The sequence below is a fragment of the Aegilops tauschii genome, chromosome 7 (assembly GCF_002575655.3).
Source record: "Aegilops tauschii subsp. strangulata cultivar AL8/78 chromosome 7, Aet v6.0, whole genome shotgun sequence".
NCBI classification, from domain to species: Eukaryota; Viridiplantae; Streptophyta; class Magnoliopsida; order Poales; family Poaceae; genus Aegilops; species Aegilops tauschii.
Window position 1 is genome coordinate 339,667,785 of NC_053041.3, and position 72,089 is coordinate 339,739,873.

At 43.2% G+C, this 72,089-nt stretch overlaps 1 protein-coding gene across 1 annotated transcript; it reads right to left on the bottom strand.

Moving 5' to 3' along the window:
- Window positions 1–15,587: 15,587 nt before the first annotated feature.
- On the bottom strand, window positions 15,588–27,514 carry LOC109787472 (structural maintenance of chromosomes protein 1). The gene is made up of 18 exons (XM_020346021.4): window positions 26,860–27,514; window positions 26,554–26,790; window positions 26,219–26,452; window positions 25,582–25,820; window positions 24,829–25,095; window positions 24,424–24,694; window positions 23,573–23,697; window positions 22,978–23,087; window positions 22,789–22,896; window positions 22,558–22,697; window positions 22,372–22,461; window positions 22,078–22,286; window positions 21,800–21,969; window positions 18,206–18,315; window positions 17,648–18,027; window positions 16,518–16,769; window positions 15,884–16,111; window positions 15,588–15,803 (listed from the first exon to the last, which is right to left on the bottom strand). The coding sequence occupies exons 1-18, from the start codon at window positions 27,325–27,327 to the stop codon at window positions 15,755–15,757; spliced, it is 3,687 nt and encodes a 1,228-aa protein (XP_020201610.1). The 5' UTR covers window positions 27,328–27,514; the 3' UTR covers window positions 15,588–15,754.
- Between the last annotated feature and the right edge of the window lie 44,575 nt (window positions 27,515–72,089).

Consider the following 72,089-nt stretch of genomic DNA (forward strand, 5'->3'; position numbering starts at 1 on the left):
AAGACCCCGAGGCGCAACGTCAAGAACAACAACTACGTGAAGCTCAAGCACTTGAGGCGCAACGTGCCCTTCAAGATTCAAGTCGTGCCGTAGCCAATCGAGGCCGACAAGCTCGACTACATCAAGAAGCACTTCGCGACGAAGCTCAAGAAAGGATTTACAAAGCACGTGTGCATCGACAAGCTCCTCGTCAAGATCAACAAGTTCCTCGTCAAGATCGACAAGCTCCTCTTCAAGCGAGACAAGAACGTCAAGTCCATCGAGAGCAAGAAGACAATGGACCCCCTCCTCGCCAAGAGCAACATGAGATTGTCAATCCTCAACGACATGGGCGTCATCATCCTCGACCCCAACACAATGAAGAGCAACAATATGGCAAGCTAAAGTTCACCATGCCCAAGTTTACCGGAAGCAATGACCCCGAAGAGTACATATCATGGGCATTGAAGGTTGACAAAATCTTCCGCTTGCACAACTACGAAGAAGAGAAGAAGATCGCAATGGCATCCCTCGAATTCCAAGACTACGTCCTCATTTGGTGGGAACAAGTCATTGAGCGCCGAGCGGCAAGAGGTGAACCACCCATCACCACTTGGGCACAAATGAAGGATGTCATTAGAGCATGATTCGTGCCAAACTACTACAACCGTGACCTCTTCAAGAAACTCCAACAACTCAAGCAAGGAACCAAGAGCGTTGAAGAGTACTACAAGGAAATGGAGATTGCCATGATACGAGCCAATGTCAAAGAAGATGATGAGCAAACTATGGCGCGTTTCTTGAATGGACTCAATCACCCTATCAAGAAGATTGCCGACTTCCAACCATACTCGAACCTCATCAAGCTAGTGCATCAAGCTACCAAAACGGAACGGCAAGTACAAGACGACTTCATGTATGCCAAGTTCTCATCCAAGTCCTACGGCTTCTCCAACAATCAAGATTCGACGACTCCACCACCTTCTACCTCAACCAAGCCATCTACAAGCAACAGCGACAAGTCAAGTTACAAGAAAGCTTCGACAAGCTCAAGTTGTCCTCCTACTACAAGCAACTTCAAGAAAGCTTCATCATCATCTACCCCAACCGATGAGACCATCAAGACGAGTTCCTTCAAATGCTTCACATGCGGAGGCCGAGGCCACAAGTCTTTCGAGTGCACAAACAAGCGCACCATGATCCTCAATGACGACGAAACATATGACTCAATAAGTGAAGGAGAAATGGAAGCTCTTGAGCAAGTGGCCATGCACCGACAAGTGAACAATGAAGAAGAAGATGATCACATCTTTTGTGACGAAGACTCAAGTCCCGCTCTTGTTGTCTCCAAGGTCTTGACTCTTCAACATCAATAAGACGAAGATCAAAGATGCCATATCTTCCACACAAAGGCCGACATCAATGGACGGTCCGTCAAGGTCATCATCGATGGAGGGAGTTGCCATAACTTGGCAAGTGAAGAACTATGCTCCAAACTCCAATTGGTCAAGATGAAGCACCCGCACCCCTACAAGGTTCAATGGTTAAGCGACACCGGCACCATACAAGTCGAGCATAGAGTACAAGTCTCTTTCAAGATCGGCACCTATGAAGACACTTTGGAGTGTGATGTCCTTCCGATGACCGTTTGCCACCTCCTTCTTGGACGGCCATGGCAATTTGACCGAGGTGTCATTCACAATGGGCGTACAAATCACTATAGCTTCAAGATGAAAGGGAAAGAGTTTGTGCTACATCCTATGTCTCCAAGACAAGTGCTCGCCGACAAGCAAAACACCCATCATGGAGAGAATAGTGAGAGAGCGAACCACCAAAAAGAGAGTGAGCGCCACAAGCCCAAATTGAGTGCCTCCACGATGAGCGACAAGAAAAACTTAGTTCTCTTTGCCACCAAACATGAGATGAGAGAAGTGTGTGAGAACCCATCCAGTGTCCTACACTATGTCCTATTGTGCAAGGACGAGGCACCAAAAGCTAACACCTCTCACAATCTTCCTCTAGTGTTATCTTCTTTATTGCAGGAATTCCAAGATGTTTTCCCCGATGAGCTACCTCCGGTTCTACCTCCAATACGAGGCATGGAGCACCGAATCGATCTCATCCCCGGAGCGCCGCTTCCAAACAAAGCTCCCTACCGCGTCAACCCCGAAGAAACCAAAGAAATACAAAGGCAAGTAAAGCATCTCATAGATCATGGACATGTGCGTGAAAGTTTGAGTCCTTGTGCCGTACCAGTCATTCTTGTGCCAAAACGAGATGGTAGCTTTCTCATGTGCTCCGATTGTAGACCTATCAATGCTATCACCGTTCGATATAGGTACCCCATTCCACGCCTTGATGATATGCTTGATGAGCTTAGCGGTGCCACTATTTTTTCCAAAATTGATCTTAAAAGTGGTTACTATCAAATCCGCATACAAGAGGGTGATGAATGGAAAACCGCTTTCAAAACAAAGTTTGGTCTATATGAGTGGTTGGTCATGCCTATGGGTTTATCGGAAGCACCCGGTACCTTCATGCGTCTTATGCATTATGTGTTTCGCCCTTACATTGGTGAATTTGTTGTTGTCTACTTCGATGATATCCTCGTTTTTAGCAAATCTCTCAAAGAGCATGTCACCCACCTTCGCACCGTGCTACAAACTCTTCGAAAAGAGCAACTTTATGCTAATATGGAAAAATGCCTTTTTAGTGTTGATACGCTTGTTTTCTTGGATTTTGTAGTATCTTCTAAGGGTGTTCATGTTGATGAATCTAAGATCAATGCTATTAAAACTTGGCCCCAACCAACCAATTTGCAACAAGTGTGTAGTTTTCTTGGTTTAGCCGGTTTCTATCGTAGACTTGTGAAGGATTTTAGCACCATTGCTTCACCTTTGCATGCTTTGAGTAAGAAAAATGCACCGTTTGTTTGGGGAACATCCCAAGATATCGCTTTCAGTGAGCTTAAGAATTTGCTTACTCATGCTCCTGTGCTTGCATTACCCAATTTTGACAAACCTTTTGAAATTCATTGCGATGCTAGTGGTAATGGCATAGGAGGTGTGTTAACGCAAGAGAAGCGCCCCATTGAATACTTTAGTGAGAAACTCTCCGGAGCGCAACTCAATTACCCCATCTATGACAAAGAGCTATATGCTTTAGTGCGAGTCTTGCGTGAATGGGAACATTACCTTTGCCCTCACGAGTTGATTATCCACACCGATCATGCAACGCTTAAATACCTTAAGGGTCAAACTAAGTTGAACAAGCGTCATGCTAAGTGGAGTGAGTTTATTGAGTCTTTTCCTTATGTCATCAAGTATATTAAAGGTAAGGAAAATGTTGTGGCGGATGCGCTTTCCCGTATTTGCATGCTTGTTACTCAACTTGAATTGAATGTCATTGGCTTTGAGCACATAAAAGACTTGTATGAGCATGATCCTACTTTTGCTATTCCTTATGCAAAGTGTTTGACGCATCCATTTTGGGAACGCTACTACATCAAAGATGGATATCTTATGAGAGCTAACAAACTTTGCATCCCCGAGTCCTCTCTTCGCTTGTTGCTTTTGCAGGAATCTCATGGAGGCGGACTCATGGGACAATTTGGACGCGACAAGACATTTGCTACGCTCTCCAAGAACTACTTTTGGCCCAAGATGTTTCGCGACGTCAATCGCTTCACCAACCGATGCTCCACATGTCGCAAAGCTAAGTCTAAAGCCCAATCTCATGGCCTTTACATGCCACTTCCAACTCCATATCAACCATGGGAAGATATTAGCATGGATTTTGTGCTTGGTTTGCCTAGAACTAGAAATGGCAAGGATTCCGTTTTTGTTTTTGTGGACCGATTCTCCAAAATGGCTAATTTCATTCCTTGCAACAAGATAGACGATGCTTCACATGTTGCAAATTTGATTGTAGAGAAATCTTGCGACTTCATGGAGTGCCAAAGACGACTGTCTCGGACCGCGACGTCAAGTTCTTGAGTTACTTTTGGAAGACCTTGTGCGCCAAGCTCGGAATCAAGCTTTTGTTCTCTTCGGCATACCATCCACAAACCGACGGCCAAACGGAGGTGACGAACCGCACGCTCTCCACTCTACTACACGTGTTGATAAAGAAGAACATCAAGGAGTGGGAGGAGTGCCTACCTATCGCCGAGTACGCCTACAACCGTGCAAGACATTCGACTACCGGCAAGTCCCCCTTCGAGGTCGTCTATGGCTTCAACCCATTGTCACCATTGGACATTCTACCTCTACCGCTACAAGAGCGCACAAACATGGATGCGAGTGCCTGAGTCAACTTCCTCAAGAAGATGCATGAAGATACAAGGCACGCCATCGAGCGCCAAGTACAACGACTCGCGACCAAGCTCAACATCAACAAGCAACCGATGATTTTCCAAGTTGGAGATCTTGTGTGGCTACACCTTCGCAAGGACCGTTTCCCCAACGAGCGCAAGTCCAAACTTCTACCACGAGCCGATGGACCCTTCAAGGTGCTTGCACGCTACAACAACAACGCATACAAGATCAACATCCCACGCGACAAGTACTCCGTGAGCGACATCTTCAACATCAAAGATCTCTCCCCGTACCATGGTGATGAGGATTTCGATCCGAGGTAGGATCTTTCCCAAGGGAGGGGAGATGATGCGGAGGATCCTACGATCATCCCCATGGACCTACCATCGTCTCATCAAGAGCCAAGAGGACCTATGACATGAGCACGAGCTAGAGCTCTCGAGAACGAGGTGACTTCCTTCCTTAGTGATATCACATATGATCCACTCGAGACATGGCTACTACCTAAGTCCGATATGATATGCATGATTAGGTGTCAAGAGGAACCTCCCGAGGATGCACGTGAAGACGGACAAGCCGCCAAGTTCACGGATGAAGAGAACCGCCGGAAGGAGAAGAAGACAGCTCCAGGACCCGGACATCCGGCCCCAGCCCCGGACATCCGGCCGCTGGAGACATCTACTACAGCCACATCCCAGCCGCCCAACATCTACAGGCCCCGGACATCCGGCCCGAGCCCGGGCATCCGGCCAGAAGCCCGGAAATCCGGCGCCACGCACCAGAACCTACAGAAGCTTTCGCCGTCCGCCCGGACATCCGCCCCCCTAGCCCGGACATCTGGCCCCTCCCGAAGCCCCGGACATCCGGCCCGACGCCCGGACATCCGGCTCCGCCTGTCTGCGCATAGTGAAGGGCCGAAGCCCATGTACCTCTTCGCCCCCCTAGACTATATATACTCCATCCCCTTCCTCTTTCTAGGGTTAGCATTGGTTTAGCTCATAGTTGAGATAGAGCTTTGCTCATCCATTACGGATCTCCTCCTCGAGAGAGACTGCGGCCCCTCTTCGGAGAAGATCACCTTGGATTCAAGACCCCCTCTTGGGTGGCCCCCATCAAGACCTCCTCACGGAGAAGAATCGGTTACCTTTTGTATCGTCCTTTGTTGATTTTGGATCTTGTATCTCACCTTTGTGTTCATCGATCTAGCGCGCGTGTGATCTATTCTTGTTGGTTGAGTGATTTCTCTCGTGTTCCCCTCGTGTTCCCCTCGTGTTTCCCCTCGTGTTCATCGCGTTCTTCGTAGCGCTCCTTTCGTGAAAGATCGGCCATCTAGGGTTCCACCCTACATCAAAAAGTCTGGAGACCCCCGGGTAGTTTTTAGGCCAAAATTTTGGCGACCGAAAATATTTTTTCCCTATCCTATTTTTAGGCTTTTCTGAGTCTTTTGAGACATTCGCCATCATAGTGATTTTTTGTCGCACTTTTTCATCGTCGCTGCCCTGATTTTCAAAAAAAAATAGTCAAAAAAAACTTCCGTGCCCATCCTGTCAGTTTGACCTGGGAAGAGTTTTGAGACACTCGCCATTATAGTGATTTTTCGCAAAAAAAAGAGGCGCAAAAAAAAGAGCGCCAAAAAAACAGAGAAAAAAATTCCAGAGTGCTTTTCCCTTGTTTACGTGCAGCACCGTGATTTTGTTAGTGTTCTAGGCTCGCGTCTCTAGCACGGTCTAGCCTAGGACCAGCACAGTACCGTCGTTGAGCGTTTATTCAACTTTGCATATCTGAATTGATTATTGCTGACCCTTTTTGCTACCATATTATAAGTCTTCCTAGCTCCACATACATGTACGTCGTGCGTTTGACTCTCCCTGGTAATCGCTCTATCCAAGCTTTGAGAGTTTTGACTACAACGGTTGCCGATCACCGCCTGCTGCTGGGTAAGAACTGGTAAGACTTTGCTTGACGGATTTGTGACACCCACCACCACCATTTTCTAGTAGTCGGTAGGATCATATTCTTGTGTGTTTCTATTGCTGCTAACCATGGCAGGATCACAAGTCGATGAGACTGACTGGGAGAACATGACGAATAAGGAGTTGCATTATAAATTTCAGCAAATGATGACTGAACAGGTGCAAGATGTGCTGAACAATTTTGAAGAGGCCATGGATAAGATAACTGGCTTTGAGAAGACGTTCGAAACAAAGCTCGATAACAAATTTAATGAAGTGCTTGCGCGTCTTCCACAACCACCACCGGCTGCACCTACCGCACCTCTGCCACAACAACAACAACAACGACGACGACTACCTCCACGTCGCGAAACAGCCCTCCGCCGAGCGAGTCGTGTCCCTCTTGAGCCTGGCCAAACTGTTGGTGCTGCTGTTGATACTTCTGTGGCTCCTACTGCTGATGAGGAGGAGGATGATTATGCGGGAGATTACGAGGATGAGGTTGATCAAAATCAGAACTACGTGCAACCACCAGCACCCGGTCGTCCACATGCAAATAATCGCAATGGTAGGGCTGCATTACCAGCTCAGGTATGAGATCATGACCATCTTCCTAAACTGAAATTGAATATTCCACCATTTGAGGGTAGATATGTTCCTGATATATATCTTACTTGGGAGTTAGAAACCGAACAATGTTTTACATGTTTAGAATATCCCGAGGAGAGACGTGTTGCTGCTGCACTTTGTGCTTTCACTAGTTTTGCTTCTGTGTGGTGGTCTGAACATCGTAGATTATATCCGAATAATATTCCAACTACTTGGGCTGCTTTGAAAACTGCTATGCGTACTCGTTGGGTTCCACCATATTATCAACGTGAATTACTTCAAAAATTGCAGCGTTTAAGATAAGGAAAAAATTCTGTAGAGGAATATTATCAGGAATTACAAACTGGCATGATTATATGTGGTATTGTTGAGGATAATGAAGCTATGCTTGCATGTTTTATGGGTGGATTAAATAGAGAGATTCAGACCATTCTAGAGTATAAGGAGTATAATAATATCACTCGTTTATTACATCTTGCTTGTAAAGCTGAACGTGAAGTGCAGGATCGACAGGCATTGGCGCGAACTAACTTTGCAGGTCGACCTTCATCATGGACACCACGTGCATCCTCTACTTCCACTGCACCATCACCTACATCAGGTGCCACCTCCAACCGTGATACAAGAAAGCAGGCACAACCACCACTATCTGCCAAGAGCACACCTGCCGGGCCTGCACAGAGCTCTTCTTCTTCCATGGCATCAACAGGGCACACAAGTGATATTATTTGTCGTCGTTGTAAGGGAAGAGGTCATTATGAGAGAGAATGCAAATCTCAGCGTGTGATGATTGCTACTGAGGATGGTGGGTATGAGTCCGCTAGTGACTATGATGAGGAGACTTTGGCTCTTATTACACGTGAAGAACACGATGGAGATGATTCTGATCATGAGACGCGATACATGGCTCCTGAAGTTGCTGACAGGTATGAATGTTTAGTTGCTCAACGTGTTTTAAGTGTGCAGGTTACACAAGCTGAGCAAAATCAGAGGCATAATTTGTTCCATACAAAGGGAGTTGTGAAGGAACGTTCTATTCGCATCATCATAGATGGAGGGAGTTGCAACAACTTGGCTAGCATGGAGATAGTGGAGAAGCTATCTCTCACCACAAGACCACATCCACATCCTTACTACATCCAATGGTTCAACAACAGCGGCAAGGTTAAGGTAACACGTACTGTTCGTGTGCATTTTAGTATCTCTACATATGCTGATTATGTTGATTGTGATGTGGTACCTATGCAAGCATGTTCCTTATTACTTGGTAGACCATGGCAATTTGATAAAAATTCTGTACACCATGGTAGAAACAATCAGTATACTCTTGTTCATAAGGATAAAAATATTACTTTGCTTCCTATGACTCCTGATTCCATTTTGAAAGATGATATTAATAGAGCTAATAAAGCAAAACAGGAGAAAAATAAGAGTGAAAATCAGATTGTGGCAAAAGAATTTGAGCAAAGATGAAGCCTAATAATAAACCATCTAGTGTTGCTTCTGAAATTAAATTGAAAAGTGCATGTTTACTTGCCACCAAATCTGATATTGATGAGCTAGATTTTAGCAAATATGTTTGCTATGCTTTTGTGTGCAAAGAGGCATTATTTTCATTTGAGGACGTGCCTTCCTCTTTGCCCCCTGCTGTCACTAACATTTTGCAGGAGTTCGCTGACGTCTTCCCACAAGACGTGCCACCGGGATTACCACCTATTCGGGGGATTGAGCATCAAATTGAATTAATTCCCGGTGCATCGCTACCCAACCGTGCACCATACCGTACCAATCTAGAGGAGACGAAGGAGATTATGCGTCAAGTACAGGAGCTGCTCGACAAAGGTTATATACGCGAATCTCTTAGTCCTTGTGCTGTTCCTATTATACTAGTGCCTAAAAAGGATGGTACGTCGCGTATGTGTGTTGATTGTAGAGGCATTAATAATATTACTATTCGTTATCGTCATCCTATTCCTAGGCTAGATGATATGCTTGATTAATTGAGTGGCTCTACAATATTCTCCAAAGTTGATTTGCGTAGTGGATACCATCAAATTCGTATGAAATTGGGAGATGAATGGAAAACAGCATTTAAGACTAAGTTTGGTTTATATGAGTGGTTAGTCATGCCTTTTGGGTTAACTAATGCACCTAGTACTTTCATGAGACTAATGAACGAAGTTTTATGTGCTTTCATAGGACGATTGTGGTAGTCTATTTTGATGATATACTGATTTATAGCAAATCTTTGGAGGAACATTTGGAACATTTACGTGCTATTTTTATTGCTCTACGTGATGCACGTTTGTTTGGTAACCTTGGGTAGTGCACCTTTTGCACCGACCGAGTATCTTTTCTTGGCTATGTTGTTACTCCACAGGGAATTGAAGTTGATAAAGCCAAGATTGAAGCTATTGAGAGTTGGCCGCAGCCCAAAACGGTCACACAAGAGGAGTTTTCTTGGACTCGCTGGTTTCTATAGGCGTTTTGTGAGAGATTTTAGCACCATTGTTGCACCTCTCAAGGAGCTTACAAAGAAGGATGTGCCTTTTGTTTGGGGTACCGCACAGGAAGAAGCCTTCACGGTATTGAAAGATAAGTTGACACACGCTCCTTTACTCCAACTTCCTGATTTTAATAAGACTTTTGAGCTTGAATGGGATGCTAGTGGAATTGGATTAGGAGGTGTGTTATTACAAGATGGCAAACCTGTTGCATACTTTTCTGAAAAATTGAGCGGGCCTAGTCTGAATTATTCTACTTATGATAAAGAATTATATGCTCTTGTTCGGACTTTAGAGACATGGCAACATTATTTATGGCCCAAAGAATTTGTTATACATTCTGATCATGAATCTTCGAAACATATTAAAAGTCAAGCTAAACTGAATCGTAGACATGCTAAATGGTTGAATTCATTGAGACTTTCCCTTATGTCATTAAACACAAGAAGGGTAAAGACAATGTTATTGCTGATGCATTGTCTCGTCGCTATACAATGCTTTCACAACTTGACTTCAAAATATTCGGTTTGGAGACCATCAAATATCAATATGTGCATGATGCTGATTTTAAAGATGTAATGGAGAATTGTAAAGAATGAAGAACATGGAACAAGTTCGTTATTAATGATGGCTTTGTGTTCCGTGCTAACAAGCTATGCATTCCAGCTAGCTCTGTTCATCTTTTGTTGTTGCGGGAGGCACATGGAGGAGGATTAATGGGACACTTTGGCGTGAAGAAGACGGAGGACGTACTTGCTACACATTTCTTTTGGCCAAAGATGAGACGGGATGTTGAGCGTTTTGTTGCTCGCTGCACTACATGTCAAAAAGCTAAGTCACGACTCAATCCTCATGGTTTATATATGCCTTTGCCTGTACTTAGTGTTCCTTGGGAGGATATATCTATGGACTTTGTTTTAAGTTTACCTCGAACAAAGAAGGGGAGGGATAGCATATTTGTTGTCGTGGATAGATCCTCGAAAATGGCACACTTTATACCATGTCATAAAAGCGATGACGCTGTTAATGTTGCTGATTTGTTCTTTCATGAAATTATTCGCTTGCATGATGTGCCAAATACTATTGTTTCAGATCGTGGTACTAAATTTCTTAGCCGGAGATGTTTATGGGCTAAGTTGGGGACTAAACTGCTTTTTAGTACTACTTGTCACCCCCAAACTGATGGTCAAACTGAAGTAGTCAATAGAACACCGTCTACTATGCTTAGGGTTGTTTTGAAGAATAATAAGAAAATGTGGGAAGAATGCTTGCCTCATATTGAATTTGCTTATAATCGTTCGTTGCATTCTACTACTAGATGTGCCCTTTTGAAATTGTGTATGGTTTCCTACCTCGTGCACCCATTGATTTGTTGCTTTTTCCATCTTCGGAGAAGGTTAATTTTGATGTTAAACAACATGCTGAATTGATCTTAAAAATGCATGAGTTAACTAAGGAAAACATTGAGCGTATGAATGCTAAATATAAACTTGCTGGAGATAAGGGTAGAAAATGTGTTGTCTTTGCACCTGGAGATCTTGTTTGGTTACATTTGCGTAAGGATAGATTTCCTGATTTGCACAAATCAAAGCTAATGCCACGTGTTGATGGTCCATTTAAGGTGTTAAAGAAAATAAATGATAATGCATATAAACTTGAGCTTCCTGCAGATTTTGGGGTTAGTCCCACTTTTAACATTGCAGATTTGAAGCCCTATTTGGGTGAGGAAGATGAGCTTCCGTCGAGGATGACTTCATTTCAAGAAGGGGAGGATGATGAGGACATCAATACCATTGTTACACCCACAGCCCCTACTACTACATATACTGGACCAATTACTAGAGCTCGCGCACGCCAATTAAATTTTCAGGTACTTTCGTTTCTTGGTAATGATTCTAATGTTCATGAGAATATGATGCTGCCTAAATTGGATACATTTGTTTTGCTTACAAATGAAGGGCCTGGCATAGATAAGAGGGATGAACACTGGAGCAAGACCAAGTATGGAGAGGATGGCATGCGCAAGGGAAACAAGAACGGAGTTACAAGTGATGATTTCAGGACTTTGAAGCCACCATAATGAGTGCATGAAGCCTTGGACGAAATATACAACATGTCATTTCATAAATTTCGTCCAGAGGCTATTCTAGGTGCTGCGTCACCTTATTATTGGGCCAGGCCCATGTAATTTCGAAATACATAAGTATAGGCTGTTTTTAGAGTCTGTATGTGTGGGGAAACAAGAGATTGAGATGGTTTCGGACCCCTTCCCCAAGGGCCACGAAATCCCCCCCCCCCTCTTCCTCCATATATATAGCCCTTAGGGCACCGTTTAGACTTTGGGTTTTGTTTAGATTAAAGTTCGCCATAGCTGCAACTTCGCGTACTTCGTTTGTGTTCAACATCCAGACAAAGGCGTCACAGAACCCCACCTTGATCAATAAAGCTTTCCTCTTATATTCGCAATATCCAGATTGCAATCTTAATTTCTTGCTTGTTCTTTGTTTGCCTGCAGGAAACAGACCTTCGTGGTCAGGTTGATCGTGCTCCGGCGTGGTCAATAACCTCTCGGAGTTGGTTTAGCGATTGCTAAGGCGCGACGTCCTCGCACGTTCGTAGTCGGATTGTCAAAGTCGACTTCCACCAAAACGATAGCCACCATCTCATCGAAAGACGGGACACCTTTGCCTCTATCAGGTAAGCATTCACACAGGGGGGAGTTAGATCGAACAGTTGACAAAGTTGAAGTGGCAAGCAATTGACAAAGCTGAATGCACCAAGATGCGTGCGAGTTGATGACCGCATTTGCACCAACATCAGAATATCTGACATTAGATCTATATCACTTTCCATAAGCCGTCCGCTGTTCAGGCAGCTTGGGGTTCGGTCCCTTCAACGGGCAACCCCTACGTCGTTCTGCACCATAAACTTGGGGCCACGTCTAAAGCCCTGCAAAGGTGGAGTGACAAGTGGATTGGAAATGTGAATCTTCAAGTTGGGGTGGCAATGGAGCTGATTTACCGACTGGACTTGGCATCCGATTCTAGGACCCTCTCTGTGGAGGAGGTCATTCTTCGCCGTACTCTAAAACGCAAGCTCCTTGGCCTATGTTCGCTGCAAAGGATGATAGCCCAACAAAGATCTAGAATGATCTTCCTAAAGGATGGGGATGCAAATACGGAGTTTTTTCATCGGCATGCGAGGCACCGAAGAAGGAAGAACTATATGACTCGGCTGACTAGGGATTGTGAGACTTTCATGGGGCATGAGAACATTGCTGAGGTGGTGGATGACTACTATGGCAATCTTTTGGGCACTCCCACCCAGCGGGTGCACACTCTCAACCTTGACGCTCTTGATCTCCCAACTCTGGATCTCTCGCATCTTGAGCTTCCTTTTATGGCAGAGGAGGTGGAGTGGACTGTCAAGTGTATGCTGCTGGACAAGGCCCCTGGGCCGGATGGATTCACTGGGAGATTCTATGCCACATGTTGGGGTATCATCAAGGAGGATATCATGCGCGCGTTCCACACGTTCTATCTTGGTGATATGCGAGGCCTTCAGGTGATCAATAAAGCTCTCATATCCTTGCTCCCAAAGGTGGATGGGGCTGTGGACATCAAGGATTTTCGCCCGGTTAGCCTTGTTCATGGAGCTATTAAGCTATTTGACAAGGTCTTGGTGATCAGGCTGGCGAATGATCTTCCTAGACTGGTGGGCGTGCATCAGAGCGCGTTCGTGAAAGGGCGATCTTTGCATGACAATTTCATGCTAGTTCAATGCACGGCGCGGAGGCTATATGCGTTGGGAGATCCTGCGGTGATGCTCAAGCTGGACATCACTAAGGCCTTCGATACTGTCCAATGGCCTTTCTTGATAGAGGTCCTTACCCGGTTGGGGTTTGGTCAGAGATGGATCTCTTGGATTGTTGGTCTCCTAGGCACGGCGGCGACACGGGTTTTGATAAATGGAGTGCCCGGAAATGATATTCTCAACTGCTGTGGGTTACGCCAAGGCGATCCGGTGTCACCCTTGCTCTTCATTTTGACCATGGAGCCTTTGCATAAGCTATTCGAGCTGGCTGCTTCATGTCGTTTACTTGCTCCGCTGGCAAGAGTTGGGATGAAACAGCGGATATCCATTTTTGCGGACGATGTGATGCTTTTCGTCAAGCCGGGTCGTTTGGAGTTGACTGTCACGGCTGACATCTTGGAGGCTTTTGGGGTGGCTTCTGGCCTTCGGGTAAACCAGAACAAGAGTGCGGCCTTTGCTATCCGTTGCTCAGATGATCAGAAATTGTTGGTGGGGCAAACTCTAGGCTTCTCGTTCAGCCACTTCCCATGCAAATATTTAGGTCTACCCCTCACCATTCGGAAGCAGACTCATGCACAGCTGTAGTACCTGGTAAACCAGCTGGCGCGGCGCCTCCCCACATGGCGCGGTTCGCCATGCCCAAGAGTGGAAGACTTTTGCTTGTGCAAGCTGTTCTTTGTGCCATTCCCATTCACGCAATGATGGCTCTGGACCTGCCGGTTAAGACAATTACAGCGATGAACAAAATTATCAGAGGTTTCCTCTGGTGTGGAAAAGCGGAGGCTAACGGAGGACAGTGCTCGGTCGCGTGGGATATTGTGTGCACGCCCAAATGGGCAGGTGGTTTGGGAGTTCCAAACTTGAGATGGCTGAATATAGCCATGCAGGCTAGGTGGCCTTGGCTGCGCCGAGCTGATGCCTTGAGGCCCTGGAGCGAGTTCAACACCCCTGTTCCGACTGAATCTCTACAACTCTTTCGCTCGGGTCCACACTCAACTCTAGGGGACGGCTCTAGTACCTTCTTCTGGGAGGACCGCTGGCTGGACGGGTCTAGGATACAGGATCTCGCCCCGAAGGTGTATGCTAAGGTGCCGCCTCGGAAGCGTACCAGTCTGTCTGTGCGTACGGCTATCCAGGAGGGCTCATGGCCTTTGGATATTAACCCAAATCTCGACTTGGATGAGCTGTGTGAGTACGTGAACCTCTGGCATCGGGTGGCCATCATTCAACTGCAGCCAGACTCACCAGACATCCTCTCTTGGGCTTGGGAGAGCAATGGAGCTTTCTCTGTTAGATCGGCTTATGCGGCCAAGTTCGTAGGAAGGATGGTCAGTCCAACAGCGGATTTTACTTGAAGGTCGAGGGCACCACAGCGATGTCGCTTTTTCTCCTGGTTGGCTTTGCGGAACAGATGCTGGACCTCAGACAGGCTGGCTCGGAGAGGCCTACCGCACCAGGATTCATGTCCGTTTTGCCATCAGAGTGAAGAGACTATCAATCATATCTTGTTGGGGTGTGTTTTTGCTAGGTCGGTGTGGCACGAGGTTTGCACGGCCCTCGTAGGCCGGAATGGGTGCCCGCCACGGTCGACACCTTGGTGACTTGGTGTCAGAACAAGTACACCACGGATGGGCGGTTACGAGACCACCGCACGATCTTAGTGCTCGTCCTTTGGGAGCTATGGAAGCATAGGAATGGTATTGTGTTTGATGGCGAGTCGCCCTCAATTACACGCATCGGAGCCAGGATCTTGGAGGAGGACATGACGTGGGCTACAGTCGGTCTTCTTAAAGGAGATATGGGTGATTTCTTCGGTAGTTTGTCCCGGTGGATAGATCATGAGTAATCCACTTTTGTAATCTAGGTGGAATAGGCGAGGTTGCCCACAACACTGTATAGGGGCTCTTTACCCCCTTTCTATCTTTAATATATTATGCACATGCTTGTGCAAATTTGAGAAAAAATATCTATATCACTTGGGAAACAAAAAAAAACTACCGGCTACTATCTATTTGAATGGAAGGGGATCCTTGGCGCAGTAGTAAAAGCCGTTGCCTTGTGACCATGAGAGTACTGAAAACAGCTTCTGACAAAAATGTAGAAAAGGCAGCGTACAATAGAAAGTGGTCACACCCTTTCCCGAACCCTGCGCAAGCAGGAGCTACATGCACCGGGCTACCCTACTATCTATTGCAATATGCTTCATTTGGCCTCTCATTGCGATATGGCAAGATTTCTTGTCGAATTAAGCAATCTCTTGTTTGCCTGGGAAGACATTTGGCCATCGCTTAGCATCCAAACATGCCTAAGATGAAGAACACGGCGTTCCCGCATGCTGGTGCGGTGATATATGCCCATCAACTAATTCTTGCAAAACCCCGCAAAAAAACTAATTCTTGCAAAGACGGAACATATAAGCACACAAAAACACATATAACTTCTAATGGTACTGTAGTTTTGTGCCGTTTCTACATTAACTACATGCCACTAATCATATACACAAGTTGAAATACAGAATCAGTTGACGATAATTGTCACCATCACAGATTAACACGTAGGAAGACTCCAACAGGAGTGGATTTCATGCTTCTTTATACTTCGTAAGGTCGAAGGTGAGGGTTCTGGAGCAGCTGCATGTCAGATTTGAGTTGAAGGATCAGCGTGCATGAAATATGAAAAAAGGTAATACTAACAAAAGTGCACTTTTCACCTTCTTTCTGAATCCCGATAAACACCAACCAGTGCTTCAGCTTTGTCGTAGAAGCTATCCTTCAGCGATATGACAATACTCTGAAACCCACAACCTCCCTCACCATCTTGCTCTTCGCCAGCACGTTCGCATGACTTTGATCGAATAAACCCAGCAACCTTGGCAACATTTAAATTATCTAGAGCTGCATCGACTTCATCCAGTATGAAGAATGGTGATGGCCTGAAACTGCACAATTGCCGCACATGTTTACGTTTTGGACAAAAGGTCTGCATGTGGCTCACACGCACCACAACAAATGGGGATGTTCAAAAAGAGCAATTTACCCTACCAAACTGTAGTTACAAAGGCCAAGAAAATATAGATTACGTAATCTATCCTACATTGAAAATGGTACGGTACCTACTACATAATCATGGGGTACAGAAGAAACACCAAGATGTATTACAAGCAAAATTGGCGCCTGAAGAGAACATGTGACCACTTAAGCACAATATGTAATTTCTGTATAAATAACTAAGTCATTCACTGCAAACAATGTTACAACTAACTAATGAACAAGACAGTTTTTTTAATCAATAACAGGGAACATGATAAAGGAAATATATTGCCATGTTTACCAGAAATATTTTACCTGTGAATGGCAAAAAGCAATGCCAGTGCAGCAACAGTCTTCTCCCCACCGGATAACTGTTCCATATCCCTAAAGCGCTTCGTAGGTGGCATAGCTGTGTACTTGATTCCATGAAGAAATGGCTCATCTTCATTTTCTAGATTTAAATATGCTGTTCCTCCGAGTGGATGTGTGTGACTTTTTGTTAACTGCTTATAGATTTTGTCTATGCCTTTAGATATATGATCAAAGGCTTCCATGAACAGCTCATACCTAAGCAAAACAATATTCAGACCCAAAAATATATCCTGAGCAGGCAATATATTAACTTGAAACCGAAAAAGATACATGAAATCCGACAATGCTTGATTAAGAATAATCAATAATCTGAGGCTATAGTAAGCTGAAATCAAACACTGTCTGATTTCTTCCAAAAGAATGCAGCATATTATCATATTTTCAATGCCTTTCTGCCCCAAACAAGTTAAGGTAGGCTAGAGTTGAAACCCATAAGATCTCGAAAACATAGTCATAGTTCTGGCACGTGGATAGCTAACTTCGACGCACCCCTGTTCATGGCTAGAAGTTTGATCTACCCAACTTCTCTTGATATTATCAGCACGTTATATATGCACTTCCAATATGCACTGGCACTTCTGGAGGCCTGCGGTGTATGTGTATATGCCCAAACCATCGCACACAATGTTGGACAAGCTTCTCTTCACTTGGTGCTACCACAACTCCATCACACATATCATCATTATACGTGATAAGAGTTGGGGTAGCACCAATTGATGCTCACGTATTATCATGTTTTCAACAGTGAATATATTAGTAAGATCTTGTGTAAATATATTAGAGCTCTGACATAAATTGAGCACTTAGATGAGTGGTTTCCAAAATAGAACACTTCCTGAACATACAAATACTAACATAAGTGACATATTAAGTTTAAGCTGCGGTTTCCGGTCAGATAATGCAGGCTCGTAAGTTTAAGCTGTACTAGAAAGTGGAATTCCATAGAATTTTGCTATTCCTATGTGCCAATCATTCAAGCGAAACTCCACAGTTCGATCAGCATACATTTGTATTGAAAATAAAGAAGCAAGTAAACAGTACCATAACTAGAGACGAAAATAATTGGGCAATACCTTCTTTGCTTGACAGAGTTATACTTGTCAGCCACCTCTCGCTCTTCTTTCCTAGCTGCTTCAAACTTCTCGCTCACCTCTTTTTCCTTCGTTTGAAGTGCTTCATATTGATCCAGTGCTTTTAAGTTTGGAGCAGTGCGTTCAATCTCAGCCATTAGTGTACCTATTTTTTGTTTGAACTCTGCCTCAAGTTTGTCACGGTCAGACAGCCGCACTTCTTTCAGGTAGATTTCACTAAGCTGGTTGTAATCAAGGACAAGTTCCTGTGAGGATGATCCAGTGTCCATTGGATCATTAACTGTAGGAAGCTTTAACTGCTCCAGTTCGCACTTCTCATGAATCTCACGTTGGCGTGATCTAAGTTGAACTATCTGTCCCTCCTACAAGAACAACGATGGCTTCATTACTGCATCAGCCTTTAAGATTGCCAATATGAATTGTCTAAACACAAACCCAAACAAAAACAACGAAGAAATCAATTGTTTAACAGGCTTATCCCTATTAAAACTGTCTAAATGAATATTCGATGAAAGCAGTTGTACTGTTAGAGAAACCTACCTTTAACTTCACTTGGCGATCCAGCTTTGCCAATGCAGCAGCAACACTATCATTCTGTTTCTTTAGTTCCTCAATTGCTGTCTCACATTCATCTGACTTCAACTTCCAGTCTGTTTTAGTGAAGAGTTTCATGAATAAGTACAAAGGTGAATGGAGAAGGAACAAGATGTACTAAAATTTTGGACAAGCTGATATTCGTTATGAAGAGCTCGGTTGACACTCACAAGACGCTTCGTATGGCATGCTCAGTTTAAAATTCACAGCAAGAGCTCGGTTGACACTCACAAGAAAGCTCGATGTTCAAAAAAGCGAAAGCGTAAGCAAAGCGGAAGGCCACACAGTTTAGAGCAATGAGTTATGCGCTTAAGCGTTTTTTGTAAATTGGCCTGAATTTGGCTGTTTTTTAATACACAGGAAAATATGAAACATAGCACATAGGTAACTGAAATAGCATATAAAATGCAGTTCCTCTCACTAGCAGTAGCATCATCTCCTGCCTCCGTAGTTATGCAATTCCTCTGAGTTCCTCTTCAGTGCCAGTGCTCTCTCTTGTGCTAATGCAGCATCACTAGCAGTAGCATCATCTCCTGCCTCCATACTTATGCAATTCCTAGACAAATTTGGCAATGACTAAATGAGATGAGTACAGGAGAGAGGCAGAGCTGCAGAGGAGGAATAGGAGCACTGCTGCACTGGATCTGGAACAGATGAGGAAGAAGAAGAACTAAAGAACAGAAGTACAGAACAGCGGAGTAAGATCTGCATAAAGAACAATGAGAGGAGGAATCAGTCTCAATCTTCACCTGACTGAATAGAGTGGACGTCGAGGAGGACCAGGGAGCCGTGCCTCCAGGAGCCGCCGCAACAGCCTCTCCTTACCCCTCCGCTTCCAACCCTAGCCACCAGGCCAATTTGGGCCGTGGCCTTTATACCCCCTTTCCCCTCCCGTCTACACTTTTCTGTTCCCGCCCGACCGTTTCCATCGCTATTTCATCGATAGGCGCGCGCACACTCAGCCAGCACCTAGCGCTAAATCGACCACTTAATTGCGCTAAAAACACTCAACGCTAAAATCTGCACCCAGGGCAGAAGCGAAGCTAGCCAACACTCAGCACTTAAGAACGATTAAGTGCCGCTGAAAAATGCTTTATTGAACATTGAGAACGCTAGCAGATGTATATTACATTTCAAAACACCATTTAGAAACAATCAACAGAACTCCATAAGAAAATCTTTGCACAAAATACAAGGATGAACTAGTATACCTCTATGGAAAGGAAACAGCAAGTTCATCAGCCCAAACAGTACATATTCAGGTATGGATACTACTAAGCAAATGCACAATGCCATTACTTCTGGTAGAGCTGGAAAACTAAGCTTAAGGAACAATAAGGTGCAATAACTGTGATATGGGTTCTTTGGTACTTAAATTAAGCAGCAATGAACCAATTAAATGGCAAGGGACATGGATCAGCCAACTAGCATCCCTAAAAGAGCCAACTACTTGGCAATCAAGAACTACGGGTGCAAGTGTGGCAAGCCTGCCTGCTAATCCAGTGTCCCACCTCGCAAAGCAAGCCCACATACTTTCTCGTGGGTTGACTGCATATGGCCGCATTGTTCCCGCGGATTGAACCAGGCTGGCTGCAGCGGACAGCCAACATATCCACAAGATGCCTAAAAGATATCCCCACATCTCCTGACAGTAGACTCAACGGCGGCGCCTCCATCTCCACTGGCAACCTTTCTCCTAAGCTGCAGTCATTAGCAGCTCCAAAGGCCTCCCCCCTTACTGGATTGTGGCTAGAGCCCGGCCATTCCTCCACCGCCGCTCTATCTCCGCAGATTGGTGCAGCAGCCGCAGCGACACAGATGGCTGAAAGTGAATATAGTCCCCATGTGTGGTTTTGGTAATAAACAAAGCCCTATGGACTAATGTTTGCACTGAAATATATAGCAGTGATGCATGAAGGAGATTTGATGCATTTGGAATGAATGACATCAACATCAAGATTTGCATCAAGATCATTGAGTTCTAGTGATGAATCTATTATGATCAAGTAGACTTCGTATTGATTATTTTTTATTCAATCATAGAACTCAAAGATTGTCATGCTTGGGCTTATGGGTTGAGGCATGATGGATCAAGACCTCGAGACAATGATTAAAGAGAAGAATTCCATATATGGCTCAAAGATGAGATTATGATGAGCTCATATGGTGAGTCATTGTTGATAAAGTCTTGAAGCAAGTAATTCAAGTAAAGAATTCATTGTGCCTCTCAAGATATTGTGATGAAGCATTTAGAAGAGCAAGTAATGACCAATCTAATAAACATGAGAAACTCGACATGGTGATGAGAGAATTGAGATATTGGTTATCATGTCTCGAAGCAATAAAGTGAAGGGAAGAGTTCAATGTGGCTTCAAGACATCAAGATAGACTGATAGAGTATGGAATAAAGATAAAGGTTGACCAAGATAAAGCTCAAAGATTGAATTCTAGACGGTCGACACACAAGCGCAAATAGTGTACCACATGGGATCTAGTGATATGGTAAGCACTTGCGAATTGTATTTTGTGAACTAACCCATACTATGTGTTCTATGTCTATATGGGTTAGGTGATTCTCATGGGCTTGCAACAAAAGAAAGATTTCAAGTAGCCCATGTGAGGATGAAATCAAGTGAAGATGGGCATCAAGGTAGATAAGGGCGAGTTCAAGATAGGTATCTCGAGGAACTACAAGCTTGAAGCTTGCGGATGATCACGTGATGGACATGTGAAGATGGTCTACACGAAGAGGCTTCCCATAAGGTTATGAGTGATATATTCGAAGAATTTAAACAAACTTCGTAGAGACTTTGATGAATGGACATATGCTTGAAGCTTGAAGGTCCATTGAAGTATGATGGGTACATGCGAAGATGATATACAAGACAATGCTTCCCATATGGTTTATGGGGGAGCTATTTGTAGTCTTCACCAAGTGACCGTGATCAAGAACTTCATGTTACTGATCACACTCAACGACAGGAATGCGCCTTGATGATGTGCTGTGCTCAGCAGCCATTTTCTTACAACATCAAAGATGGAGATGGAAACAGCCTCTTGCAGAAATGTAGGGAAAGCTGCGTACTATAGACCCAAAGTGGTCAGACCCTTCCCCAGACCCTGCGCAAGCGGGGGCCACGTGCACCGGGCTGCCCTAGGTTGGGGATGGAACGAGTTGGAGAAGATACAGGTGCTATGAGATTTGTGTTGCCATGTGCCATCTTCTAGGCTGGATCTAACTTGATGGAGAAAACAACCAGGTCTTAGAGGAATTTTTTTTCATATTTCTAGTTGTTTTATTCTTCAGTTTTTAGTATTTGAAAATGCACAACTGAAACCATCAGGCATTCATTGGGACTAAAAATTGTGGCGTATGCAGGCTGCCACATTAACCGGCGAAGCTTGCGGGCAATGCGGGCTGCCGCATCAACCTAGCTCAACCACAAGCAGAGAAGGCAGGTGCGGGCTGGACGCATCCCACCCCACTTGCATCCTTGTCAAGGACTATAGAAAAATAGACAAGATACTTCAGAAGTGTACCTTCAGCCTCAGCCTTCAGCTCTTCCATCTGATTTGAAATATGTTCAGCATCAGCCTTAGCACGAGTTTCTCTCTCCTGCAAGCCCTTCAGCTCCTTCTCTAGGGTCTCATGTGTGTTGTTTAACTTTGCAATCGGAGCATGCATATCTCTCTTTTGTTCATATTCCAGCCTGCAGAACAAAATCATGCCCCGAACGCCATATGAGGTATGCACATGAAAGTAAATGTAGACTTGGCCAGTTGATTTCCATGAAAACAATAAATGAAGGATTACTTACTGGTATTTCAGTTTCGATAATTGATTGCTCAGACTTAGCTTCCTCTCCTGCAGTGCTTGAGCATCTTTCAGTTGCTTTTCTTCATATTCACGAATGTTCTTCACACCAACTGACATGCTAAAATCCTTGTAGATCCTGTCGACTATCTCATTTATTTTTTTCTCCCGCTTTCTTACTTCCCGTTCGTTTTTAGCAAGACGGCTTTCCAACTAAGAAAATTATGTATTAGTGACTGGTGCACAAGTGACACTTGGAACCTGACTTAAACAACAGTTGAACACATGTATATATCACCTCCTCCTTTCCTGGCTCCAGATGATCAATTTCTTTCTCAATATTACGTTTCTCAGATGCCAATTTGTGTAGCTTCTCTTTGAGATTATTCTGCACACAAGAAATAGTATTAGAAACAGCCAGGAAATAGCACTGTTCTAGGAGAGTTTAAAGTATTGTCAAGGGTAGTCAAAACTATCTACCAACCTGTTCGACATTCGAGTAATGTAACTTTTTCTCGAGTCCAGTTATTTTCTCAGATACAGCAAGCTCCTTTCTCTGCAACTCCCTGGGGGAACCAAGTTCGGACATTTCAGCCTCTAGCTTACTTTTCTTCTTCTTCAGAGCTACATCACATATAGCATGAAGACCCAGTAAGGCAAATTACAAGATATTGCACATATCTATTGGTAATAATAGAAAAAAAAGGATATGTACATTCTATTCTGCTGTCGTCCCATTTATTTGATCTTGCTTCCATTCCACCGCTTACTCCACCAGTCATTGTGCCAGATTTAGTCAAAAGTATCCCATCGACAGTAACGACTAAATACATACGTGTGAGAGCCAAGTAAGCATAATTTTTTTTAGAAAATTTCATTTCAGAACATGAGCGCATGCACTTACCCTTGTACCTTTCACCACTCCAACTAAGAGTTTTAGCTTCATCAAGTTTGTCACAGACAAGTGTATTCCCAACAGCATACAGAACTGCTTTCTCCAAAGCTCGATCAAATGTATAATGTTAAGGCACAAATGACAAACAAAACCAAACAATTTGGCACAAATGTTTGCGTTTGACCATAAAAAGTCATTGAAATATAGCTCATCGACAACTGACACAAGAAGCAAAAGACTGCACCAAATAACAAAACCACAAGCAAGCAAGTGTGCAAACAAAATTGAATAATGATACTAGTCTAAAAATAAGTGAAAGGGCCTTTGAAGTTTTCTGGGGGAAACAGAAATGAATTTTTTATAGAAAATGGATATCCACATGGGGGCAATCAAGGTTGATAAATGTCAACAGCTCTTCTCACTCCATGGAATGATGCATTACAAATTTTTACAACAAGTATAAACTGCAAAAGCAATATTATTCAGTAAGGCAGATAAAATCATCTGATAGATGAACATTTGATTTGATCACTGAAAACTCGAAAGGATACCCAAAAAAAGGAGCATGCAGCAAAATTCACCAAGATACAGAAAAAAAGGATATTGTATCACATCAAAGATCAATTGTGCAGATCCTCCAAGGGTACGCAACCTCTCGGTTATTGGCTTCACACGGATCGATTGTAAGGGAATAAATGTCTGTGGAGGAAGACGTTGTTCCTTCAAATACTGCAGCACAGGAGACATAAAGTTACTGCACATTCTGGATGATGCCAAAAGTAAAGAACCAACTAAAATCAGAAAATTCTATAACGTGACAAACACAAATGCAAAACGTGGTTGATGGACTGTTCCTATTTGGTTGATATCTTTTGTTTTGCCAGAAAAACAGCTACAAAGTGTGGTTTGCCACATCTTTTTGGTGTACGAATTGTTTGCCACAGCTATGTCAAAATAATGAGTGTAAGACAAGTGGGCAAGGTAGCTAAGAAAGTGTGGCATTCTACGACAGTGGATATGGAACTACAGTAGCCTCATTCAGGTGAAGTTCGCCCAAGGCAAGTCTTGCAATAAGAGTAGCATGTGCTTTCGTCCTTAGGGTGCTATCCATCATGCACCAACCATCCGTCCATGTGACTTTGACATCCATTTGATAAGTTGAAACCCATCCAAGTTTCTTTTAACGCTTCACATGAATTATAGGAAGATTCCATAGATTGGAACTACATCGATTTTTAGCATACACACATCTCTTCGAAAACCATGCAAGCAAATATAAATGGCGCACTGGTTGTTCGATTTCATTTAACAAGTGCTATGTATTCTGGAGAAATACGTTTTGAATTAAACAAAAAGTAAGTAATAGCATTCACTAAAACGGACAGTATAATTTGTTCTCCAAATATATAAAAAAAATGTTGGAAGACAAGCTAACTAAAATCATGAAAGCAGCACCTTAATGCATTCCTTTCCTGTGCTTTCATCTTCAACCACTACTGCATCCATGAATTTTCCCATGGCAACAGTGACAGCAAGGTTGTATTTCTTTTGTGAGGGCCGACAAAGTTCAGTCATGCGACCATGGACTCCAGGGAATAGCCTCTTAAGACTCTTAACAGTTTCTGAAAATCGAGCATCCCGCTCACTTTCATGCTTCACAGCTTTGAGTTCACGTAACTGCGTATCTATCTCATCCACCTTCTGCTTCAATGTCAGATACTTAGCTCTGCATAAAGTTTAAAAAATAATGTATTGGACATCAAAATTCAAAACTGACATTTATGGTAGAGCAAAAGTTAATACACTGAATGATTCGAACAAGCAACCCATCGAGATCAAAGGACTTTGCTATGGACTAACCCTGAAGATTGGCGTTCCTTTGCAATCTTGTTATGATCCTCGCGTAAACGTGTAAGCTCATCTTCATGCTTGGGGATTGAATGAAGAATCTTATTAAGCTTTGTCTGCAATTCACTCTCCTGTGATGATATCTCATCAACACGGCTACGCAGCTGTTGCATATTCTCCTCTAAATTCTTTTTGGCTTCAATATCAGCATTTAGCTCTTTGTCTAATACTTCCTTCTCATCTCGCAGCTTTGCTGTCCTCATTCCTGCATCTTCCTTACTGTAACAGAAGTTAAGGTCCAATGAAGCCGTCATAGGGATGCACGCACAAATATCAAAAGAATGCAAAGACATTGTTCAAAAAGTTTAAATTTATCCATTTTGTCGCAGTTATTCATAACTAATAAAAAAACTCAAATGCTCACAGATTTTGCGAGGTAGCGAAGGTGATTGTAAAACCAAATCATACAGTATGGCCTTGTTGCATGTACTATCTACCTACAGACTTGTCTTACCCCCCCCCCCCCCCTCCCCTCTCACAAATAGATGTTCTAGCATTCAAAGTTTGTTAAGAAATACATATCATTCTACGATTTTGAGACTCGCTCGCTCATTCAACTCCCAAGTACTCCCTCCATCCCATAATGTAAGACCATTTTTTACACTAGTTTTATGCCTAGAAACTAGAAAGATAGACAAGACACAATGGTGTTACTCTCCTTAGATAGTACACTAGTACACATGGAGATACGACAGTCAGACTCACATTCTATGATATTCCTGGACTTGGTCATCGGCTAATTGCAGTTTCACTCCTTTATCTTGGCCTTGCTCGTTCAACTCCTCAATAGCACTTGTGACATCAGCCAAAGCACTCTGCAGCCTTTTCATCTCTTCCAAATGTTTATTGTTATCATCCTTCTTTTTGTCAATCTCTTTGTTGCAGCTTTTGATTTTGGATTTGAGCCGAGATATTTGCTCTTTCAATCTAAGAAGCTCGGGTTGCTGAAGAAGAAACATATCAATTAGGATGTAATTAACATGCCCAATCCATAATTTCAACGACATTGGTACGCTCTAAATCTCTAGAAGGCAAGCCTTGTTTCACCTACTAATAAGAATTCTACTACAAATTCTAAATTGCAAGAAGCTAAAAATTAAACACGTAATTAAGAGCAAATACAATGATCAGCAGCTTAATAGATGGATGTGAATCTAAAAAGCATACAAGTCATTCTGGTAGGCACAAGTTGAAAAGAGAGGGGGGGGGGGGGGGGGGGGGGGTTCTAGTTGTATGATGCCACGAGAACAGAAGAAAAGAATTTGAAAGCTCCTCATACAGCCACAAACAGAAATGTCGTGATGGAAGTGGTGGGGTTTAGGAGTGAAAATAAGGCACCTACCTTTTTGTCAATATCAACCTTTTTCTTCGACATACTCTTCTCGCATAAGGTAATTTTCTTGAGAAATGCACTTTGCTCCTTCCTTTTTGCAGCAAGTCCATTGTCAGAGGATTGATTATCTTCGCGCGCTTGCTGAAGAGAACGTCTATCATCCTCAAGTTCGGCTTCTATTGCTTCCATGTCTTTTTCAATGCTGTAGAGTTGCCATAGGAGATGCTCTGTTTTTAACAGTTTCTGAAAACAAGCAAAGACATAGGGCGCATAATGTGAATATTTGGTAAGTAACCCAAACTTGAGATTTTTCAGAACAAAAGAAATGAGTGTGGGAGAAGTACCAGGTCCTGCTGTAAGCGCAGATGCTTCTCTGCCTCTTCCTTCTGCGCCTTCTTCTGCTTCCTCTCCATGACGATGGTCCTTTTCTCTTGATAGACAAGTGCAGATTTCTCTTCGGCACTGGTTTTCTGTTCCTCCAATTCGTCGTACTCCCTCCTGAGCTCGTCAGAGCCGGCAATCTGCTCCAGAAGTGCAGTGAGCTCCTTAGGATTCTTGGAGGCAATGGATTCCACGTCACCCTGCAACGCAAATGCTCATGTCACGTCTCCGGAATTATTGCTAATCGAGGAGGAAGAATTAGTGAAGACCTGGAAAACGAGGAAGTTGCGGGCCTTGACGAGAATGCCGAGGGATCTGAGCTTGGCGTTGTAGTCGTCCCACGTGACGAGTCGGCCATCGATACGGTACTCGCTGCCACCGGCGCCGGTAATGGTGCGGGTGAAGTGAAGCTCGCCGCCGGTGCCTGGGAGGTTGTAGACGAGGCGTACGGAGGCCCTGCGACCCTTGGCCTCCTTGTCGCGGTCGTCGAGGGCGTAGATGAGGTCCTTGAGCTGGGCGCCACGGAGGTGTGCGGAGCGGACGCCGAGCACAAAACTGATGGCGTCCATGAGATTGGACTTGCCGGCGCCATTGGGACCGATGATGGCCGTGAAGTCGAAGAAGGGGCCGATGGTCTGCGTTCCCTTGTACGACTTAAAATTCTCCACCTCCAGCCGATGGATCCGCCCACCGCCGCCTCTGCTGCTGTGTCCAACGGAGGCCGCCGCGGCCGCCATGTCTTCCCCGCCTCCTTAGTTCCCCTTGCCCTTCCTAACTGAACTAGGGTTTTCGTCGAAGGGAGATTCGAAGTGCACGGGGAAGGAGACGGATGCCTGTTGCAGCCATCCAGGGCCGTTTTCTGCTCACATTTAGGCCCACCGATTCAATGGACTACGCAATATTCCGCGGAAACATTCCCTCTTTGTGACAAAGAAAAATCTCCACCGCCTAAAAATGATGAGTTTAGATTACAAAATTAGATAAACGTTACATCAGCCAATATGTGCTGATAAAAGACACAAGTACAAGGAGACTGAAATAACATTTACAGGCAGTGCAACATGATAAATGCAATATTTTCAATAGAATTTTCATTATTTTCAACGGCCACATGAGCAACAGGTGCCTCTTGCTGCATCTGGAGGACTACAGCTCGAGGCAAGCTAGGAAGCGGTATAATAGCCTCTTATTCATTAACAGGCATGATTTTCACTTAGCCAATCAATTCATCGTGTGGGTAAGCCAACATAATATTAAGCATACCAACTCCAAGATTATGAGCATCATTAGGAGAAAAACATGTAAGTTAACAGGTACATTGTGAGCCGTCTGGTTAACCTCTTCACTCAGTGGGTTGCCTCCAAATTGAATATTGTTTGAAATTGTCCCATCCAACAAACAAACAGTAGTCGTAATACTATTTTTTTTCATCCTGAATATGAAGAGCCTCCTCTTCACCAACTTACCGCAGGTTCTCATTCGCAGTCATTATCAAGTGTCCATTATTATTGGATTGGCTGTTGAAAAGCCCAATGAGCATCTTCATTTGTCATCCATGTCGGCATCCTCTTGGATATGATCATGCCCATGTTGTGGCCCTAGAGGGTTCAAACCAGGAAAATCAAAAGGTTGATGGAGCATTGGGTGTGTGTCAACCCTAGGAAGGGGATTGGTCTTTATAGGGGGGCGCATGGTGGGGATTGTTGCATGGAAAAAAAAGTTCTACAAAACACTCAAGATATATTCTATGGAGATGCTAGCAACGAGAGGGAGAGGCTACATACCCTTGTAGACCGAAAGTGTCACATGTACGGCTCGGTCATACACTTCATAATGACCTTGGCATAGCCGTACTCCCTTCGTGATCCAATCCAATCTAGCACTTCACGAATGGCACCTCCGAGATGTTCACACGTACGGCTCGGCGATGTCTCCTCCTCCTTGATCCAGCAAGTAGGGTGGAGAGGTAGATGGGATCTAGGCCAGCACGACGGCGTGGTGGTGATGGTGGTAGTGGAGTTTCTGCATGGCTTCACCAAGCGTTGGGGTGAAGGGAAGTGAAAGGAGAGGGAGGGCGGCGGCTAGCAATGGGATGGGTGGTGCGTCAGCCTCTCTCCTCCCTTTTATATAGGGGGTGAGGGGTGTGGCCAGCTCTGGCCACCCCTCCAAGCCAAGGGGTGGATGCCCTCTCCCCAGCCGCATGGGCCTTAGGCGGAGTGGCGCCTGGCCCATCTGGGCTGGTGTGCCCTCCCTAGGGTCCATGAGGACTCTCCGAGGCAGGTGGACCCTTGAAACCTTTCAGGACTCCCGATACAATGTCGGCAACCCCCTGAACTTTTCCGGTACCCTGAAACCCACTTTCCATATATAAATCTTTACTTTCTGACCATTCCGGAGCTTCTCTTGGTGTCCCAGATCCCATAAGGGACTCTGAACTACCTTCGGTCTTGCCAACATTAATATCCCAATACTACCCTAGCGATCGAACGTTAAGTGTGTGACCCTATGGGTTCTAGAACATGCAGACATGACTGAGACACCTCTTCGATCAATAAGCAGTAGTGGGACCTGGATGTCCATATTGACTCCCACATATCCAACAAAGATCTTTATCGGTTTGAACCACAATAATCTCTTTGTCCTGCGATATGTTCCTTGCCCGAGATTCGATCATCGGTATCGCCATACTCCAATCTCGTTATCGGCAAGTCTCTATACTAGTTCCATAATACAAGATCTCCGTGACTAAACTCATTAGTAACTTGCTTGCAAACTTTTCATGGTGTTGTATTACCGAGAAGGCCCAGAGATATCTCTCTATTATACGAAATGACAAATCCCAGTCTCGATCCATGCAACCCATGATAGAGGCGAGGGGCCCGATCTTTCGATGAGACGTTGATACGTCTCCAACGTATCTATAATTTTTGATTGTTTCATGCTATTATATTATCTGTTTTGGATGTTTTATATGCATTAATATGCTATTTTATATTATTTTTGGGACTAACCTATTAACCTAGAGCCCAGTGCCAGTTCCTGTTTTTTCCCTGTTTTTGAGTTTCGCAGAAAAGGAATACCAAACGGAGTCCAAACGGAATAAAACCTTCGCGATGATTTTTCTTGGACCAGAAGACAACCAGGAAACTGGGAGATGAAGTCGGAGGAGCCACGAGGCGGCCACAAGGACGGAGGGCGCGCCCAGGGGGTAGGGCGCGCCCCCCACCCTTGTGGGCCCCTCGTGCACTCCCTGACCTAATTTCTTCGCCTCCCAAACCAACAGAGGCATCCTCGAAAACACTTTTCCACCGCCGCAACCTTCTATACCCGTGAGATCCCATCTAGGGACCTTTTCCGACACCCTGCCAGAGGGAGATTCGATCACGGAGGGCTTCTACATCAATTCTATTGCCCTTCCGATGAAGCGTGAGTAGTTTACCACAGACCTACGGGTCCATAGCTAGTAGCTAGATGGCTTCTTCTCTCTATTTGATTCTCAATACCATGTTCTCCTCGATGTTCTTGGAGATCTATTCGATGTAATACTTTTTTTGCGGTGTGTTTGCCGAGATCCGATGAATTGTGGATTTATGATCAGCTTATCTATGAATATTATTTGAATCTCCTCTGAATTCTTTTATGCATGATTTGATATCTTTGCAATTCTCTTCAAACTATCGGTTTGGTTTGGCCAACTAGATTGGTTTCTCTTGCAATGGGAGAAGTGCTTAGCTTTGGGTTCAATCTTGCGGTATCCTTTCCCAGTGACAGTAGGGGCAGCAAGGCGCGTATTGTATTGTTGCCATCGAGGATAAAAAGATGGCGTTTTCATCATATTGCTTGAGTTAATTCCTCTACATCATGTCATCTTGCTTAATGCGTTACTCCGTTCTTTATGAACTTAATACTCTAGATGCATGCTGGATAGCAGTCGATGTGTGGAGTAATAGTAGTAGATACAGAATCATTTCGGTCTACTTGACACGGACGTGATGCCTATATTCATGATCATTGCCTTAGATATCGTCATAACTTTGCGCTTTTCTATCAATTGCTCGCGAGTAATTTGTTCACCCACCATATTATTTTCTATCTTGAGAGAAGCCTCTAGTGAAACCTATGGCCCCTGGGTCTATTTTCCATCATATAAGTTTCCGATCTAATATTTTGCAATCTTTTACTTTCTGATCTATAAACCAAAAATACCAAAAATATTTACTTTATCATTTATCTATCTCTATCATATCTCACTTTTGCAAGTAACAGTGAAGGGTTTGACACCCCCTTTATCGCATTGGGTGTAAGTTGTTTGATTGTTTATGCAGGTATTCGATGACTTGTGCGTTGTCTCCTACTGGATTGATACCTTGGTTCTCAAACTGAGGGAAATACTTATCTCTACTTTGCTGCATCACCCTTTCCTATTCAAGGGAAAAACCAATGCAAGCTCAAGAAGTAGCAGGAAAAATTTCTGGCGCCGTTGTCAGGGAGATTTATGCCAAGTCAAGTCAAGATTATTCTCCTGTCAACTTGCCAATTTCTGGCGCCGTTGCCAGGGAGATCTACACCAAGTCAAGACATACCAAGTACACATCATAAACTCTCATCTCTTGCATTACATTATTCACCATTCTCCTCTCGTTTTCCTCTCCCAGACTTCTAAAACGATTTTCGAAAAGATTTGCCTTTTCTTCGCCCTTCTTTCGTTCGTATTTTCGTTTTCCCTTATGTCTTACTTGGTTTGTTTGCTCGTTTGCTTGGTATAATTGTGTGTTTATTGAAAATCAGAAGCAAAGAGTTCATGGATCCTCATCCACTTGCTAATCTTTTTAAAAGATCCAACTATGATGAACCAATTGCTAGTGAGTTGAATGCACTAGATTATCTTTATGATGTTTTGCTTGAAATTCATGAATCTGAAAATTGTAATGAAGTGCTTTATGAAGTGATTCACGACAGATCCTTGAACAAAAAGCATGATTACAATGATGTTATTATAAATTCTGTTAATGTCAATTGTGCTAATAATATGCAAAACCCCAAGCTTGGGGATGCTAGTTTTGCTATGTCCGCTACTTATTGCAATGATCATGATTGGGGTAATAATGCTTCTTATGATTTTGAAATTTTATTTAAGCCTCATGATGAATATCTTTGCGATAATATTGAAAGTGGGTTTGGAAGAGTGTCAACTCTAGGTATAATGATCCCACTACTTTGGAATATGATCAATCTTATGAAATTTTTGATAAAAGTGGGATTGGAGAGGTCATGACTTTATTTGATGATAATCCCACTATTTTGGAAGATTTTCAACTTCGCATGCATGTGGATCGTGTTGAGAATATGTTCTGTGATAGCTATATTGTTGAATTTGCTTATGATCCTACATGTAATTATTATGAGAGAGGAAAATATGGTTGTAGAAATTTTCATGTTACTAAATTTCCTCTCGTTATGTTGAGATTGCTATTGTTTCTTTCTTCTTCCTTGCATATGCTAGATCTTGCTTGTCTTGATAATTTGTTTTCCTATAAAATGCCTATGCATAGGAAGTATGTTAGACTTAGATGTGATTTTCATATACTACATGATGCTCTCTTCGTGTTTCAATTGATATCTTTCATGTGAGCATCACTAAAATTATCGATGCCTAGCTTAATGGCTTTAAAGAAAAGCGCTTGTTGGGAGACAACCCAATATTTTTCCTTGTTGTTTTGCAATAAATATTTCATCTAGCCTCTGGTTAGATGTGGTTTTGTGTTTTAATTAGTGTTTGTGCCAAGTAAGACCTTTGGGATAGCTTACGGTGATAGTTGATTTGATCTTGCTGAAAACAAAAACTTTTGCGCTCAGTCCCAGAATTTTTAAAAATCACAGAAGCGTGATAAAATTCTGAATTTTTTACACAAAATTTATATACATATTGCCATATTGTCCTAATTTTTTAGAATTTTTGGAGTTACATAAGTATTCGAACTGGCCAGATTACTATAGACTGTTCTGTTTTTGACAGATTCTGTTTTCTATGTGTTGTTTGCTTATTTTGATGATTCTATGGGTAGTATCGGGGGGGGGGGGGGTAAGGACCATGGATAAGTTGAAATACAGTAGATATTACACCAATATAAATAAAGAATGAGTTCACAACAGTACCGAAAGTGGTGATTTATTTTCTTATACTAACGAAGCTTATGAGATTTTCTGTTGAGTTTTGTGTTGTGAAGTTTTCAAGTTTTGGGTAAGGATTTGATGGACTATGGAATAAGGAGTGGCAAGAGCCTAAGCTTGGGTATGCCCAAGGAACCCCAAGGTAATATTCAAGGACAACCAAGAGCCTAAGCTTAGGCATCCCCTCTTTCGTCTTCGTCTATCGGTAACTTTACTTGAGGCTATATTTTTATTCACCACATGATATGTGTTTTGCTTGGAGCGTCTTGTATGATATGAGTCTTTGATTTTTAGTTTTCCACAATCATCCTTGCTGTGCACACCTTTTGAGAGGGACACGCATGAATCGTGATTTATTAAATACTCTATGTGCTTCACTTATATCTTTTGAGCTAGGCAATTTTGCTCTAGTGCTTCACTTATATCTTTTTAGAGCACGGCCGTGGTTTTATTTTATAGAAATTGATGAACTCTCATGCTTCACTTATATTATTTTGAGAGTCTTTAAACAACATTGTAATTTGCTTTGGTTATAAATTTAGTCCTAAAATGATGGGCATCCAAGAGGGATATAATAAAAACTTTCATATAAAGTCCATTGAATACTATGAGAAGTTTGATTCCTTATGATTGTTTTGAGATATAAAGTGTTGGGGAACGTAGTAATTCAAAAAAAATTCCTACGATCATGCAAGATCCATCTAGGAGATGCATAGCAACGAGACGGGAGAGTGTGTCCACGTACCCTCGTAGACCGAAAGCGGAAGCGTTTAGTTAACGCGGTTGATGTGAGGGTCGAGGGAGAGTTCCGCCAGCACGAGGCGTGGCGACGGTGTTGGGGATGTGATCCGCGCAGGGCTTCGCCTAAGCACTACGACAATATGACCGAGGTGGTAAACTGTGGAGAGGGGCACCGCACACGGCTAAGAAACAACTGTTGTGCCTTTGGGGTGCCCCCTAGCCGCGTATACAAAGGAGGGGGGAGGAGGAGGCTGGTCCAAGGGGGGAGCGCCAATGGGGGGAGTCCTACTAGGACTCTGTTCCTAGTAGGATTCCCCCCTTTCCTTCCAACAGAGAGGGGGAAAGCGGAAAGGAGGGAGAGGGAAAAGGAAAGAGGGGGGCCCCGCCCCTCCCCTTGTCCAATTCAGATTGGGGCAAGGGGGCGCGCGCCACTCCCCGTGGCCTGCCTCCTCTCCTCCACTATGGCCCATTAGGCCCAATAACTTTCCCGGGGGGTTCCGGTAGCCTCCCGGTACTCCGAAAAATCCCCGAACCTTATCGGAACCATTCCGGTGTCCGTATATAACCTTCCAATATATCAATCTTTACCTCTCGACCATTTCGAGACTCCTCGTCATGTCCGTGATCTCATCCGGGACCCGAACAAACTCCGGTCACCAAAACACATAACTCATAATACAAATCGTCATCGAACGTTAAGCGTGCGGACCCTACAGGTTCGAGAACTATGTAGACATGACCGAGACACATCTCCGGTCAATAACCAATAGCGGAAACTGGATGCTCATATTGGCTCCTACATATTCTACGAAGATCTTTATCAGTCAAACCGCATAACAACATACATCATTCCCTTTGTCATCGGTATGTTACGTGCCCGAGATTCGATTGTCGGTATCATCATACCTAGTTCAATCTCGTTACCGGCAAGTATCTTTACTCGTTCTGTAATGCATCATCCCGTAACTAACTCATTAGTCACATTGCTTGCAAGGCTTATAGTGATGTGCATTACCGAGAGGGCCCAGAGATACCTCTCCGATACACGGAGTGACAAATCCTAAATCTCGATCTATGCCAACTCAACAAACACCTTCGGAGACACTTGAGAGCATCTTTATAATCACCCAATTACGTTGTGACGTTTGATAGCACACAAAGTGTTCCTTCGGTATTCGGGAGTTGCATAATCTCGTAGTCAGAGGAATATGTATAAGTCATGAAGAAAGCAATAGCAATAAAACTAAACGATCATTATGCTAAGCTAACGGATGGGTCTTGTCCATCACATTATTCTCTAATGATGTGATCACGTTGATCAAATGACAACACATGTCTATGGTCAGGAAACTTAACCATCTTTGATTAATGAGCTAGTCAAGTAGAGGCATACTAGGGACACTCTGTTTGTCTATGTATTCACACATGTACTAAGTTTCCAATTAATACAATTCTAGCATGAATAATAAACATTTATCATGATATAAGGAAATATAAATAACAACTTTATTATTGCCTCTAGGGCATATTTCCTTCAGTCTCCCACTTGCACTAGAGTCAATAATCTGGATTACATAGTGATGATTCTAACACCCATGGAGTCTTGGTGCTGATCATGTTTTGCTCGTGGAAGAGGCTTAGTCAACGGGTCTGCAACATTCAGATCCGTATGTATTTTGCAAATCTCTATGTCTCCCTCCTTGACTTGACCACGGATGGAATTGAAGCGTCTCTTGATGTGTTTGGTTCTCTTGTGAAATCTGGATTCCTTCGCCAAGGCAATTGCTCTAGTATTGTCACAAAAGATTTTCATTAGATCCGATGCACTAGGTATTACACCTCGATCGAATATGAACTACTTCATCCAGACTCCTTCATTTGTTGCTTCCGAAGCAGCTATGTACTCCGCTTCACATGTACATCCCGCTACGACGCTCTGCTTGGAACTGCACCAACTGACAGCTCCACCATTCAATATAAATACGTATCTGGTTTGTGACTTCGAGTCATCCGGATCAGTGCCAAAGCTTGTGTGGCGACGGTGTTGGTGATGTGATCCACGCAAGGCTTCGCCTAAGCACTACGACAATATGACCGAGGTGGTAAACTGTGGAGAGGGGCACCACACACGGCTAAGAAACAACGGTTGTGTCTTTGGGCTGCCCCCTGGCCACGTATATAAAGGAGGGGGGAGGAGGAGGCTGACCCAAGGGGGCGCGCCAAGGGGGGGGAGTCCTACTAGGACTCCGTTCCTAGTAGGATTCGGCCCCCCTTTCCTTCCAACGGAGAGGGGGAAAGGGGAAAGGTGGGAGAGGGAGAAGGAACGAGGGAGGGCGCCCCCTCCCCTTGTCCAATTCGGATTGGGGCAAGGGGGGCACGCGCCACCCCCAGTGGCCTGCCTCCTCTCCTCCATTATGGCCCATTAGGCCCAATAACTTTCCCGGGGGGTTCCGGTAGCCTCCTGGTACTCCGAAAAATCCCCGAACCTTATCGGAACCATTCCAGTGTCCATATATAACCTTCCAATATATCAATCTTTACCTCTCGACCATTTCGAGACTCCTCGTCATGCCCGTGATCTCATCCGGGACTCCGAACAAACTTCGGTCACCAAAACACATAACTCATAATACAAATCGTCATCGAACGTTAAGCGTGCGAACCCTACGGGTTCGAGAACTATGTAGACATGACCGAGACACATCTTCGATCATTAACCAATAGCGGAACCTAGATGCTCATATTGGCTCCTACATATTCTATGAAGATCTTTATCGGTCAAACCGCATAACAACATACGTCATTCCCTTTGTCATCGGTATGTTACTTGCCCGAGATTCGATCATCGGTATCATCATACTGTTGGAAATATGCCCTAGAGGCAATAATAAAATGGTTATTATTGTATTTCCTTGTTCATGATAATTGTCTATTGTTCATGCTATAATTGTATTAACTGGAAACCGTAATACATGTGTGAATACATAGACCACAACATGTCCCTAGTAAGCCTCTAGTTGACTAGCTCGTTGATCAATAGATGGTCATGGTTTCCTGGACATGGACATTGGATGTCGTTGATAACGGGATCACATCATTGGGAGAATGATGTGATGGACAAGACCCAATCCTAAGCATAGCACAAGATCGTGTAGTTCATTTGCTAGAGCTTTTCTAATGTCAAGTATCATTTCCTTAGACCATGAGATTGTGCAACTCCCGGATACCGTAGGAATGCTTTGGGTGTACCAAACGTCACAACGTAACTGGGTGGCTATAAAGGTGCACTACAGGTATCTCCGAAAGTGTCTGTTGGGTTGGCACGAATCGAGACTGGGATTTGTCACTCCGTATGACGGAGAGGTATCTCTGGGCCCACTCGGTAATGCATCATCATAATGAGCTCAATGTGACTAAGGAGTTAGCCACGGGATCATGCGTTACGGAACGAGTAAAGAGACTTGTCGCTAACGAGATTGAACAAGGTATAGGGATACTGATGATCGAATCTCGGGCAAGTAACATACCGATAGACAAAGGGGATTGTATACGGGATTGATTGAATCCCCGACATCGTGGTTCATCCGATGAGATCATCGTGGAACATGTGGGAGCCAACATGGGTATCCGGATCTCGCTGTTGGTTATTGGCCGGAGAACGTCTCGGTCATGTCTGCATGGTTCCCGAACCCGTAGGGTCTACACACTTGGTTCGGTGACGCTAGAGTTGTTATGGGAAATAGTATGTGGTTACCGAAGGTTGTTCGGAGTCCTGGATGAGATCCCGGACATGACGAGGAGCTCAGGAATGGTCTGGAGGTGAAGATCGGTATATTGGACGAAGGGTATTGGAGTCCGGAATTGTTCCGGGGGTACCAGGCTATGGCCAGCATGTCCGAAAGAGGTTTCGGAGGCCCCGGCAAGCGTTGGGGGGCCTTATGGGCCAAGGGGAAGGGGCAAACCAGCCCACTGAGGGGCTGTGCGCCCCTCCCAACCCCCTCACGTAACCAGGAGAGGTGGGGGCGCCACCCCTAGGGCAGCCGCCCCTCCCGGCTTGGGGGGCAAGTTTCCTAGGGGGGTGGGGGCGCCCAAACCCATCTAGGGTTTCCCCTGGCCGCCGCCTCCTCCTCTAGATCCATCTAGAGGGGCCGGCCCCCTCTCCCCTTCCCCCTATATATAGTGAGGGGGTGGGAGGGCAGCCACGCCCTTCCCTTGGCGCAACCCCCTTCCTCCTCATATATCTCCTCCTCCTCCGTAGTGCTTGGCGAAGCCCTGCCGGAGAACCACGAGCTCCATTGCCACCATGCCGTCGTGCTACTGGAGTTCTCCCTCAACTTCTCCTCTCCCCTTGCTGGATCAAGAAGGAGGAGATGTCCCCGGGCTGTACGTGTGTTGAACGCGGAGGCGCCGTCCATTCGGCGCTAGATCGGATCTTCCGCGATTTGAATCGCCGCGAGTACGACTCCATCAACCGCGTTCTTGTAACGCTTCCTGATAGAGGCGAGGGTGTCCCGATCTTTCGATGAGATGATAACTATCGATTTGGTGGAGTCGACTTTGATGATCCGACTACAAACGTGCACGACGTTGCGCCTTAGCAATCGCTAAACCAATCTCCTGAGGTTACTGACGATGCCGGAAGCACGATCAGCCTGACCACGAAGGTCTATTCCTGCAAGCAATCGAAAAACGAGCAAGAATATGATAAAGCAATCTGAATATTGCGAATATATATGAAGTATTGATAATGGTGGGGATCCGTAAGCGGTCTTGGTCTGGTCGTTGGACACGAACGAAGTACACGAAGTTGCAATGGCTAACTTTTAACTAAACAAATCCCAAGGAAAAAGCTACTAGATGGATCTACTTATATAGGAGCAAGGGGTGGCGGCCAAGGAGGTGGGAGGACGTCCCAAGGCAGCCTAAAACCAACCCTAGGTCGTACAAGGCTCATGGGCCCAAGTGGAGGTGATGCAACACCTTTGGACTTGTAGTTTGACTCGGATTCTGGTGCAACATCAGATTGTTTCGACCATAACTCAATGCTCCGGACGAATTTAAAGGTGAATCCAATTGGGTTGGAAAGAGCACGAAATCTAGTTTCCAACAAAAAAAGAATCACCCAATTCGGAGTCCGTATGAAAAAGTTGTTGGCATTTTGAGTCAGGTATGTCTGTGCAATCCGAATCTGAATCCAGAACGTGAGAGACTTGGACTCTATCTTCTCTTGGGCCAAAAGTGACGTGAGAGAACTTTTTGAACAGCAAGTAAACATCTCTTTCTCCCTAATCTTCATATGTGGATTGCACAAATGTCTCATACACCTGCAATTAGACAAAACACAAAAGTGTGTGAAGTATTTTTGTTCTGTATAACATAAATAGATTATTGAATAGTTTGCACTAGAAATCACCTGACAAATATGCATATATGCAATATTTTTGGTCGTATCAAAGGTAGTCATGTCCTCATCACTTCCGCTTAGCGATCTTCAAGGGTATGAAGATGCACTCCCTCTCTCTCGTTGCTAGCATCTCCTAGATTGATCTTGATGACACGTAGGAAAATTTTGAATTATTGCTACGTTCCCCAACAGTGGCATCATGAGCTAGGTCTATGCGTAGATTCTATGCACGAGTAGAACACAAAGTAGCTGTGGGCGATGATTTGTTCAATTTGCTTACCGTTACTAGTCTTATCTTGATTCGGCGGCATTGTGGGATGAAGCGGCCCGGACCGACCTTACACGTACACTTACGTGAGACAGGTTCCACCGACTGACATGCACTTGATGCATAAGGTGGCTAGCGGGTGTCTGTCTCTCCCACTTTAGTCGGATCGGATTCGATGAAGAGGGTCCTTATGAAGGGTAAAAAGCAATTGGCATATCACCGTTGTGGCTTTTGCGTAGGTAAGAAACGTTCTTGCTAGAAACCCATAGCAGCCACGTAAAACATGCAACAACAATTAGAGGACGTCTAACTTGTTTTTGCAGGGTATGCTATGTGATGTGATATGGCCAAAAGGATGTGATGAATTATATATATGTGATGTATGAGATTGATCATGTTCTTGTAATAGGAATCATGACTTGCATGTCGATGAGTATGACAACCGGCAGGAGCCATAGGAGTTGTCTTAATTTATTGTATGACCTGCGTGTCAATGAAAAACGCCATGTAATTACTTTACTTTATTGCTAACCGTTAGCCATAGTAGTAGAAGTAATAGTTGGCGAGACAACTTCATGAAGACACGATGATGGAGACCATGATGATGGAGATCATGGTGTCATGCCGGTGACGAAGGTGATCATGCCGCGCCTCGAAGATGGAGATCAAAAGGCGCAAGATGATACTGGCCATATCATGTCACTTTATGATTTGCATGTGATGTTTGTCATGTTTACATCTTATTTGCTTAGAATGACGGTAGCATAAATAAGATGATCCCTCACTAAAATTTCAAGAGATGTGTTCCCCCTAACTGTGCACCGTTGCGAAGGTTCGTTGTTTCGAAGCACCACGTGATGATCGGGTGTGATAGATTCTAACGTTCGCATACAACGGGTGTAAGCCAGATTTACACATGCGAAACACTTAGGTTGACTTGACGAGCCTAGCATGTACAGACATGGCCTCCGAACACAAGAGACCGAAAGGTCGAACATGAGTCGTATAGTAGATACGATCAACATGGAGATGTTCACCGTTGATGACTAGTCCGTCTCACGTGATGATCGGACACGGTCTAGTCGATTCGGATCATGTATCACTTACATGACTAGAGGGATGTCTATCTAAGTGGGAGTTCATTAAATAATCAGATGAACTTAATTATCATGAACATAGTCAAAAGGTCTTTGCAAATTATGTCATAGCTTACGCTTTGGTTCTAATGTTTAAGATATGTTCCTAGAGAAAATTTAGTTGAAAGTTGATAGTAGAAATTATGCGGACTGGGTCCATAAACTGAGGATTATCCTCATTGCTGCGCAGAAGGCTTATGTCCTTAATGCACCGCTCGGTGTGTGAACCTCGAGCATCGTCTGTGGATGTTGCGAACATCTGACATACACGTTTTGATGACTACGTGATAGTTCAGTGCGTAATGCTAACGGTTTAGAATTGAGGCGCCAAAGACGTTTCTGAAACGTCGCAAAACATATGAGATGTTCCAAAGACTGAAATTGGGATTTCAGACTGGTGCCCACGTCAAGAGGTATGAGACCTCTGACAAGTTTCTTAAGCCTGCAAACTAAGGGAGAAAAGCTCAATCGTTGAGCATGTGCTCAGATTGTCTGAATATTACAATCGCTTGAATCGGGTGGGAGTTAATCTTCCAGATGAGATAGTGATGGTTCTCCATAGTCACTGCCACCAAGCTATTAGAGCTTCGTGATGAACTATAACATATCAGGGATAGACATGATGATCCTTGAGCAACTCGCGATGTTTGACACCGCGAAAGTAGAAATCAAGTAGGAGCATCAATTGTTGATGGTTAGTAAAACCACTAGTTTCAAGAAGGGCAAGGGAAAGAAGGGATACTTCATGAAACGGCAAATCAGTTGCTGCTCTAGTGAAGAAACCCAAGGTTGAACCCAAACCCGAGACTAAGTGCTTCTGTAATGAGGGGAACGGTCACTGAAGCAGAACTACCCTAGATATTTGGTAGATGAGAAGGCAGGCAAGGTCGACAGAAGTATATTGGATATACATTATATTAATGTATACTTTACTAGTACTCCTAGTAGCACCAGGGTATTAGATACCGGTTCGGTTGCTAAGTGTTGGTAACTCGAAATGAAAGGGTACGGAATAAACGGAGACTAGCTAAAGGTGAGATGACGATATGTGTTGGAAGTGTTTCCAAGGTTGATGTGATCAAGCATCACATGCTCCCTCTACCATCGAGATTGGTGTTAAACCTAAATAATTGTTATTTGGTGTTTGCGTTGGGCATAGACATGATTGGATTATGTTTATCGCAATACGGTTATTCATTTAAGGAGAATAATGGTTACTCTGTCTATTTGAATAATACCTTCAATGGTCTTGCACCTAAAATGAATGGTTTATTGAATCTCGATCGTAGTGATACACATGTTCATGCCAAAAGATATAAGATAGTAATGATAGTACCACATACTTGTGGCACTGCCACTTGAGTCATATTGGTATAAAACGCATGAAGAAGCTCCATGTTGATGGAACTTTGGACTCACTCGTTTTTGAAACGATCGAGACATGCGAACCATGTCTAGTAGTATATATGCATGAAGAAAGTCCATACAGATGGATCGTTTGGACTCACTTGAGACATGCAAATCATACCACATGGGCAAGATGACTGAAAGGCCTCGTTTTCAGTAAGATGGAACAAGAAAGCAACTTGTTGGAAGTAATACATTTTGATGTGTGCAGTCCAATGAGTGCTGAGGCATGCAGTGGATATCGTTATGTTCTTACTTCACAGATGATTTGAGTAGATGCTGAGTATATTTACTTGATGAAACACAAGTCTGAATTATTGAAAGGTTCAAGTAATTTCAGAGTGAAGTTGAAGATCGTCGTGACAAGAGAATAAAATGTATGTGATATGATCATAGAGATGAATATCTGAGTTACGAGTTTGGCACACAATTAAGACATTGTGGAAATTGTTTCACAACTAATACCGCCTGGAACACCATAGTGTGATGGTGTGTCCGAACATCATAACTGCACCCTATTGGATATGGTGCATACCATGATGTCTCTTATCGAATTACCACTATCGTTTATGGGTTAGGCATTAGAGACAACCGCATTCACTTTAAATAGGGCACCACGCAATTTCGTTGAGACAACACCGTATGAACTATGGTTTAGAGAAACCTAAGTTGTTGTTTCTTAAAAGTTTGGGGCTGCGACGCTTATGTGAAAAAGTTTCAGGCTGATAAGCTCGAACCCAAAACGGATAAATGCATCTTCATAGAATACCCAAACAGTTGGGTATACCTCCTATTTCAGATCCGGAAGCAAAAGTGATTGTTTCTAGAAACGGGTCCTTTCTCGAGGAAAAGTTTCTCTCGAAAGAATTGAGTGGGAGGATGGTGGAGACTTGATGAGGTTATTGAACCGTCACTTCAACTAGTGTGTAGCAGGGCACAGGAAGTTGTTCCTATGGCACCTACACCAACTGAAGTGGAAGCTTATGATAGTGATCATGAAACTTCGGATCAAGTCACTACCAAACCTCGTAGGTCGACAAGGATGCATACTACTTCAGAGTGGTACGTAATCCTATCTTGGAAGAACTACTTGATGGTCATAAGGTTGTTGGGTGCAGATGGATTTTAAAAGGAAGACGGACAATGATGGTAAGTGTCACCATTAAGAAAGCTCGACTTGTCGTTAAGATGTTTTCCGACAAGTTCAAGGAGTTGACTACGATGAGACTTTCTCACTCGTAGCGATGCTAAGAGTCTGTTGGAATTATATTAGCAGTTACTGCATTATTTATGAAATCTTGCAGATAGGATGTCAAAACATTGTTTCCTCGATGATTTTCTTGAGGAAATGTTGTATGTGATACAACCAGAAGGTTTTGTCAATCCTGAAATATGCTAACAAGTATGCAAAGCTCCAGCAATCCTTCTAAGGACTGGAGTAAGCATCTCGGAGTTGGAATGTATGCTTTGATGAGATGATCAAAGATTTTGGGTTTATACAAAGTTTATGAGAAACTTGTATTTTCAAAGAAGTGAGTGGGAGCACTATAGAATTTTTGATGAGTATATGTTGTTAACATATTGTTGATCAGAAATGATGTAGAATTTCTGGAAAGCATACAGGGTTATTTGAAAAGTGTTTTTCAATGGAAAACCTGGATTAAGCTACTTGAACATTGAGCATCAAGATCTATAAGGATAGATAAAAAACGCTTAATAGTACTTTCAAATGAATACATACCGTGACAAGATTTTGAAGGAGTTCAAAATAGATCAGCAAAGAAGGAGTTCTTGGCTGTGTTACAAGGTGTGAGTGTTGAGTAAGACTCAAAACATGACCACGACAGAAGAGAGAGAAAGGACGAAGGTCGTCCCCTATGCTTTAGACGTAGGCTCTACAGTATGCTATGCTGTGTACCGCACCTAAAGTGTGCCTTGCCATGAGTCAGTCAAAGGGGTACAAGAGTGATCCAGGAATGGATCACATGACAGCGGTCGAACTTATCCTTAGTAACTAGTGGACTAAGGAATTTTCTCGATTATGGAGGTGGTAAAAGAGTTCATCGTAAAGGGTTACGTCGATGCAAACTTTGACACTAATCCGGATGACTCTGAGTAGTAAACTGGATTCGTATAGTAGAGCAGTTATTTGGAATAGCTCCAAGTAGCGCGTGGTAGCTGCATCTACAAGATGACATAGAGATTTGTAAAGCACACACGGATCTGAAAGGTTCAGACCTGTTGACTAATAACCTCTTTCACAAGCGATATATGAACAAACCCCATGGGTGTTGGATTCATTACAATCACATAGTGATGTGAACTAGATTATTGACTCTAGTGCAAGTGGGGGACTGTTGGAAATATGCCCTAGAGGCAATAATAAAATGGTTATTATTGTATTTCCTTGTTCATGATAATTGTCTATTGTTCATGCTATAATTGTATTAACTGGAAACCGTAATACATGTGTGAATACATAGACCACAACATGTCCCTAGTAAGCCTCTAGTTGACTAGCTCGTTGATCAATAGATGGTCATAGTTTCCTGGCCATGGACATTGGATGTCGTTGATAACGGGATCACATCATTGGGAGAATGATGTGATGGACAAGACTCAATCCTAAGCATAGCACAAGATCGTGTAGTTCGTTTGCTAGAGCTTTTCTAATGTCAAGTATCATTTCCTTAGACCATGAGATTGTGCAACTCCCGGATACCGTAGGAATGCTTTGGGTGTACCAAACGTCACAACGTAACTGGGTGGCTATAAAGGTGCACTACAGGTATCTCCGAAAGTGTCTGTTGGGTTGGCACGAATCGAGACTAGGATTTGTCACTCCGTATGATGGAGAGGTATCTCTGGGCCCACTCGGTAATGCATCATCATAATGAGCTCAATGTGACTAAGGAGTTAGCCACGGGATCATGCGTTACGGAACGAGTAAAGATACTTGTCGGTAACGAGATTGAACAAGGTATAGGGATACCGACGATCGAATCTCGGGCAAGTAACATACCGATAGACAAAGGGAATTGTATACGGGATTGATTGAATCCCCGACATCGTGGTTCATCCGATGAGATCATCATGGAACATGTGGGAGCCAACATGGGTATCCAGATCCCGCTGTTGGTTATTGGTCGGAGAACGTCTCGGTCATGTCTGCATGGTTCCCGAACCGGTAGGGTCTACACACTTAAGGTTCGGTGACGCTAGAGTTGTTGTGGGAAATAGTATGTGGTTACCGCAGGTTGTTCGGAGTCCCGGATGAGATCCCAGACATGACGAGGAGCTCCGGAATGGTCCGGAGGTGAAGATCGGTATATTGGACGAAGGGTATTGGAGTCCGGAATTGTTCCGGGGGTACCAGGCTATGGCCAGCATGTCCGAAAGGGGTTTCGGAGGCCCCGACAAGCGTTGGGGGGCCTTATGGGCCGAGGGGAAGGGGCAAACCAGCCCACTAAGGGGCTGTGCGCCCCTCCCAACCCCTCTCACGTAACTAGGAGAGGTAGGGGCGCCACCCCTAGGGCAGCCGCCCCTCCCGGCTTGGGGGGCAAGTTTCCTAGGGGGTGGGGGCGCCCAAACCCATCTAGGGTTTCCCCTGGCCGCCGCCTCCTCCTCTAGATCCATCTAGAGGGGTCGGCCCCCTCTCCCCTTCCCCCTATATATAGTGAGGGGGTGGGAGGGCAGCCACACCCTTCTCTTGGTGCAGCCCCCTTCCTCCTCATACATCTCCTCCTCCTCCTCCGTAGTGCTTGGTGAAGCCCTGCCGGAGAACCACGAGCTCCATTGCCACCATGCCGTCGTGCTGCTGGAGTTCTCCCTCAACTTCTCCTCTCCCCTTGCTGGATCAAGAAGGAGGAGACGTCCCCGGGCTGTACGTGTGTTGAACGCGGAGGCGCCGTCCGTTCGGCGCTAGATCGGATCTTCCGCGATTTGAATCGCCGCGAGTACGACTCCATCAACCGCGTTCTTGTAACGCTTCCGCTTAGCGATCTTCAAGGGTATGAAGATGCACTCCCTCTCTCTCGTTGCTAGCATCTCCTAGATTGATCTTGGTGTCACGTAGGAAAATTTTGAATTATTGCTACATTCCCCAACACATACCTAGTTCAATCTCGTTACCACCAAGTCTCTTTAGTCGTTCTGTAATGCATCATCCCGTAACTAACTCATTAGTCACATTACATGCAAGGCTTATAGTGATGTGCATTACCGAGAGGGCCCAGAGATACCTCTCCGATACACGGAGTGACAAATCCTAAATCTCGATCTATGCCAACTCAAAAAACACCTTCGGAGACACTTGTAGAGCATCTTTATAATCACCTAGTTACATTGTGATGTTTGATAGCACATGAAGTGTTCCTTCGGTTTTCGGGAGTTGCATAATCTCATAGTTAGAGGAATATGTATAAGTCATGAAGAAAGCAATAGCAATAAAACTAAACGATCATTATGCTAAGCTAACGGATGGGTCTTGTCCATCACATCATTATCCAATGATGTGATCCCCTTGATCAAATGACAACACATGTCTATGGTCAGGAAACTTAACCATCTTTGATTAACGAGCTAGTCAAGTAGAGGCATACTAGGGACACTCCGTTTGTCTATGTATTCACACATGGACTAAGTTTCCGGTTAATACAATTCTAGCATGAATAATAAACATTTATCATCATATAAGGAAATATAAATAACAACTTTATTATTGCCTCTAGGGCATATTTCCTTCATAAAGATGGTGATATTAGAGTCATGCTAGTAAGTAATTATGAATTTGAGAAATACTTGTGTTAAAATTTGTGATTCCCGTAGCATGCACGTTTGGTGAACGGTTATGTGATGAAGTCAGAGCATGCTTTATTTATTGATTGTCTTCCTTATGAGTGGCGGTCGGGGACGAGCGATGATCTTTTCCTACCAATCTATCCCCCTAGGAGCATGCATGTAGTACTTTGTTTCGATAACTAATAAATTTTTGCAATAAGTAGAGTTCTTTATGACTATTGTTGAGTCCATGGATTATACGCACTCTCACCCTTCCACCATTGCTAGTCTCTCTAGTGCCGTGCAACTTTTGCCGGTACCATATACCTTCCTCAAAACAAACACCATACCTACGTATTATGGCATTTCCATATCCATTCCGAGATATATTGCCATGCAACTTTCCACCGTTCCGTTTATTATGACACGCTTCATCATTGTCATATTGCTTTGCATGATCATGTAGTTGACATCGTATTTGTGGCAAAGCGCTTCATCATTGTCATATTGCTTTGCATGATCATGTAGTTGACATCGTATTTGTGGCAAAGCCATCGTTCATAATTCTTTCATACATGTCATTCTTGATTCATTGCACATCCCGGTACACCGCCGGAGGCATTCATATAGAGTCATATTTTGTTCTAAGTATCGAGTTGTAATTCTTGAGTTGTAAGTAAATAAAAGTGTGATGATCTTCATTATTAGAGCACTGTCCCATGTGAGGAAAGGATGATGGAGACTATGATTCCCCCACAAGTCGGGATGAGATTCCGGACGAAAAAAAAGAGGCAAGAAAAAGAGAGAAGGCCCAAATAAAAAAAAAGAGAGAAAAGAAAGAAGGGGCAATGCTACTATCCTTTTACCACACTTGTGCTTCAAAGTAGCACCGTGATCTTCATGATAGAGAGTCTCCTATGTTGTCACTTTCATATACTAGTGGGAATTTTTCATTATAGAACTTGGCTTGTGTATTCCAATGATGGGCTTCCTCAAGTTGCCCTAGGTCTTCGTGAGCAAGCGAGTTGGATGCACACCCACTTAGTTTCTTTTTGAGGTTTCATAAACTTATAGCTCTAGTGCATCCGTTGCATGGCAATCCCTACTCACTCACATTGATATCATCATAACTTTGTGCTTTTCTATCGATTGCTCGGCAGTAATTTGTTCACCCACCGTAATATTTACTATCTTGAGAGAGGCCTCTAGTGAAACCTATGGCCCCCGGGTCTACTTTCCATCATATAAGTTTCTGATCTACAATATTAGTTTTCCATTTACTCTTTTTGCAATCTTTTACTTTTCGATCTATAAACCAAAAATATTTACTTTACTGTTTATCTATCTCTATCAGATCTCACTTTTGCAAGTAACCGTGAAGGGATTGACAACCCCTTTGTCGTGTTGGGTGCAAGTTGTTTGATTGTTTGTGCAGGTATTCAGTGACTTGTGCGTTGTCTCCTACTGGATTGATATCTTGGTTCTCAAACTGAGGAAAATACTTATCTCTACTTTGCTACATCACCCTTTCCTCTTCAAGGGAAAACCAACGCAAGCTCAAGAAGTAGCATATGTTAACTATCGATTTGGTAGAGTCGACTTTGACAATCCAGCTACGAACGTGCAACAACGTTGCGCCTTAGCAATCGCTAAACCAATCTCCTGAGGTTACTGATGATGCCTTCACACGATCATCCTGACCACGAAGGTCTATTCCTGCATGCAATCGAAAAACAAGCAAGAATATGATAATCCAATCTGAATATTGGGAATATATGTGAAGTATTGATAAAAGTGGGGATCCGAAAGCAGCGTTGATACCACTTGATAGAGGAGAGGGTGCTGATCTTTTAGTGAGATGATAACTATCGATTTGGTGGAGACGACTTTGACAATCCAACTACAAACCTGCACCCACATTGTGCCTTAGCAATCACTAAACAAATCTCTCGGGTTACTGACGATGCCTGTCGGCGTGGACCGACGATCTATGGGGTGGCTCAACCCCTTTGTGGTTCGGCGAGGGGGTGCACTAAATGCAAAGAGCAAGAACAACAGGAGGCGTTGCGGTCTTTTACCCAGGTTTGGGCTGCTGAGAAGCGTAAAACCCTACTCCTGCTTTGGTGTATTGGATGAGTGTGGGCACAAGTACACGGAGCGCTCTCCCCCGGCAAGGCGCAAGGAGAGGGCTGCTACACACGTACGTATGCTTGAGGTTGCTATGGGTTCGAACCCCTGTAAAGGTTGCCCTGGCCCTCCTTTTATAGTCCAAGGGGTTACCACAGTGGCAAAAGGGTCACTACATGGTGATTAGATAGCAACAGTGCTATCATACCTAACTCTGCTGGCTAGGACAAAAAGCATTAAATGCATCACTAGTTGTCGTGAGGAGGAGAAGCCCCGACAAGGATGCAACACCGCTTGCCCAACTAACTCCTATTAGCTTGACACACCATTTGGACGGGTGTCAATAAAGGTAATCTTCATTCCGGTGAGCCGCCATGTGCCCGATAAGCCCCACCAAACTACCTGCAGGCTCGACACCTCATCGATGGGTGACTATCTGCTCGGTGAGGTGGAGCTCTAGCGTTTGGTGAAGTCTTGTCGGGTCTGGCGTTTGTCGGGCCTTTGCCTTGCCGGCTTTCTGCAGGGGTCACTTCTAGTGCTCCATCTTGTAGCTTGTCTTGGTTTTCTTGATGCGCTTCTTGATCTCTCAAAGAGCTGCTTCTTTTGATTTGGAAATCTTTGTTGAGAATTTATCATGCCGGAGGAGCTACTACTTGTCTATTGCTACCTCTTGAGCACTGCGTTGGTTTTCCCTTGAAGAGGAAAGGGTGATGCAGTAAAGTAGCGTAAGTATTTCCCCCAGTTTTTGAGAACCAAGGTATCAATCCAGTAGGAGATCACGCACGAGTCCCTCGCACCTACAGAAACAAATAAGAACCTCGCAACCAACGCAATAAAGGGGTTGTCAATCCCTCCACGGTCACTTACGAGAGTGAGATCTGATAGATATGATAAGATAATTTTTTTGGTATTTTTATGATAAAGATGCAAAGTAAAATAAACGGCAATAAAAATAGCTAAGTGTTGGAAGATTAATAGATGGAAAATAGACCCGGGGGCCATAGGTTTCACTAGTGGCTTCTCTCAAGAGCATAAGTATTACGGTGGGTAATCGAATTACTGTCGAGCAATTGATAGAATTGAGCATAGTTATGAGAATATCTAGGTATGATCATGTATATAGGCATCACGTCCGCGACAAGTAGACTGAAACGATTCTGCATCTACTACTATTACTCCACACATCGACCGCTATCCAGCATGCATCTAGAGTATTAAGTTCATAAGAACAGAGTAATGCTTTAAGTAAGATGACATGATGTAGAGGGATAATCTCATGCAATATGATATAAACCCCATCTTTTTATCCTCGATGGCAACAATATAATACGTGCCTTGCTGCCCCTGCTGTCACTGGGAAAGGACACCGCAAGATTGAACCCAAAGCTAAGCACTTCTCCCATTGCAAGAAAGATCAATCTAGTAGGCCAAACCAAACCGATAATTCGAAGAGACTTGCAAAGATAACCAATCATACATAAAAGAATTCAGAGGAGATTCAAATATTGTTCATAGATAATCTTGATCATAAACCCACAATTCATCGGATCTCGACAAACACACCGCAAAAGAAGATTACATCGAATAGATATCCAAGAAGATCGAGGAGAACTTTGTATTGAGATCCAAAGAGAGAGAAGAAGCCATCTAGCTAATAACTATGGACCCGAAGGTCTGAGGTAAACTACTCACACATCATCGAAGAGGCTATGGTGTTGATGTAGAAGCCCTCTGTGATCAATGCCCCCTCCGGCGGAGCGCCGGAAAAGGCCCCAAGATGGGATCTCACGGGTACAGAAGGTTGCGGCAGTGGAAATAGGGTTTTGGCTCTGTCCCTGATGGTTTGGGGGTACGTAGGTATATATAGGAGGAAGAAGTACGTCGGTGGAGCAACGTGGGCCCCATGAGGGTGGAGGGCGCGCCTGGGGGGGAGGCGTGCCCCCTACCTCGTGCTCTCCTCGTTGATTGCTTTACGTAGACTCCAAGTCCTCTGGATCACGTTTGTTCCGAAAATCACGTCCCCGAAGGTCTCATTCCGTTTGGACTCCGTTTGATATCCTTTTCCTTCGAAACACTGAAATAGGCAAAAAACAGCAATTTGGGTTGGGCCTCCGCTTAATAGGTTAGTCCCAAAAATAATATAATAGTGTATAATAAAGCCCATTAAACATCCAAAACAGAATATAATATAGCATGGAACAATCAAAAATTATAGATACGTTGGAGACGTATCAAGCATCCCCAAGCTTAATTCCTGCTCGTCCTCGAGTAGGTAAATGATAAAAACAGAATTTTTGATGTAGAATGCTACTTAGCATAATTTTCAATGTAATTCTCTTAATTGTGGTATGAATATTCAGATCCGAAAGATTCAAGATAAAAGTTTAATATTGACATAAAAATAATAATACTTCAAGCATACTAACTAAGCAATTATGTCTTCTCAAAATAACATGGCCAAAGAAAGTTATCCCTACAAAATCATATAGTCTGGTTATGCTCTATCTTCATCACACAAAGTATTTAATCATGCACAACCCCGATGACAAGCCAAGCAATTGTTTCATACTTTTGGTGTTCTCAAACTTTTTCAATCTTCACGCAATACATGAGTGTGAGCCATGGACATAGCACTATATATGGAATAGAATGGTGGTTGTGGAGAAGACAAAAAAGGAGAAGATAGTCTCACATCAACTAGGCGTATCAACGGGCTATGGAGATGCCCATCAATAGATATCAATGTGAGTGAGTAGGGATTGCCATGCAACGGATGCACTAGAGCTATAAGTATATGAAAGCTCAACAAAAGAAACTAAGTGGGTGTGCATCCAACTCGCTTGCTCACGAAGACATATGGCATTTTGAGGAAGCCCATCATTGGAATATACAAGCCAAGTTCTATAATGAAAAATTCCCACTAGTATATGAAAGTGATATCATAGGAGACTCTCTATCATGAAGATCATGGTGCTACTTTGAAGCACAAGTGTGGAAAAAGGATAGTAGCATTGTCTCTTCTCTCTTTTTCTTTCATTTTTTATATTTTTTTATTTGGGCCTTTTCTCTTTTTTTATGGCCTCTTTTTTTTCTTTCTTTTTTAATTTTTTGTCCAGAGTCTCATCCCGACTTGTGGGGGAATCATAGTCTCCATCATCCTTTCCTCACTTGGGACAATGCTCTAATAATGATGATCATCACACTTTTATTTACTTTACAACTCAGGAATTACAACTCAAAATTTAGAACAAAATATGACTCTATGTGGATGCCTCCGGCGGTGTACCGGGATATGCAATGAATCAAGAGTGACATGTATGAAAGAATTATGAACGGTGGCTTTGCCACAAATACGATGTTAACTACATGATCATGCAAGGCAATATGACAATGATGGAGCATGTCATAGTAAACGGAACGGTGGTAAGTTGCATGGCAATATATCTCAGAATGGCTATGGAAATGCCATGATAGGTAGGTATGGTGGCTGTTTTGAGGAAGGTATATGGTGGGTGTATGATACCGGCGAAAAGTGCGCGGTATTAGAGAGGCTAGCAATGGTGGAAGGATGAGAAGTGCATATAATCCATGGACTCAACATTAGTCATAAAGAACTCATATACTTATTGCAAAAATCTACAAGTTATCAAAGCAAAGTATTACGCGCATGCTCCTAGGGGGATAGATTGGTAGGAAAAGACCATCGCTCGTCCCCGACCGCCACTCATAAGGAAGACAATCAATAAATAAATCATGCTCCGACTTCATCACATAACGGTTCACCATACGTGCATGCTACGGGAATCACAAACTTTAACACAAGTATTCCTCAAATTCACAACTACTCAACTAGCATGACTCTAATATCACCATCTTCATATCTCAAAACAATTATCAAGCATCAAACTTCTCATAGTATTCAACACACTCATAAGAATTATTTTTTACTAATCTTGGATGCCTATCATAATTAAAGCAAATTACGATGCTATTTTGTAGGACTCTAAAAATAATATAAGTGAAGCATGAGAGAACAATAGTTTCTATAAAACAAATCCACCACCGTGCTCTAAAAGATATAAGTGAACCCTAGAGCAAAAACTATATAGCTCAAAAGATATAAGTGAAGCACATAGAGTATTCTATTAAATTCCGAATCATGTGTGTCTCTCGCAAAAGGTGTGTACACCAAGGATGATTGTGGTAAACTAAAAAGCAAAGACTCAAATCATACAAGACGCTCCAAGCAAAACACATATCATGTGGTGAATAAAAATATAGCTCCAAGTAAAGTTACCGATGGACGAAGACGAAAGAGGGGATGCCTTCCGGGGAATCCCCAAGCTTTGGCTTTTTGGTGTCCTTAGATTATCTTGGGGTGCCATGGGCATCCCCAAGCTTAGGCTCTTGCCACTCCTTGTTCCATAATCCATCAAATCTTTTACCCAAAACTTGAAAACTTCACAACACAAAACTTAACAGAAAATCTCGTGAGCTCCGTTAGCGAAAGAAAACAAAACACCACTTCAAGGTACTGTAATGAACTCATTCTTTATTTATATTGGTATTAAACCTACTGTATTCCAACTTCTCTATGGTTTATATACTCTTTTATTAGCCATAGATTCATCAAAATAAGCAAACCACACGCGAAAAACAGAATCTGTCAAAAACAGAATAGTCTGTAGTAATCTGTAACTAACGCAAACTTCTGAACTCAGAAAAATCTACCAAAATAGGAAGACCTAGACAATTTGTTTATTGATCTACTGCAATTGAAATCAGTATTTTATCACGTTCTGGTGATTTTTAACAATTGTTTTCGTGAACAGAAAGTTTCTGGAATTTTCAGCAAGATCAAATAACTATCATCCAAGAAGATCCTATAGGGTTAACTTGGCACAAACACTAATTAAAACATAAAAACAAATCTAACCAGAGGTTAGATCAAATACTTATTCCTAAATAGAAGCAAAAAGCAAAAAAAAACTAAAATAAAATTGGGTTGCCTCCCAACAAGCGCTATCGTTTAACGCACCTAGCTAGGCATAAAAGCAAGGATAGATCTAGGTATTGCCATCTTTGGTAGGCAATCCATAAGTAGCTCTCATAATAGATTCATAAGGTAATTTTATTTTCTTTCTAGGGAAGTGTTCCATGCCTTTCCTTAACGTAAATTGGAATCTAATATTCCCTTCCTTCATATCAATATTTGCACCAATCGTTCTAAGGAAAGGTCTACCAAGAATAATAGGACATGAAGGATTGCAATCTATATCAAGAACAATGAATCTACGGGCACATAGTTTCTATTTGCAACAATAAGAACATCATTAATTCTTCCCATAGGTTTTTTAATAGTGGAATCTGCAATGTGCAAGTTTAAAGAACAATCATCAAATTCACGAAAACCTACCAAATCGCACAAAGTTTTTGGAATCATGGAAACAATAGCACCCAAATCACACAAAGCATAGCATTCATGATCTTTGATTTTAATTTTAATAGTAGGTTCGCACTCATCATAAAGTTTTCTAGGGATAAAAACTTCCAACTCAAGTTTTTCTTCATAAGATTGCATCAAAGCATCAACGATATGTTTAGTAAAAGCTTTATTTTGGCTATAAGCATGAGGAGAATTTAGCACGGATTGCAACAAGGAAATACATTCTATCAAAGAGCAATTATCATAATTAAATTCCTTGAAATCCAAAATAGTGGGTTCATTAATATCTAAAGTTTTGATCTCTTCACTCCCACTTTTACCAATTTTTGCATCAAGATCTAAAAACTCCGAATTTTTGGGACGCCTTCTAGGTAAAGGTAACTCATATCCAGTCCCATAATTATCAAGATTCATATTGCAAAACAAAGATTTAATAGGAGGCACATCAATAACTTTTAGATCTTCATCTTTATTTTCATAGAAACTAGAAGAACACGCTTTCACAAAGCAATCTTTCTTAGCACGCATCCTAGCGGTTCTTTCTTTGCACTCATCAATGGAAATTCTCATGGCTTTGAGAGACTCATTGATACCATGCTTAGGTGGAATAGATCTAAGTTTCAAAGAATCAACATCAAGAGAAATTCTATCAACGTTCCTAGCCAATTCATCAACCTTAAGCAATTTTTCTTCAAGCAAAGCATTGAAATTCTTTTGCGAATTCATAAACTCCTTAACACTAGTCTCAAATTCAGAGGGCATCTTATTAAAATTTCCATAAGAATTGTTGTAGGAATTACCATAATTATTAGAGGAATTACTAGGGAACGACCTAGGATTAAAGTTTCCTCTATACACGTTGTTACCAAAATTATTCCTACCAACAAAATTCACATCCATAGATTCATTATTATTCTCAATCAAAGTAGACAAAGGCATATTATTAGGATCAGAAGAAACACTTTTAGTAGCAAATAATTTCATAAGTTCATCCATCTTTCCACTCAAAACATTAATTTGTTCTATTGCATGCACTTTTTTATTAGTAGATCTTTCGGTGTGCCATTGAGAATACTTAACCATAATATTATCTAGGAGTTTAGTAGCTTCTCCTAAAGTTATTTCCATAAAAGTGCCTCCCGCGGCCGAATCTAAAAGATTTCTAGAAGCAAAATTCAATCCGGCATAAATTTTTTGTATAATCATCCAAAGATTCAAACCATGTGTAGGGCAATTACGTATCATTAATTTCATCCTCTCCCAAGCTTGTGCAACATGTTCATGATCAAGTTGCTTAAAATTCATGATATCGTTTCTAAGAGAGATGATTTTAGCGGGAGGAAAATACTTAGAGATAAAAGCATCTTTGCACTTATTCCATGAATCGATACTATTTTTAGGCAAAGACGAAAACCAAACTTTAGCACGATCTCTAGGCGAAAAAGGAAATAGCTTCAATTTAACAATATCATTGTCCACATCTTTCTTCTTTTGCATATCACACAAATCAACGAAGCTATTCAGATGGGTAGCGGCATCTTCACTAGGAAGGCCGACGAATTGATCTTTCATGACAAGATTCAACAAAGCAGCATTAATTTTGCAAGATTCGGCATCGATAAGAGGAGCAATCGGAGTACTAAGAAAATCATTGTTGTTGGTATTGGTAAAGTCACACAATTTAGTATTGTCTTGAGCCATAATGACAAGCAAGCAATCCAACACACGAGAAAACAAGAAGCAAGCGAAAAAGAGGCGAACAGAAAAGAGAGGGCGAATAAAACGGCAAGGGTGAAGTGGGGGAGAGGAATACGAGAGGCAAATGGCAAATAATGTAATGCGAGGGATAAGAGTTTGTGATGGGTACTTGGTATGTCTTGACTTGACTTGACTTGGCGTGAATCTCCCCGACAACGGCGCCAGAAATCCTTCTTGCTACCTCTTGAGCACTGCCTTGGTTTTCCCTTGAAGAGGAAAGGGTGATGCAGTAAAGTAGCGTAAGTATTTCCCTCAGTTTTTGAGAACCAAGGTATCAATCCAGTAGGAGATCACGAACGAGTCCCTCGCACCTACACCAACAAATAAGAACCTCGCAACCAACGTGATAAAGGGGTTGTCAATCCCTCCACGGTCACTTACGAGAGTGAGATCTGATAGATATGATAAGATAATATTTTTGGTATTTTTATGATAAAGATGCAAAGTAAAATAAACGGCAATAAAAATAGCTAAGTGTTGGAAGATTAATATGATGGAAAATAGACCCGGGGGCCATAGGTTTCACTAATGGCTTCTCTCAAGAGCATAAGTATTACGGTGGGTAAACGAATTACTGTCGAGCAATTGATAGAATTGAGCATAGTTATGAGAATATCTAGGTATGATCATGTATATAGGCATCACGTCTGCGACAAGTAGACCGAAACGATTCTGCATCTACTACTATTACTCCACACATCGACCGCTATCCAGCATGCATCTAGAGTATTAAGTTCATAAGAACAGAGTAATGCTTTAAGTAAGATGACATGATGTATAGGGATAAAATCATGCAATATGATATAAACCCCATCTTTTTATCCTCAATGGCAACAATACAATACGTGCCTTGCTGCCCCTGCTGACACTGGGAAAGGACACCGCAAGATTGAACCCAAAGCTAAGCACTTCTCCCATTGCAAGAAAGATCAATCTAGTAGGCCAAACCAAACCGATAATTCGAAGAGACTTGCAAAGATAACCAATCATACATAAAAGAATTCAGAGGAGATTCAAATATTGTTCATAGATAATCTTGATCATAAACCCACAATTCATCGGATCTCGACAAACACACCGCAAAAGAAGATTACATCGAATAGATCTCCAAGAAGACCGAGGAGAACTTTGTATTGAGATCCAAAGAGAGAGAAGAAGCCATCTAGCTAATAACTATGGACCCGAAGGTCTGAGGTAAACTACTCACACATCATCGGAGAGGCTATGGTGTTGATGTAGAAGCCCTCCGTGATCAATGCCCCCTCCGGCGGAGCGCCGGAAAAGGCCCCAAGATGGGATCTCACGGGTACAGAAGGTTCGGCGGTGGAAATAGGGTTTTGGCTCTGTCCTTGATGGTTTGGGGGTACGTAGGTATATATAGGAGGAAGAAGTATGTCAGTGGAGCAACGTGGGCCCCACGAGGGTGGATGGCGCGCCTGGGGGGGGGAGGGGGTAGGCGCGCCCCCCTGCCTCGTGCTCTCCTCGTTGATTGCTTTACGTAGACTCCAAGTCCTCTGGATCACGTTTGTTCCGAAAATCACGTTCCCGAAGGTTTCATTCCGTTTGGACTCCGTTTGATATCCTTTTCCTTCGAAACACTAAAATAGGAAAAAAAACCAGCAATTTGGGCTGGGCCTCCGGTTAATAGGTTAGTCCCAAGAATACTATAAAAGTGTATAATAAAGCCCATCAAACATCCAAAACAGAATATAATATAGCATGGAACAATAAAAAATTATAGAAACGTTGGAGACGTATCATCTATGCATAAGTCAGGGTATTACACACCAATGTTTAGTACACCGACAGGAGCCCCCGGGCCTTGGTCACACGTGCCGCCGTGCATCGTTGTTATTTTCTTATAAGCCCTTTATGAGGCGTCACTTCAGACACCCGACTGTGGCATTTATTTTCAAGACCTCTTGAGGCGTCGCTTTTAGACACCCATTTGGCATTTCTTTTCAAGACCTCTCGAGGCGTCGCATTTAGACACCCGCTTGGCATTTTTCTTGGAATTCTTCGGGCGGTCCAACACCCGATGTTCCGTTTCATTTCCTTGATTTACTGTTGACATTATTTACTTATCCTTCCACACCGTATGAATATTTATCATGCCATGCTTTGATTTTTAGTCAGCTCATGCATATAATTTAATTCATCATGAGCATATGCATCCGGTATATCTTTTGTTCATCATGTTTGCGAGTACATTCAAACGTACTCATTGGCTTGTCCCTGCCTATTGTCTTTGCCAGATCACGATTCCGAGAGGAGTACTACGAAGACACCCCGCAACCTAGGATTCGAAGATAGCAGCCACGCGAGATAGGAGTTATCCGGGTCAACTGTTCCTGTGGAAATGGAGTCCCATCAACGTTGGAGATCCACGAGTCACTTCCGTCATCCACCACTAGAGATCCTTGTTATACTCATTGGACCTTTATGGTCTTTGTAACACCCCGCATGTAACTTGCCATATTCGTAACTCCGACTCTTGCCATTTTCGGCTATGTGATATGTTTTTCCCTCCGTTGTCGGGTTTGTCTTTCGTTTTGTATTTTGTCATGTCATGCATTTTCATATCATGTCATCATGTGCATTGCATTCGCATACGTGTTCGTCTCATCCATCCGAGCATTTTCCCCGTTGTCCGTTTTCCAATCCGGCGCTCCTATCTCCTCCGGTGCACCCTTCTAGTTTTCTTTCGTGTGCGTGTGTCAAACTTTCTCGGAATGGACCGAGGCTTGTCAAGTGGTCTTAATATACCACCCGGAGACTACCGGTCAAGTTTCGTTCCATTCGGAGGTCGTTTGGTACTCCAACGGTTAACCGGGCATCCGCAAAGTCCATTTGAGTGTCCAGCAAAACCCCCCTCCAAAACCAGCCCAAAACCCACCAAACTCTCTTCCATGCTCTAGGTCGTTCGATCATGATCGTGTGGGCGAAAACCGCACCTCATTTGGAGTCTCCTAGCTCCCTCTACCTATTTATAAATGGGCATCCCGTAAAACGAAATCTCAAACGAAACCCTAAGTTTTTCCCTCCGCACCGCCGGACGCGTCCGCCGCCGCAACCGACGAATCGCGGCGCGCCACGTCGCTCCGCCGCCGCCCGGACCCCGCCGGCCCTTCGGCCCGTCTCCTCCGCCGCCGCCTCGCCTCCCGCGCCGGGCGCCGCCGCCGCCATCACCGCCGGGCGCCGCCGCCACCGGCCCGGCCCCGCCGTGCCCCGCCCGCCGGTCCCTCCCCTCCGGCGCCGCCCTCCTCCGCCCGCTCCGGCACCGACCGCCGCGCCTCCGGTCCTCCTTCTCCTCCTCCGGCCGCCGTCCCGCCGGCGAGCGAGCCCGAGCTCCAACGGGCCAGATCCGATCGATCCAGCTACAGTACGCGTTGACCTCCCTCGCCCGTTTTTTTTCTCCAAGTCCTGGAAACTCTACAGCAACTTGCTCTGTTCCCGATGCTATAACTCTGTGCATGTAGCTCCGATTCGCGCGTGTAATATGTCAAATTGTTCGCCTCGCGATGCTCTTCATTTTGTTCAATTGCACCATATTCATTAGAGGTCATCTTGATGCCCAAATCTTCGTTGGAAGAGGGCTAATTGCTGTTAATCTCTGGTTCTTATGAGAACTTGGAGATTTGTCATTTTTGTATCATTTATTCTGTGTATCTTTTGAGCATGAGCTCTACATGTGTTTTGAAGTATGCCATGCCATCTTTCCAGTGGTATAGTCCATGTATTTTTGTGACCTCTGTGGTGACTAGCACAAGCATGCAAAGTAGGCCCCGTAATATTTCTGATTTCAGGGACTTAGTGATTTCTCTCAAGTCCTCGTCTCCTGTAACTCTGTTGCCATGTAAACTTGATACTACAGAGAGATACATGCATATTTTGGAGATGTTCAGTAAGGATGTTTTGTATCTATAGTTGTAATTGACCCATTCCTGCAATTGTTTGCAATTTTAGAGTACGATAGCATGACCCAATCTTGCTCTACTTTTGCTATAAAATATTTCTGGCAGATTCTTAACATGATATGCATTTTTGCCAAGCTTATTGTAGTTGATCCATACATGCTATGCAATTGTTCTTGCCATGGATAGCTTCATAAACATGCCATCTTGCTGTAGGTATGCTTGGTTTGTCATGCATTGATCTGTAGTGAGTGCATCAAGCTCACAAAGAGGCCTACATATTAATATTTCTGCCATGCTCTGTTTTCTGCCAAGTCTGAAACCTGATAACGTAACTTGCTATGTTTACATGCTTGCCATCATATCTTTTGGTCCTTTTTGGCTTATGGTCAGAAAGGGACTTTTGTCATGTGCATTTAGTAGAACACTACCATGCCTTTTTTTGCTATGTTAAGTTCCTGTAGCATGTTGATTTCGTGCTCTGAACATTGCTACCTGATGCTGATTTCTGTCATGTCCAGTTTTTCACCAAGTCTGTGAACCTGTAATCTTTTGCACTTTTGCCATGCTTGTTTGAGCTTGATATGTTGTGAACTAGCCGTAGCTCAGTGTTCATCTTTTGTCAAGCATCTCCTGTAGATTACTGCCATTTGCTTTGTTGCTATGTTGGGGTGCTGTAGCGTTGTTACTTGTTGCATTTTAAGTGCTATCTTGCTGTTTTTCGCAGATTAGTGTCATTCTTGTTTTGCTTGTCATTTGCAAACCGTGCATCCGATTCCGGTGATCTTTATATCGATTTCGACCGAAATCATCTCATCTTTCCAGTGGCATGCTTGGTTTGCCAAGTTACTGCCATGTTCATCATTTTCCTTCCGGAGCACGCATACGCATCGCATATCATATCTTGCATATCATACATGTTTTGCATCATGTTGCTTGTGCATTTCTCGTTGTTGATTGTGGTTCCGTTGTTTGTGTCCTTGTCTTGGGTAGAGCCAGGAGACGAGTTCGTGAACGAGGAACCTGTCGAGTACGCTTACGAGGATCAAGCCTTCGACAACTCTGAGAATCTTGCAGGCAAGATGACCACCCCTCGAAATCACTTCTATCTTTGCTATGCTAGTTGTTCGCTCTATTGCCATGCTCCGCTACCTAGCACTTGCTATATCATGCCTCCCATTTTAGCCATGTCAGCTCTAACCATCCTTTCCTAGCAAACCGTTGTTTGGCTATGTTACCGCTTTTGCTCAGCCCCTCTTATAGCGTTGCTAGTTGCAGGTGAAGTTGAAGTTTGTTCCATGTCGGAACATGGATATGTTGGGATATCACAATATCTCTTATTTAATTAATGCATCTATATATTTTGGTAAAGGGTGGAAGGCTCGGCCTTATGCCTGGTGTTTTGTTCCACTCTTGCCGCCCTAGTTACTGTTATACCGGGATTATGTTCCTTGAGTTTGCGTTCCTTACGCGGTCGGGTGATTTATGGGACCCCCTTGACAGTTCGCCTTGAATAAAACTCCTCCAGCAAGGCCCAACCTTGGTTTTACCATTTGCGACCTATACCTTTTTCCCCCGGGTTTTCTAGAGCCCGAGGGTCATCTTTATTTTAAACCCCTGGGCCAGTGTTCCTCTGAGTGCTGGTCCAAACTAGAGCCACTTGCAGCGCCACCTTGGGGAAACTCGAGGATTGGTTTTAGCTATATGTAGTGTTCATCCGGTGTGCCCTGAGAACGAGATATGTGCAGCTCCTATCGGGATTTGTCGGCACATTCGGGCGGCTTTGCTGGTCTTGTTTTACCATTGTCGAGATGTCTTGTAAACCGGGATTCCGAGACTGATCGGGTCTTTCCGGGAGAAGGTTTATCCTTCGTGGACCGTGAGAGCTTATGATGGGCTAAGTTGGGACACCCCTGCAGGGTATTATCTTTCGAAAGCCGTGCCCGCGGTTATGAGGCAGATGGGAATTTGTTAATGTCCGGTTGTAGATAACTTGCCACTTGACCCAATTAAAATACACCAAGTGCGTGTGTAGCCGTGATGGTCTCTTCTCGGCGGAGTCCGGGAAGTGAACACGGTCTGTGTTATGTATGACGTAAGTAGGCGTTCAGGACCTCTTCTTGGTCATTGCTAGATGACGTCCGTTCCTTTGCTTCTCTTCTCGCTCTCATTTGCGCAAGTTAGCCACCATATATGCTTTTGCCGCTGCAGCTCCACCTCTTTGCACCATTCCCCCCTTTAAGCTTAAATAGTCTTGATCTCGCGGGTGTGAGATTGATGAGTCCCCGTGACTCACAGATTCTACCAAAACAGTTGTAGGTGCCGACGATGCCAGTGCAGATGATGGCGTCGATCTCAAGTGGGAGTTCGACGAGGAACGTGGTCGTTACTATGTGTCTTTTCCTGATGATCAGTAGTGGAGCCCAGTTGGGACGATCGGGGATCTTGCATTTGGGGTTGTCTTATTTTCATCTGGATTTTGACCGTAGTCGGTCTTTATGATTGTATTTTGGATGATGTATGATGATATTTATGTATTGTGTGAAGTGGCGATTGTAAGCCAACTCTTTATCCCATTCTTGTTCATTACATGGGATTGTGTGAAGATGACCCTTCTTGCGACAAAACCACTATGCGGTTATGCCTCTAAGTCGTGCCTCGACACGTGGGAGATATAGCCGCATCGTGGGCGTTACAGTCTTGTACTCAAACTCTTGTAATTGCTTGGAATTCTGTATCGAGGAAGTGTCCACTAGCAAACAGTAATCCTGGGGCTGGTGACGACACAAGGGTCATTTGCTGGGATTTTATGTCCCGAAAATCCGGCCCCAACAACCTTGATATCAGAGCGACGCCCAAACAACACACTGACAAGCGGTGTTAAATCTGTCTTAAAGTGATACTCGTGCTTTTGAAATCTTCTTTGCTTCTTCATTAATCTGAACTTGGGCCAACCACAAGCCTTCTTCCAGTTTTCTTATTGCCTTGGCGGCATTTCAGCGCCTGTGTCAGAAACCGGGGGCATGTATGCACGTGGGTTGCCACCAGGTTTAGCCCGGGCAGTCCCATGGTCACACGTGGCTTGGGGTAACTGCCATCTCTGTCATCATTCCTGCCTTTTACTGCACCTCGCACAATGCAGATTGAGCGCGAGACGTGGGATTGGTGTAGAAGGGTGGTTGTGGAAATAACGCTTCGATGAAAGGAGCTAGGAAGCATGATTGGCAAGGCGGGGTGGTTGATGGAGTAATGCGCTCGCCAGGAGCGCATGGCGTGGAATTGGCGAAGCGGGGCGGTTGCCCTAGGGTAGTAAAGAGCCAGCCCCCGCGCCTTCCCCTATAAAAGGAGGGGGGCCTGATGTCGCTTGAGCTACATCGGTATTTCCCCAAAGAGAAAAGGATAATGCAGCATAGCTACAGTAGGTATTTCCCTCAGTTGTGAAACCAAGGTATCAATCCAGTAGGAGAACCAAGCAACACTATGTAAATAGTACCTGCACACAAAGAACAAATACTTGCAACTCGACGCGTATAAGGGGTGTAATCCCTTCTTCGGGTAATGACGCCAGAGATTGTCAAGTTGACACGATAAAATTATGATAGATTGGATAAATAGATGTCGATAAAACGCGAAATAAAATAAATAACAAAAAAATTGCAGCAAGGTATTTTTGGGTTTTCGGAATAATAGATCTGAAAATAAAAGTGGCAAATAATAGATCGGAAAGCAAATATGATAGAGAAGAGACCCGGGGGCCGTAGATTTCACTAGTGGCTTCTCTCAAGAAAATAGCACACGGTGGGTAAACAAATTATTGTTGGGCAATTGATAAAACCTCAAATAATTATGACGATATCCAGGCAATGATCAATATATAGGCATCACGTCCAAGGTGAGTAGACAGACTCCTGCCTGCATCTACTACTATTACTCCACACATTGATCGCTATCCAGCATGCTGATACGTTTCCAACGTATCTATAATTTATGAAGTATTCATGCCATGTTTACAACAATTTTATATGGTTTTGGTATGATTTGCATGGAACTAACCCGGACTGACGCTGTTTTCAGCAGAACTACCGTGGTGTTGTTTTTTGTGCAGAAATGAAAGTTCTTCAAATGAGCTGAAACTTTTTGATGATTTTTTTTGGAACAAAAGAGACCCCCAAAGCTTCGTGGAAGGACCAGAAGATGAAGGAGTAGGGCACAAAACACCGGGGCGCGCCTGGGCCCTTGCCCGTGCCCCGATGGGTTGTGCTCACCTCGTGGCCCATCTTAGCGTGAAACCGCCAAAAAAACCTATAAATAGAGAAACCATCAGGGGTTAACCTAGATCAGAAGCTCCGTCACCGCAAGGCACTGTAGCCACATAAACCAATCTACACCCTGTTCCGGCACCCTACCGGAGGGGGGAATCATCTCTGGTGGCCATCTTCATCATCCCGGCAGCCACCATGCTGAGGAGGGAGTAGTCCACCCTCGGGGCTGAGGGTTTGTACTAGTAGCTATGTGTTTAATCTCTCTCTCTCTCTCTCTCTCATGTTCTTGAGATTGCACGATCTTGATGTATCGCGGGCTTTGTTAATATAGTCGGATCATATGGTGTTTTCCCCTCTCTATCTTGTTGTGATAATTGAGTTTTCCCCTCGAGATTTCGTTGTTATCGGATTGAATACTTTTATGGATTTGCGAACACTTGATATATTTCTTGCAATTGAATACTCGTGGTGACAATGGGGTATCATATTGATTCACTTGATATATGTTTTGGCACTCAACGCGCGGATTCCCGAGGTGACATTGGGGTAATCTATGCATAGGGGTTGATGCACGTTCTTGTCTTTGTTTCTCCGGTAGAAATCTTTGGGCACTCTTTGAGGTTCTTTGTGTTGGATTGAATATTATGAATCTGAATTTGCTTTGGTGTTATTTTAGTATGAACTCTTGGTTAGATCGATCGGAAAGAATAGCTTGGTGTTATTTTTAGTATGAACTCTAGGATAGATTGATCGGAAAGAATAGCTTTGAGGTGGTTTCGTACCCTACAAACAATTACGTCTTATGTTCTCCACTAGATAGGAACTTTGGGGTGATTCTTCATCGCACTTTGAGGGACGGTTATATGATCCAATTATATTAGCACCGTTGAGAGATTGCACTAGCGAAAGTACGGACCCTAGGCCTCATTTTCAAGCATTGCAATACCGTTTTTGTGCCCGTTTACTATTTGCTACCTTGCTGTTTTTATTTATTTAGATTTTAAAAATACATTTCTACCATCAATATTACACTTTTATCACCATCTCTTCGCCGAACTAGTGCACCTATACAATTTGCCATTGTATTGGGTGTGTTGGGGACACAAGAGATTTCTTGTATTTGGTTGCAGGGTTGTTTGAGAGAGACCATCTTCATCCTACACCTCCCACGGATTGATAAACCTTAGGTCATCCACTTGAGGGAAAATTGCTACTGTCCTACAAAACTCTGCGCTTGGAGGCCCAACACGAGTCTATAAGAATAAAGTTGCATAGTAGACATCAAGCTCTTTTTTGGCACCGTTGCAAGGGAGGTGAGTGCTTGAAGGTATATCTTTAGATCTTGCAATCGAATCTTTTAATTTCTTGTTTTATCACTAGTTGGTTTATAAAAGAAAACTACAAAAATGGAATTGAGGTCGCATCATATTATTCATCTTTATAATGTATTTCGTGAAAATGATGGAAAGGAAAATTGTGCTCAATTGATAGAAGAAGAATTCAATAGAATGTTTGGTATAAATGATGAGCATGATTGCAATGTTGTTAGTATGAATTGTTTGAATATCCATGTTGCTAATGATATGCAAAGCGATAAGCTTGGGGATGCTATGTTTGATGAAGATGATATTTTTACTCCCCCAAGTTTTGATGAGAAAATTTATTATGATGAAAGCATGCCTCCTATTTATGATGATTATATAGATGAAAGTGGGTTTGGAAGAGTGTCAATTCTAGGTACTAATGATCCCACTATTTTGGAGGGTGTTGAATCTTATCGTAATAATTATGAAAGTGGATTTGGAGAGGTCATGACTTTATTTAGTGATGAATCCACTATTTCGGAAGAGGTTTCAATTGATTATTATGAGAACAAGGTTGCTATCTATGATGATTATGGTGATGACATGTATGCTATAAATAATAATGATAACCATGAAACTTGCCATCATGATTTTAATTTTCACTCTCATGAGAGTTATTTTGTTGAGTTTGCTCCCACTACTATTGATTAGAAGAAATTTGCTTATGTGGAGAGTAATAAAATTTCTATGCTTGTGGATCATGAAAAGAATGCCTTATGTGATAGTTATATTGTTGAATTCATTCATGATGCTACTGAAAATTATTATGAGACAGGAACATATGCTTGTAGGCTTCTCAAAATATCAAGTTTCCTCTCTATGTGTTGAAAATCTTGAAGTTATGCTTGTTTTGCCTTCCTATGCTAGTTGATTATTGTTCCCATAAATTGTTTGCTCACAAAATCCCTATTCATAGGAAGTGGGTTAGGCTTAAATGTGCTTGCCATGTGATTCATGATGATCTTTTTCATGTTTCAATTCTTATCTTTTATGCGAGCATCATTGAAATCATCATGCCTAGCTTAAAGGAATTAAAGAAAAGCGCTTGTTGGGAGACAACCCCACACTTTTACCTACTATTTTTGTGTGTTCACATGATTAGGGTACTGTAGTAATCATGTTTTATTGCTTTTGTTTCAATAAAGTGCCAAGCAAAGCCTTTGGGATAGTGTGGATGATAGTTGAATTGATTCTGTCCAAAAACAGAAACTTTTGCACTCAGTCTAGGAATTTTGAAAATTCACTGGAACGTGATTTTGATCTGAAATTTTTATAGTTGATAGACATACAAATTCCCTACGTTTTCCTAAATTTTGAGAATTTTTGGAGTAGCAGAAGTATGGTTGGAGTACTGATTACTACAAACTGTTCTGTTTTTTGACAGATTCTGTTTTCAATGCATAGTTTGCTTGTTTTCTAGTTTCTATGGCTTATATTGCTCAATATAAATTGTGGAAATGATATGCTACAGTAGGAATTATGTGGAAAAAATTATGAGTCTTGTCTTTGACAGTACCAAAGTGAAATGGTTTGTTCTTTATCATACTAACCTATCTCATGAAGTTCCGTTTAGTTTTGTGTGATTGAAGTTTTCAAGTTTTGGGTGAGATGTCGATATGAGGAGAATAAGGAGTGATAAGACCCGAAGCTTGGGGATGCCCAAGGCACCCCAAGGTAATATTCAAGGAAGATCCAAGCAACTAAGCTTGGGGATGCCCCGGAAGGCATCCCCTCTTTCGTCTCCAACATTATCGGTAACCTCACTTGGAGCTATGTTTTCATTCGTCACATGATATGAGTTTTGCTTGGAGCGTCAATTTATTTTGTTATGATTTGTTTGCTGTTATTTAGAATAATGTTTTGCATCTTTTATTTCAATAAAAGTGGCAAGTATAGCCTTCGCCATGCTTATTTTAAAAGTCTATATGTTGCTGTTTCAAAACAGAAAGTTTATCACCGTTGCAAAAATTCCCTAGAAAAGTCAGAATGTGATAAAATGTTGAAACTTTTTGCAAAATAAGCTCTGATAAATTTTCTACAGTGTGGTAATTTTTCATAATTTTTGGAGTTAGGGAAGTATTGATACTCTTGCATCCTTTACAGACTGTACTGTTTTGGCAGATTGCTGTTATGTTTGCTTGTTTAATTATTCTATTTGAGGATAGGAGTATTAAATATGCAGAGGAATTTAGTATGCAATGTTGAATAATAATTTTAGTGATTTGCTACAGTAGAGAATGATAAAGTTTTTTCATTGGTTTATACTAACTTATCTCACGAGTTCTTGTTGAGTTATGTGTGGATGAAGCTTTTGAGATTTAGGAAAACCGTGATATGAGAGGAATTAAGGAGACGCAAAAGCTCAAGCTTGGGGATGCCCAAGGCACCCCAAGATAATATTTCAAGGAGTCTCAAGCATCTAAGCTTGGGGATGCCCCGGTAGGCATCCCACCTTTCCTCTTCAACAATTATCGGTTAGTATTTGTTGAGCCTAAGTTTTTGCTTCTTCACATGATGTGTGCTATTGTTGGAATGTCATTTTATTTTGTTTTGCTTGCTGTTTTAATAAAGTACTTAGATCTGAAAGTTTTTAAATAAAATAGAGTCCTCAAATAGTTGCCAGGGAGGCTAAGTAAGCGGCACTCACATCCCGTCAACGAAGCTCTTTTCTTTGGAATTGCTCTAGTGCTTCACTTATATCTTTTTGAGCATAGCGTGCTTTAGTATTTTTGAAGAAATTCTCTCTTTCTTCACTTAAATTAATTTGAGAGAGAGAAATATTATGCTCATGATCTTCACTTATATTTGTTTGAGCTTATCAAAAGCAATACATGAAAATTAGTTCCAAAGTGATAGATATCCAAGAAGGATATAATAAAAACTTTCATGAAGATCATTGGACAAAATAAACTTGATTCATTGTAATAGTTTTGAGATATGATGATGTGATATGTGAGTCATGTTGATGAGTAATTGTGCTTTAGTAGGAATATTGGTGTTAAGGTTTGTGATTCCCTATGCAAGCACGAAAGTCAATAGTTATGCAATGAAATTACATCCTACTTGTGGTGCATTATTCGGTGTTAATTATGCTCAATGCTCACTTATGAGATTATTCGTTTCTTGGTTGGTCGCTTCTCAATCTTTTGCTAGCCTTCATTTTCCACTAAGTATGATCACTACTTGTGCATCCAGAATCCTTTAAACCAGTTTTGCCACATGAGTCCACAATAACTACCTATATGTAGTATTCTTTTGCCATTCTAAGCAAATTTGTATGTGCCATATCTAATTTTCAAAATAAATTTCTCTTTTGTGTGCTCGTACCGCTTGTGAGGCGGTGAGGGGTGACCAATATTTTCCATGCTAGATGTGTTATTCTCACGGTGAGTGTTTATTCACTTGTCATTGCACGAGAGTAAGGCAAAGGTATTAGGGATGGGGCTCTATGATCGTACTTGAGCGTTGGGTGTAGCTAATATGCGAGTGTGTTTCATGAATGGATCAATGATTGAGCATCATGGGCTAGGGATAACTTATTTTAGCATTGATATTTTGAAAGACATGGTTTCTTGTTGGTATGCTTGAGTATTTAAGTCCTCATGTCAAAACTAGACTATTGCTTTGAACCAGATAAAAGTCCAAATGTCCATACTAAAAAAGAAAAGAATATGTGATGAATATGATAGGTAGCTTTCCACAACAAAAATTCCGTTTTCAATTGCTACTTTATCATAATAAGTTTTATGAGAAAGAGTTGCTGTTATGATGCTAGGAAAAGTGATTGAAATTATCATTGATCAAACTTATGCACTTTGCTAGCATTCACACTTCATAAATTATTTCTTTTATCATTTACCTACTCGAGGACGAGTAGGAATTAAGCTTGGGGATGCTGATATGTCTCCAACGTATCTATAATTTATGAAGTATTCATGCCATGTTTAGAACAATTTTATATGGTTTTGGTATGATTTGCATGGAACTAACCCGGACTGATGTTGTTTTCAGTAGAACTATCGTGGTGTTGTTTTTTGTGCAGAAATGAAAGTTCTCCAAATGAGCTGAAACTTTTTGATGATTTTTTTGGAACAAAAGAGACCCCCGAAGCTTCGTGGAAGGACCAGAAGATGAACGAGTAGGGCACAAGACACTGGGGCGCGCCTGGGCCCTTGCCCGTGCCCCGGTGGGTTGTGCTCACCTCGAGGCCCATCTTAGCGTGAAACCAACGCCAAAAAATCCAATAAATAGAGAAACCATCAGGGGTTAACCTAGATCAGAAGTTCCTCCGCCGCAAGACTCTGTAGCCACAGAAACCAATCTAGACCCCGTTCCGGCACCCTGCCGGAGGGGGGAATAATCTCTGATGGCCATCTTCATCATCTTGGCGGCCACCACGATGAGGAGGAAGTAGTCCACCCTCGGGGATGAGGGCTTGTACCAGTAGCTATGTGTTTAATCTCTCTCTCTCTCTCTCTCTCTCTCTCTCTTGTGTTCTTGAGATGGCACGATCTTGATGTATCGCGGGCTTTGTTAATATAGTCGGATCATATGGTGTTTCCCCTCTCTATCTTGTTGTGATGAATTGAGTTTTCCCTTTGAGATTTCGTTGTTATCAGATTGAATACTTTTATGGATCTGAGAACACTTGATATATGTCCTGCAATTGAATACTCGTGGTGACAATGGGGTATCGTATTGATTCACGTGATATATGTATTGGTACTCAAATCATAGATTCCCGAGGTGACATTATGGTAATCTATGCATAGGGGTTGATGCACGTTCTTGTCTTTGTTTCTCCGGTAGAAATCTTGGGGCACTCTTTGAAGTTATTTGTGTTGGATTGAGTATTATGAATATGAATTTGCTTTGGTGTTATTTTAGTACGAACTCTAGGATAGATTGAACGGAAAGAATAGCTTTGTGTTATTTTAGTATGAACTCTTGAATAGATCGAACGGAAAGAATAGCTTTGAGGTGGTTTCGTACCTACAAAAAATTTATTCTTATGTTCTCCGCTAGATAGGAACTTTGGAGTGACTCTTCATCGCACTTTGAGGGGTGGTTATATGATCCAGTTATATTAGCATTGTTGAGACACTACTGCAGGATGCTGCTAACGCAACACTACGATCAGAGACCCTTCGAGAACTGTGTGCGATGCCATAATCGCAAACGGTGGTGTATGAAAACCGTCAGAAATGTATAAAACATTTGCGATGGAGTACACATGAAACATGGTCCAGATTTTAGTTGCGTGTGCGATGTAGGGCACACGGTTAACCCGTTCGAACTATTTGCGATGAGGCAGAACAACAGAAACAGGCAGCCATATCAATATGTGTGCGATATACGGCATACAGTTCGCTCCGATGAACCGTTTGCTATTAGGGAGTGCAACATAAACGGTTAGCCAGATCGAGGTGTGTGTGATATAGGGCATACGGTTCACTCGGACGAACTGTTTTTGATTAGCGAATGCACAGAAACGGTTCAACTTAACAAGATGTGTGTAATACGTGGCAAACGGTCGACTCGGATGAACCGTTTGCGATGAGAAATTACAACACAGACGGTTAATACAGTTAGTTCATGTGCGATTCTGTGTGTACAAAAAACTTTGAAAAATGTAAACTAGTTGCTTGCGGTGGCTAGGAATATCGCACACGATGCGTCTGCGAGTACTCGTGTGCGATGATTAGTAAGTTACACATACGTTTCCATATGTTAACACTTGTGTGATAAATAACACGTGGCACCAGATACGGTATTCAGGTTGTGTGTGTGCTCCACTTAGTCTTCCCGCACTCCAGCGAATGCTTCCCGCGCTCCACATGGATGAATTGTAAAATCCACGCCTATTCCCTCACCGGTTTCCCACCACCAGCTAACGGCTTGCTGCATATAACCCAGGCGGCAACGCATCGTCGCGACACTCTGCGAAGATCTAGTCCTGACCCATCTACCATTAGTTATTCCAAGCATGCCAGGCAACGACCAAAGCGACGTCGATGCCTACCTGCGTTACATCTTCGGCGAGGAGAATGAGCCGGAGCAGGTCGGGGAGCAAGAGCTTCATCGGCCGGTGCAGGCACCATGGCCCATCGGCAGCGATATTGGCGTCACAGTCCTTGGGAGCACAATTGACATATTGCAGAGGAGGTGTGATGACCAGTTTGCCATCCACCGTGCAAAAGATCCAGAGCTGCTCGGCGGCATGATCGACGACCCACCCGAAGAGCCGCCGTCACCAGTGCTCATCGAGAGCCTGATGCCCCGCAAGGAATGGGCAGAGGACCTCTGCGATTCAGTCAAGATAAAGGCAGCCTTCGGCTTCATCATTGCCCGCGGCGGCCGTGTCAACCTCGATCCCGATGATGTGGTGGCCAGGCTCGAGCGCATCCTTGGCGGAGTTGACGTCCCCGACGAAGTAGAACATCGCCAACGTCATATCTTGAGGATGCAGGTGATCGACGGAATTTGCTAGCAGGCCAGAGACATGGAAATGGAGCGGTTCCGTGGAGTTGTCATGCGTGCGATTGCACGCTGTCAAGCTCTTCTGGAAGAGGTCCAGCTGCCTCAAGAGCCTCCCAGCGCCAGCAACTCCGTAGGCGGAGGCGGGTCGGGACACTCGGAGTGAACAGCCGCAAGGGTGCTATGCTGATCATGGAGTCCGAGAAGACCATCGTCGGAAGGCCACCAGCTGAGCCTTTTAGCTC

What these genes read in the sequence shown, in the direction of transcription:
- LOC109787472 (XM_020346021.4), bottom strand. Translation starts at nt 27,327, where the DNA reads ATGGCGGCCGCGGCGGCCTCCGTTGGACACAGCAGCAGAGGCGGCGGT. An exon ending in AAGGAACGCCAATCTTCAGG is followed by an intron (nt 24,695 to 24,828) that starts GTTAGTCCATAG and finishes AACTTTATGCAG; the next exon opens with AGCTAAGTATCTGACATTGA. An exon ending in TTGCTTTTTGCCATTCACAG is followed by an intron (nt 16,112 to 16,517) that starts GTAAAATATTTC and finishes GCAATTGTGCAG; the next exon opens with TTTCAGGCCATCACCATTCT.